We start from the raw sequence: 62547 nt of genomic DNA, 5'->3' as shown, positions 1-62547 counted from the left end.
TGTTTTGTCTCGAGTCGAAATAAAACAGTCAGGTTTCATCGCAAGTGACTATTTTCTCAAGAAAACGGTTTCCTTCCTTTTAGTACCGAGCTAAGGATCGGCGTGATTCCCGTACTCTTTTGCTCATCTCATCTTCTGTCAGCAGCCGTGGAACCCAACGCGCACTCACTCGACTCATTTTCAAACTGTCTTTCATTATCCTCCGTACCGACCCATAACTCATGTCCAACATCTTGCATATTTCATAAAGAGTGACTCGACGATCAGCGTCAACGATGTTTTTCACGGCCTCGACGTCACACACTGTAGTTTGTGAAACCGGTCGCCCAGACCTCACGTCGTCACAAATGCTTTCCCGCCCCTCACTGAACCGCTTGTGCCACTTGTAAACGAGCATTCGCTTCACTTGAGTTTCACTCGATGCTTCATTCATCAGTTTAAGTGTTTGCGATGGAGTTTTCCCTAGGTTTACACAGAACTGTATCACTGCCCGTTTTATCAATCTGTCTTCTGGCGTCATTTTAAACAAAATTTAACTATTCCGTTCAAGCTAAAATGTTTCCTTTGAAATAAACAAACAAACGCACTGACTTAAAACTTCACTTCATCACACGTTATTAACGTCACGTCAAATGTGCAAACCTTCGCGCCGTTTTATTGGTTTCAATGTGAGTGGTCAACAAAACAAGATATTGTCATGGGTTATTTTAGCAACTGCGGAGGAATGCGCGACCACCTGTTTCCATAGTGATCACTACGTTGTCGTTATAACATGCTTTACGATGAATCTCGCATTCTTAATTTCAAATTACCTGATTATTATTGTATGAAAGTTTAAAAGATATGCTGCATATTGTTTTCATTTTATCAAGCTTTTCCACGAACTTCTGGCTATGCCCTTGTATATAAATCTCTTATAAATTTGCCAAATAAAATTCAACATGGGTAAACAATTATAAAAAAATAACGTATTTTATGTATTGTAACATATTTATAAAAAATAGTCACTTGAATCAAATGAACATTTTCAATGTACTTTCTTTCTCGCGGAAAGTGGACATTTCATCTTACTCCAACAAGTGTGGGGTATGGTTGATTCTCTTCGTGACTGAAATCAACTTTTTTAAACACTTGGTGCATTTCAAATGTAGTCCATATAAACATCCCCTTCAGATTCTTTGACGATTGCATTTCCATGGGAGATCACTGCGTAGGATAAACATACAAGTGTTGTTTAGCCACACTGTGGTTTCAATTATGTCAGGGGCGTAGCTACCCCTCTATTCATGAGGATTCATAAATGTGCTGGGGGTTCGGGGCAAACTTGAAAATTTTGAAAACCATGGTGCAATCTAGTGCATTCTGGGCGTTCCGATGTGCATTATTTAGTACTGGAAAATAACCAGTTTTAGATTCATGTAGTCAAGTTCGCATACTGCAACTTTGGTTGATTTTTTTGTCAGAATCATGTGGATTCAGCCGCGTATTCACGTATAGGCGGCTACACGCCTCTATGTTGTGCATATGAATGTGTCACCATGTGACTTTCTCTTTCAAATTCTGTTAGAAAATTTATTGTTCTTTTTTTTGGTTACATCTTATTTTTCTATGATATTTACTTTCATAATTTCCTAAAGAGACTTTTGTCAGTCATTCTAATTGCAATTGAGTGTTTTGACATTTCTGATAAGATTTTCCTGCTTCCTCTTCTTAATTATTATCAGTTAATTATCTCAGATCATAATCATAAACCTTACTCTTTGAGACTTTGACACTTCTCAATTATCTCAGACTTAATCTAATTGTAAATTTTATTTTTGACAATAATTATTTTTGAGTGACACTTTCTAAAATCTTCGATCATTATCTTTTTATCACTTAATTCTGATTGGTAACTTCTACTCTTTAAGTTAGTATATAAGTATGTACATTTTTCATTTAAGGAGAAGGAGAAATATATTCATTAGATATACATATAGACTAGGAACTTTGAACTTCTTCTTTTACTAAGGAAATATTTTTGAACTACTTTTTTTGTGACTATATAATTAATTCACTTACTTTCATAACTTAATATATCACATGGACTATTGAATGTTTCTTGTTAAATAAGTCTTTGGATTTATCTTTGTTAACTATTCAACTCAAATGTGGAATTAATAAAGAACCAACTTTTAAACATCTTAATTGGACTTGAGTTGTTAATCAAAGTGAACCATTAAACGTGATCTGAACTTAAACGGTAACTCGCAGTTGTGCCAGCTAATTCCCCAAATTAATGGCCAATTGCACGTGCCCCTTAGACAGTGTGGCTCGGGCTCGGTGACCACCCCTACTATACCGGAGTGTATATACTGGCCCGTTCCCGACGCTGCACGACTTAACTGGGGTGCACGGTGCCAAATGTATAATTTGGTTTAAATGATGCATCCTTAATATAACACCTCCTTGCTGCTACACCAATAGAAACTTCATGGGATGTTAATAGTAAAAGAACTAGCACTGACGTTCCCATTTTTGTCTGGGTCATTTAAATAATAGAAAACAATTTACAAGATAAACAAATTTGTTTTGACTTCTTTAATGAATTATATAAAAACATTGTACAAAGATATCATGACACTTTTAAACAATAAGTATGGTTGTTAATTAAACAGTATGCTAGCTTTAAAGATTTAGGCAAACCATTGGAATTTTACAGCGGTCTTAAAAGGTGTATTTAAAGCTGCAATCTCACCGATTGATCGTTTTGACTACCGGTACTCTTTTATTGTTTGTCTATAAATGGACAATTTTTTTGCATAAATGTCTAGACCCAATTTTAAGTGATATAAGACTGCTGAAAAAAGATCAGATAGCATTTTATCATATTTATGTTAAAAAAATGATGTTTTATGGCTAAAAGCATTACAAACAATTTAATGTAAATGAAATTTTCGGCACTTTTACATTTCTGATGGGTTCTATTGTGAATTATCTAATATGACTGAATTAAAGGAATGATAACCAAATCAGCAGATTTTGAGACAATTTTGTGTCTTAACTGACAATCTGTAAGAGTGCAGCTTTAAGTGTTGATCTAAAGCTTCATATACACATTGTTATATTGTCAATAACTGTTTAAAAGGTCTCATGTACTAAATAAGATAATAATTTTCATACAATATCTAAAATTGATCAAAATAAATAAAGTACCATTATACCTATTTCTTAAAAGTGCCGTTTCTCATCTGACAATACCATTCAAAGCCATCATTTCAACTATGAATTTATTTTTAACTTTCAACTTTTCTATAGCATATGCAACAAAATACACCAAAAATACAAGCCATGAACAATATGATTGTTCAACTTGCATTATCTTTGGCCTTTTGAAACGACCATTTTCCAGTTTTGTCTATTTGTAAGTTATGCCCTGAGGAATAAAGTATGACTGTATGAAAATAAAAAGCAATAAAAACACTAAAAATATGCCCCAACCCCTGTAATTTCTAATACAGTAGTAAAATCAAGAAAACATTTAGAGCTGCACTCCCACAGATATACCGTTTTCACAACTTTTTTTGTTTTTGAATGAGCAATGTTTTACGTAATTATCTGCAAACCAATGATAAAAGATTGCTGACAAAAGATCAGATCACAGATTTCATATTTCCGTTCAAAAATTAATGTTACTAACGGTTTAAGAAAAGTGCATAAAACATCAATGTTTTAACTTAAATTGAAAAATCTGCCATTTAATTTTTCGCAAAAATTGGATGGTTCCAATCCAAGACATAAAATGAGAAAAGTTGTCAAAACGTCCAAAATGTGAGAGTGCAGCTTTAACGTTTGAAAGTAACTCTGTTTGCCTCGTGCCCCTAAACAGGGTTTAATTATATTATATGCCCAGTGGGTTTGTCCCTGTATATTTGATTGTGTGATTGCAGTAATGGATACTGGTCTAATTATCTTCTGACAATTTTTCACCAATTTTAAAGAAACAGAAAACACATATTAAGCTCATATAACGCTGTACAATTTAATCTCATTCATTAGGATGAGAAAAATTCCCTAAAAATATTAATTGTGGAAACATATCTCATTTAAATACATACAGGAAATGGCGACATCATTTACCATTTAGTATGAAAAATGCAGTTTCCTGATATTTGAATAGCGGTTCTTTATTTAAGCATCTCAATTCATTCAACATACACATAGTATGTATCAAGTTTCAAAGGAAACCAAATCATCGTAACGATGGTTTTCAAAGCAAATATTCACACTCTTGACAAACTTCTTTTCCTAGTTTCAACTTTTGAGACTTTTTGATGAGCCTGCACCTTCCCCCTCTTATGCTGTGGCTTCAAGCAATAAAGCTACCAGCTCAAGTTGCACAACTGGTGAACAAGACTGCTGATAGTCGACAAACTGCACACCTGATGCCATGATAAATCATGTCCATCGACTTCCAGAATGAAGAAATGACGCAGCACAGAATTGATTTCAATTGGACCTCTCTGTACTTTCTCCCCCTTGTTGTAGTCAAAGACTATATCTAAGTGTGCAGTGCGGGATCTTGGGAAGCTTTCTGCTCCTCTGATGAAGTAAGTTTGGCAGTGATCTATGTCTTCTTGTGTGTGCCCAACCATCACCTGAAATTTTTTTAGAGGAAGTTAGTGCTTGATTACAAGTCAATGTGACAAAACAAGGTCTTTCATTTATGCCACCAAGAACTAGTATTCCAAGTTTCATAACTCGTATGTTAACTCAAAGCAATTGAGCAGAAACTGTTTGGTAATTAATTTTAAGTCACTGCTTCCACTTATACTATCAGTAATATTGAACGTGAACCGACTGACCCAAATGCTATTCTAAATAATTTTTATGTGCAGAAACCTTAATCCTATTGACACAAAAGTAATCCAATAGTATGTCTTCACAAAACATTCTACAACAATATTTTGTCAATTTAACTCAAAGATTGATTATTGTTTTTTTGTCAGACAAACACAGAGATGGCCCTATATCGCTCACCTGATTTGAGAAAGGATTCTAACTTAGTTATTGTTTGGACACTAACTGGACACTTTTGGTCTGACTTTATAATGCTGCTGGTGAAAATATTAAAAGTCCCTAAATAATGGGCTTACAAAAACATGAAATAAAATGTATTTGTTTAAAAATTACAAAGGGCCATAACTCTTACAATATTTAAGTTTGTATTGAGCAGAATAAAAGGCTTTGCCTAAAATACAAACTTAAAACTAAATTTACAAGTAAAACAAAACAAGAGCACCGCGAAACGGAGCATTATACGCCCGAAGAAGATTCGGCTCGAGGACTTTTAATGTAGTGATGTTTTGTATAAAGTTATTTGAAAATCGCTTTATTAGTTACCAAGTTATGGCCCGGACACGGAATTGCTAACGGACGAGTAACAAAGATGTGGCCCGGACACAGAATTGCTAACGCCCCCCCCATGGTGATTCTAGTCTTTGAGGTATGGACCTGGAAATTGCGCGCGACACACCCTTTTAATGTAGTGATGATTTGTATAAAGTTATTTGAAAATTGCTTTATTAGTTACCAAGTTATGGCCCGGACACGGAATTGCTAACGGACGGACAGACGGACGGACAGACAGACAGACGGACAGACGATGGAGGCCATAACATAATACGACCCTTTGGGCGTATAAAAATCTACAAATATGTTTTTTGTATCTGGTTTTTGAGAGAGAATGATCGGAAGAAAACATCACACATTCACAATCATATTAAAAAATAATTTAGTTTTTTTTTAAAATTATATTCTATTTCAAAAACACTGCAAAAGACAAGACACTTACGTTTCAATTTCTTGATTTAATACATTGATGATTATCAATTCTTATGAAGCGAGATGGGTCTTACACTCTGACCAGTGCAACATGCATGTTCTTAGTTGCTCAGTTATTACCTTTCTTAAAATTCTTCTTTTGTTGTATTTTCCATCGGAATGTATAGCACCTCTGTGTTTCTGTTTGTCTCCTGAAATAGTAAAAGTTTATTAATAATAATCACAATAATAATAATCAGTGACTTTTACTGAAATTATTTTCACCGATTGTGCCTTGCACATTGGGGAACAAAGTTGACTTCTGAGGAGAAGATTTTTCCATATAGACATATAACAAAAAGTAGCTCCGCACCCTGGAGCAATGATTTTTATGAATCAATATCCGGTGAAGAAAATTCATACAGGGTATTGAAACATTTTTTTTCTTCAAATGAAGACTTTTAAAAAAGATAACTTAACTAGCTCTTCATCATATTAAATAAAAATTAGCAGTCTATGCCGCACACGGAGCCCCGCATTTGATCTTTTACCATAGTTTGATTGAGAGTTAAGTTTCACATCGACAAGTCTTTACAGGTCTATTAAAGCTGCACTCTCACAGATTGAACGTTTTGAAAAAGGTTATAATTTTTTATCTTGGAATGAACCAATGTATGCAAAATGCATGGAAACCTGTGATATAAGACGGCTGACAAAAAATGTCTTTGAATTCCCGTCAAACATGTCCGAACCAAATTCAAACTTTGGATAATCACTGTGATTCACGATGAAATTCAGCACTTCTTGCCCAGTATATATACGTTTACTTTAAGCGGAAGGCAAATTAAAACAAACACATTTGTCCGAAAATTAATCAAGCTTTAAATGGTAGTAGAATTGTCATTTGTTCATGTAATTTTCAAGAATCAGGAAAGGAAATAAATGTTCTCATGTTGCCAATTTAGTCTCGATCATCTAGACGCTTGTATCCAGATCTATATCGTTCATTGACTCTAATTAGAGCGGCTTCATGATTGAGACTAGCCGGTTCTTTGATAATTGTTACGATCGAACAGTGGTTGAAAATGTAAAGTGAGACCAGTTTTTTACCTGTTATTGAACAAACTATTATGTTGGCAGGACTGTCCTCCTCAGCAATGCAAAGAACAGCAATGACTGGCTGGCACTCTGTAAAATGGCGATTAAAACATTATGTCCAATTAAAACTGTCCCATTCTAAACAATCCATCAGCAATATATATAAATGAGCTGCGCCATGTGGAAATGTGTCTTGGGAAGTTGACATCATTCCATGTAATGATGTCATAAAGATGAGCAGAAGACATTACTTACTATGCAGTTAAAGTTCTTACTTTAACAGTAAAGATATCTTTTTTTGAGGAAATTAATCAAAGTGAGCTCTTTTATGTCATGTTTCTACAGTACCGTAGGTCTTGTACACATCTATGTTACATATATAAAATAATAAACAGGAATAAAATGAGGAGTTGTGTACACACTAATTCCTCCTTATGTACTGTGTAACTCAAGAAAAACAATTCATAATTCTAGTAAAAACAATCCATAATTCTAGTAAATCTCTAGAATTCCCTTACTTTTCTCGCTGTACAAAAATGAATGAGGAGTTGCAAACAAGCAGGGCCATAAAACTTTTGCCATTTAAACTGTACCACAACAGCAATTTAAAGACAGTGATACTCATTGATGGAATAGGCACTTAGACAGCTACATTTTCTGAGAAATGGAGATCAGACTAAATTCTCCAGAGATAATTTATAGCTTTATTTGAAATAAAGAACATGTTACAGTGTTTATGTTAAACTTGTTACTTATCCCTGATAACACAATCATTACCTTCAAAATGGTGATAAAATAAAAACAAATATACCTTATTAAACACTGTTTACTATCACATCTGTACCCCCCCCCCCTCCCCCCTTCTTACATACCTAAGCGGCTCTTACCAAAGTAAAGAATGAAAGGTCCACAAGGCCAATTATAAACCATGAACCATGAGAATCCTGTTTACTAATTTGATTTTAAATCACCCAAAAGGCTTTCTACACATAATGGTTCCTTAATTTAAATCTAGCCTCCAAAGATGTGATTTCATTGAAAGACTTGAGATACCTTATTTAAAAAAATGACGAAAGGAAAGCTTAAACGCAGAAGTCTGGACGGGTATACGAGCCTGGAAATAAATACACAAAAGCTCACCATGCTGCTAAGGATTCTTATATAATTCCCGGCCCAAGTTCAGCTGGAGATGTTGATTCCACACGGCTGGATAACCGGCCCAGTGCACCCAAGCTTGGCAGTATCTGCAAGAGGAGGGTGTATATCTGGGAAAACGCATTTATAATCAATTTGCGAAAGTTCTTATCCGCCATAAGTAGTGAACATGTATGTGGCTTATAGATTATCTGAAATGAAGTTTAATAAAGGAGACAAGGTTCGGTCTGGGATCTAAACCTGGATTTTGATGCTGAAATTGTAAGTTTTGTTCAAATGAAGTATAAACTTAAAGTGAGTACAGAGATATCTTGAAGCCCAGATTTATCACTTACCTGAAGTTTGTAGGGCTACAATTTGCTGTAAACTGCAGGAACTGTCCCCATGAGCCTTTTGTCTGTTAGGGGAATGGTGGCTTAGGTGATTGGTGGTACCACTCTGCATTTCTTATCCACACACAACACAGTGTATCTGAAAATGACAGAGAATGGCCATGCACTTATGAAAGCTATGCTAGAAATACGCCGTTATGAGTGTATCAGATGACATTTCCACACAGAAATTGTGAGGCCACCAATACAGCAGTACTGACATCAATGACGAAAACATATATATCTGTCATGGAGCTGTGCTGGTTCTGTGGCGTCAAAACCACTGCAACTTGGCAATTCACTAGAAACATCTTTTCAGAAAAAAGAAACAACCAATACTGGGTAGCCTTTGTCACCCAGTGAACACCCAGAGCATCTGTTACTTTGAGCATCTATTTACTTAGAAGTACAATGTAGCGTCATTAAGATCTCAAATTAACAAAAAAGTGTATCCGAAAGCTTTAAATACTGAACGAAGTGTAACTTTGAGGCGGGCTGCGAGCAAATACTTTCAAGGGCAGAAATCTCCCAGAAGTTTGAAAAAGATTATGCAAAGCTCTAGCTTGATGATTTTGGCCCAATTTCAAATTGTTACTCAGTAACACGACGGCGTAAATTTAATCAAACATCAATATAGTTACACAGGAAAATAAGAAATAGCTTTAAACTCTCTCACATTCATGGCAGAGTGTCTGGTGACGGTTAAACATTCAGCCTGGTGGCTGGGGTAACATATCTAAATCCCTAAATGGATGATCTGATCCCAGCCAACAGATCAGCGAAACACGAATTGTATTGCGTGTCCAGGGGGGGGGGGGGGGGTCCCAAGGATATCTTGAATATTGTTTTATGATTGATTAGATAGTATATTTATAAAATATGAGATGTGAATATGTTTCTATCATGTATGAATTAGAACACTTTAGATTAGTACTTCACAACACATGCGACCACTTCGCACTTGTAGTGTTTTTTCACGAATATCGGAAATTGTGTAGTGTTCCTCAATGTTCTAGCTAAAGTCGTATAATTAATTTCAAGAAACAATACACTGTGATTTAAAATATTTGAATACAACACAAGTGTTTTCAACATTGGACCATTTTCAATCCAATATTCATTATTATTCTTTGTCGAACTGAATGATATTACTGGCCAAATAATTTAACGTGTAGTCCATTGAAAAAAATCCCTTCTCCCTAGCACGAGTACGGTGGGTTTTTTTTCGAACACCGTCACAGTACCGCTACATCAACATTTTAAAAGTAAGGGCATGCTATTGAACTCTTTTGTCGAATAAAATGGTACGAAACCTTTACAAATGTAAATAATGTTTTGTTATCATGTAGGTTGCCCGACTTTTTCTGGCAAATATAACCATTTGACCTTAAAATCTAAATAATATCTTGTTCAACTAGTTCTTGCATGAATAACATTATATATTGTTGAAAATATCTAGACGAATTCGAAAGTAACAGGCATAATAATGTAAATTAATTTCTTCACAATCGTTGTACAATGAATTCATATTAATCTAAGTATATCATATATAGTCGGGTCATAATGCTAAAAATTATTGGAAATGGCCGCAATGTAAATTGCTCATGTGTTTAATGTTTCTTAAATGAATATGTCGCATTCCTATACCTCAAGGTCAAGTCAATGACATTTAAAGGTCATAGTACAAAAATGACATTTTCTCTAAAAGTTTGTAGTTGTAGTATTTGATGCTAATGCAAATTCATTTATATTCAATATGTGATGACATAATCATAAACGGAATATTTCTTTACAACATTTCTTTAATTGTTAAAGATGCACTCTTACTCCCAAGTCAGATTTAACACAATAAATTCAGTAGCCGCCTTGCGTTTTTGTTCACAAAGCCGGCACACACAGTTCATTCTCAGTTTGCATGTTGTGTACTGAAAAGTTCCAGCTTTCCATGACACTCGCAATAAACCTATCCATGAATTAAAACAAATTAACAAATAACTACCAGGTAATTATGGAAATATAAATGTCATTTTTTACTTAAATTATTGATAAATACAACTTATATTGCAGTCAAACTGGATAAAATATCAGGAAAATGTGTCCTGTTCCAAAAAGTGTGTTTTGAAGTTGCAGACAATAGTCCAAAGACCAAGAATTTAAGTGTTCAGACAGGGGCAGGCAAATCTTAAAAAAAAATCAAAATTTTAAAACTTAAATAAAACTAAAATTATACAAACCTTATATAAATCATGTGTTAACTTGAAAATACATACAAGAATACAATGTACACATAATCAAATGCTACCTCAGAGAATCATTTTTTTCAAGAACTACTTAAAGGGGTACTGCAACCCGCAAGCCTTTCGTTGTGGGTCGACACCTTTAAACCTCTTTCCCGCACATTAATTAAACACGTCTTATGTTTTGTCAGTGCCGGTTTTGATGACCAGTATAAATCCAAAAGCAGTTTTTCTGCCAAAATTTACCCAAATGATTTGGATGAATGCTTAACAAGAAAGTGCAGTGTACACAATCAAATAAAGTATTTAGTGTTCCAGCAATAATGAGCAATCTGAAATCTGACCCCTTACATTCCTTAAATATTCACAAAGTGTTAAGTTCTTGTGTTTGTTATCTTTTTATGATTCAAATGGTAAAAAAATGGTGCAAATGTGAGAAGCCCTGAAGAAGAAAACTGATATTTTAATAGAAATAGTGATGAAATCACTGACATTATGTTTACTTAGCAACTAAAGCAACAGATCAACCAGACCTACCAGTATGCTAATCTATATTTAACTGCTAAATTTTAAAAACCCAAAACATACAGATAAGATATGTGGCGCAGTTGTTTACATTGTGTGATTTAAATGCATATATTTTTGTTGGTGATTAGTTTAAATCCAACTGAAGCAATCTCTTATCAATATAAACCTTAGTTCATCCAACAAATTAAATATTTGAATGTTAGAGGATTTGTTTTCAGAAGATCAGCAATAATGTTTTTTCTTTAATTGTCTCAATGAAAAAAATAATGTTCAAGTTTATAGGCGCTGTTTTATCTGAGAATTTCCCTGGGTGTGAACCGCTTACTGTGTCCAAGTTATCCAAGCTGGATCTAAGACATTACTACAATATGGGCAATTTGCTCTGCCATTTTTATAGATAATACCCGGTAGTGTATTCCAAAGGTATTCTTTTGGTACATTGAACTCACAACAATATTTAAACTCCTGACGTCCAGCACCGCTGTCAGATTATCTAATCCAACCACTATGCCATTGCATGCTCTTTACTGAACAAAAGATAAATGAATACTCACAATTTTGAACAGTATTTTTTTGGTCACAGATAGCAACCTTTTAATCCCACTTAAACCTGTCTTCCCTATTTGGCAAACAGAGAATTTTTAGAAAATTTGTTATCTGATGATCCTGTAAATTTTGTGTTGATTGACTAAATACTGTTCGAATTTAGCAAATCAAAACTAACATTTTGGGTTTATTCAGTGTAGACCCTAAAATATCAATTTTGATTTATAAGTATGTAGGTTTGTTTAAAAGCTCAGTACAGTTTACTTTACTTGTTAAGTTATCCAATTTCTGTAAAAAAATATTACTAAACTTGACTATAAAATACTGTAGGGGGGCGTGTCGTAAAGTTAAGAAAAAATCCAAATAATGCAACAGTCAATTGCAGCATGGGCCCCCAAGGTCCTGCTAATAGCGGGGACTTTGACTTTCGGTCCAGCCAATCCCAGGTAAAATTCCCGCTCTGCACAGACAAACAGCTGGTAAAAGCCCTGTCAAATGAATTATGATCATTTCGTAACCGCTCATTGTTGGTCATTTCGTAACCATTGTGTTAGTCAATTCGTAACCGTTAAGAAATCGAATGGTCATATCTTAACCGTTGACTCCTATAATTATGAGGAATTAATTTAATACCATTTGAATTTACAAAATAAGTTTACTGTAAGTATAAAACATAAAAATAACAACATAAACAAAGTTAAATCTAGTAGTTGTATTCCTTCTTTATTCCTAATAGTGTAGTGCGATTTGCCAATAAACTCTGAAACTATGACAAATAGAAACATTCACACTAGCTATTTTTTTATGTTGCGAAGGAAATATTATAAGCAGGCTGAATATTAAATGTAATAATTTTTTAATTCATAGATGTTCTACCATTGAGAGGAATTGTGACCTTAAGCCAATATTTTTTAAATATATAGACCATATTACTTTAGAATTTCTTTTTATTAAATTGCATAGAAGTATTGTAAAATGTAGTGAGTTTGCCGAATGAGATTATGCGCTTTTTATATGCTTATTGTATTAAAAATGTGCCGATATGTTTAATTTTGTATCTTGTTATTGGAAATTAATACCATAAGGCCAAATAAAAAATAGGTGTGTTTCAGGTAACACTGCTAAAAAAAATAGGGTAGGTAGGTCGGAATATTTTTTTTTTTTTTTTTTTGATATATTGATTTCAGTAACTGTTGACTCAGAAAGTAACAAAAATAAAAGTCATCAATTTTCAGGTTTATCAGTAGTTTTTAAACATGTTACATGCTTCAAAGGAAACATTCTTTATTTGTCTGGTTAAATACTTTTGACAATGGTGGTTGGATTTCAACTAAGTTATGGTACACCACTCTGCTATTATTTGAGACTTTCCAGGAACGGTTTTACTTTTCTTTATGCACCCGTTTGCTTTCAATCACCCTCTGTAGAATACTAACCTCCCTGAAACATAATTACATGAAGAGTGGGACAGCAAATTTACCATATAAGCCATTAGCCAAGGAAACCTCAATGCTGTCAAGAGGACCTGGGGGTTCAGGTTTGAAGAACAAGTAACATGCAGGTTTTATTGCCAAAATTGCACACTTAAGTCTGACATATCAATCCGAAAGTCAGTATCTGACACATTTGTATCTGACAAGAAAATATAGTTCAAGAATTGAAACATACCTGCCACACAAGCACAAACGTAATTCACCTTAAGAGTTCGGACATTCTATAAATTCCGACATCCATTATTATTTTAAAAAATAATTTATTTTAGGTACCTAATTTTTGGACACCCAAAGGACATCGACTGAACTTTTACAGTTACTAAGTCTCACAGACAAAAATTATTGATCTTTATCGTTACAATGCCTGGCTAGATTACCTAACCGTATACATCACTGTGATAAGTTAGTTGGTTACTACCCATCCTAAACGATTTATTGCCTGGTGAAAAGGATGTGTGATATATTCAATGGAGGATTAAAGAAACAACAAGGGCAATGCAGAGATTAAAACACAGACATGACATGTTTGTAAAACGATCCGCCAATTAACTTTGAAACTTGTATCACACTTTTAATATAGACTTTATGAAGCAATAATCGTACAGTAATACTCATTGAAACATCAATCATGCCAAGAAATACCAGCCAATTTTTCCACTTTTCATTTCTACACAAGAGCCAATTTCAGCTACACATTAACCCCTAATTGACCGAGAATCTGACCATGTGTTTAATCATGTTTTCATATCTAGGGAGTTGCTGTAGTTTGGGTCAAGATTTGGAAGAATGTATTTAATTTTGCCCAGAAAGACGTGAAGAAGTATCAAGTGTTAACTACAATTAATTAAAATTACAGAGTACTTAATTTAGTAAAACTTATTATTTACTTATTCTTAAACAAAAATATGATGTTTTTAATGAGTAACATTATCGTTTTAGACATACATGTGTATGACAGATGTTAATGAAAATGGTATGCTTAACCAACCGTTTTATTTGGAATGAAAATGTAACCTATATTACATTATATATGAATCTGGCCGTCTCGTAGGTCGAATTATATTTAAGGGTATGCTTTACTAAGCGTATGGATATTGATTTTAAAATGTCAGATTTATTGGGTTCACATTTTTTAACAAAAACACACACTCTTATTGTTCATTTTTAAAGCTTTGTTGTTTTTATTTCACTGTAAAAAATATTGAGTTCGTAAGTATACGTATACACCATGGAAAATGGGAAATACAAACGAAACTTGAAAAAATATATCACATTGGCAAAACTGAATCTCCGAATGTTAAATTTACTTCAATTTTGTTCATATTATCATGAACACATGAGGCGGTTAAAATGCATTTTCGTATAACTGATTGGGATTTGTTTTTGCAATGTTTCAATCTAAAAAATTGCTTAGTTTTGTGTTCATCTGGCATTGTCTTCATACCGTGACCTGTGAAAGAACATGTTTTGACCGACATAAACTCACAACAATGGTCGCTGTCCTTGAGTGACTCCTTTTCTGTAAAATATTGACCCACCCCCACCCCAAATAATAACATGACTCAGAACGTTACTGTAAATAGGTATTTAACCCCACCGAACAGAACCGACTATGTTGGTCATTTAATATGTGTGCTCTTAAGTCTTAGTAATACAGGTGGTAATGCTGCAGCTATTGTTGTTGATACTGCCACTACTGCTTCTGCTATTGCCAATGTCAACACCACCGCCACAACACCACCGTCAGCACCACCACACACACCCACCACCCACCACCGATGATGATGATGATGATGATGATAATGATGATGATAATGATGATGATGATACCCCTAAACTACTGCCGCTCCTGCTGAATTGTTGTTGTTGTTGTTGCCACTTCTACAACAACAGCTACTACTATTCCTTCTACTAACTATCATATAACTTCTACTGATGCTGCTAATCTTGCGTTAATCAATTATATGTTGCTGTGAATGAAGGAACTAAGCTTTTTGTATCAATGCGAAGACCCTTCATTTATCTATTTATAATGAGCGCAAAGTACAATGAACCCTTAAAGGGACTGTACACCAGATTCGCACCAAAAAAGTTTTCTTCTGTAACGAATCTCAGGACAATTATCTAATGGACTGTGTTACGCTTTATCATAATTGTAAAAAAAAAGTACCAAAATGTAAAAAAAAACTGTGTCGGAGACCGGGTTCTTCAGTTAGTAAGTTTCAATGCAGTGTACACATCGATGCCAAGTTTATGTCAGTTTTCGAAAATTTTCTCTTTTTTTCCGCTATTTTATCATACGGAGTATAGCCCCTTTAAGCAGATTTTCGACATCCACAGATAAACAACTCCCCGGTATCATTTTATTAAATATACATGAGTCATAACATTTTGAGCCGGAAGTTGATAAGTTTGACTGGGGTTTGTGATTCTATTTGTTTCAAAAAACTTCCTCACGCCGGCCAAATCCTAAGAGCCTCTTATAGAACAATACCGTACTCAAGTTGTTAAATTAAACGACTTGATTACGGTATTGTTCTATAAGAGGCTATTAGGATTTGGCCGGCGTGAGGAAAATATTTAGCTGTCGGGGAACTAAGAAATATAGTTAGTACATTTGTACTTGATGTTTTCAATCTTTAAACATAATTAAACATAATAACAAGAGTGTGGTTTAGATAGTTAAATATTGTTATCAAGGAGATTGTTCATAAACAATATCAAAGATGTAATGCTTAGCTTAGTTAATTAATAATTATACTTTTTATAGTTAAGAAAATCATGTCAATACTTAATAATAAACTATTATTGAATTTTTATTTTTATTTTTGACAAGTGTCGTAATCAACAAAATGAGATGAAGCGTTAAATCTAAGAACCATGCACTATAGAAAGATTTTTCCGAAAAATGACCAAAATTATTGCTCCCCTGAATTTCATGCTGGTCGTAATGGCCATTAAATGAAATGAATTAGCTGTAACAGCAGATAACTGATAAAAATTTCATGGAGAACCAAGTCAGTCCTTTAACCCTTAGCACAAAACCACTGAATGGAACATAATGCATATGCTGCTAAAATCCAGGTATATGCTGGCATACAGGGGTTTCCTTCTTAATTGAAAATTGGATAGGATTTCTTGGCATGAAAACAATAAAGTCAACACATTCAATGATACAGGTAACTATTAAATGTGATGAATTAAAGTTATAAATGCAATACTCAAGTTACAATAAAAAAACACCAGACACATTAATCCTGCATAACAATATCCATGCTCTCCATGAGATCCTCGTGGGTATAACTGAGTTATGTGACGTCACACAATGGGACTGTTTGATCTGAAGCCGATAAAAGGTGTTTATTCATTTCAATGCATGTATAAAATGGTGTTGAATGGGATTTTAACCATCTTGATGAAGGAGCTACAGTGACTTATAGGCGTAATAACCATTGATAACTACGGATAAATTAATAAGTGGTAAAATGCAGACATGAAGAAAAAAGGCAGGTTTACCATACATGTAAATAAAATGTAAAAATGGTTATTTTCTATGAATTCGTAGAGCGAAAAATTAATTATTTTAAGGTGTCCGAACTCTAAGGTGAAGTACGGTAAATACATTCAAAAAATCCAACTCTAATATTGTCAACTTTACGTACATACATTTCGTAACAAATGCTTTTCGTACCCAAATCACATTTTTTTCAGGGAAAAATAGGTTAGGGTCGGCGGGAAAAATAGGGTCGGTCGGGTAACCTGAAACAGACCTATTTTTTTATTTGGCCTAACAAATAATTTAAGGTTGTTTTTTGTCGGTTTCGGATATAAAGTATGCAGAATATGAATCAATTGAGAAAAAAACAGAACAAAATTTTGTTCGTTTTAAACAATTCAAACAAATATAGTCAATGAAATAGGTCAAGAATGATCATTTATGTAAACGTAATTTTACTCAAAAATACATCGCGATCAGTCTTTAATTATTGTTTATAAGTAAGCAAAATGTAAGAAAATAATTAACATATTTTGGTAGTATAACAAATCATTTCTACTTTAGCATGATATATATATATCTAATAACTATTGAGTAACATAAATTATTGGCTTGTTACTAGTGAGAATTCGAGTAATGTCTCCCAATTGGTGTCTTGGTTGCTGTGCAATATACATCCAGGTTCGAACAATACACTTAACGAGGTGCTAAGTGTACTATTTATCACCTTGTTAAATGGTGGTTATTATATGAGCAATTGACCTTACGACAGGATTTGATTGACAGGTCCTATCAGCCAATCAGAATGTAGGGCTGATAAGCCGTGTTGCTATCCGCCATTTTGTCCGTCAAACTGACCAGAGTCCGTCATATACATGCGCTGGCAATTCCTCGCCTTTTTAAGTATTATGGTAAAAAGGTGTTGTCATGGCACTTGTAATTCGGATACAAGGTAGCCAGGCCGACTAAAGATGGCTTACAATTCGTTCTGTATTCGAAACCAGTGAGTTATTTAGAAAAATGCAAGTGCTGTATCAGACTCTGTGGAAGACCTCATCAACAGCTGAACTTGGAAATTTTGAAAGATCGTTCAAAGGCGAAACATCTATACGTCTGTACAAAAGTATTTTTTTGAACAAAACTACTTATTTCAATCCGCTCAAAATTTATTTAATACTGAAATTGTCCGTGCATGACCTAAATAAGTGTTACTATTTTTAAACTATAAACATCGTACATTTATGCTTTGGCTTGTGTTGTCAAATCGGCATTAATGGCCATTTAATATCAGGTTCAACATGGACACGATTGATTTCATTCAAGATAGAGGTATTTTTGTTGATACCGTTATGTAGTTTTTATAAACTGCTTTGCTTTCAAAGTAAATCAGGAAATATCGTACAACTAGATTTTTGTCCGAACCATCGCATGCTTCCGAATCTCATATACTCGTATGGTTCCTATGTAAACAATGGCTTTTGTAGCTGTCATTCCGACACATTTCATAGATTTCTTATTTTCATATCAGCACTTTGTCGACGGGAAATCCAATCAAGAAAACACTGACCCTCAAGCAGCTACTGTATTTGACCAGCTCACACCAGCTAGGCCTCCTCCAAAACTCAGATAAATATTTGAGCCACCAAAACAAAACGAGAACAGATCGGTCTGAATCGTTAAGGTTTTATTTTCTGTATAAAACAATTTATTTCACTGTACATTTAAATCAATTATTATGTTCATTAGAACTTGATTCTGCCAAACATGTGCTGTAAAGACTTAGACTTATTATGAATAAAGAACAAGTCAAACATGCATGTATTTTCATTGTTATTTTATATTTTGGGCCATTTACGTAAATCTACAATATTTAATGATAGTTCATCCAATGTTCAGAGTCCGGATCACATGCACACTCGATTAACAGTATTCTTAAAGTTGCACTCTCACAGAATTCTAGTTTGACACTTTTTGTCTCAGAATCGGCTTATTTTGGCATTCTTTAAATTAAGACCTAATATATAAATCACAAAGCAAACTTCTCCGAGCCAAAACATGATAAATGCAATCGAATCCTGTGTAAGTTGTCAAAGTGATCAATCTGTGAAAGTGCAGCTTTAACAGTGAAAAATAACTTCTGCTAATGCTATATATTTTAAAATATATTTGCCATTGCAATAAAGAGATATTCACCTACAATATCATACATAAACATCAAAGAAATATCAAAGTTTAAGTAATGTTTGCAAAACAACAATGTATTTAATAAATCTGATATTAAATATGCAACAACTGGTGTTATACTCCAGAACTGAAGCTAACATCATAGAGGTACATCCTTCCAAGAATCCATCAAAACAACATGCTGAACAACTTCAAGAACTCTCTTCAAAAGACCACACTTTCCTGAAATAAATAAAAGATGCCAATATTAAAATAAATCAGTTACATGTATTGTTAAATATTTTAATACTAGCTGTAAATGCTACTGCCTTTGATGTTTGCTTTCTACATGTATATCATAATGAAATATTGACAAGATACTAGCTAATGTTTTGTGGTTGTTGTTTTTCTCTGGACAAATAGTCCATTACTTTTGTACAGCAAAGTAAAAACTAAATGTTATAAAAAGCTTTAAAATAGGTCCTACCGTTTATTTGTAAAACTTGTCATCACTGGTTTTCTCTTGTTGACATTGCCTGGACTGGCAAATAACATGTGTGTGTGTGTGTGTGTGTGTGTGTGTGTGTGTGTGTGGGGGGGGTTTCCGGTCTTATGCTAGGTCCCCTGTGGCGGTAGGCTTGTTGAAGACAATAATAAGGGGACTTCCTTATCTCCATCAATCAGAATACTTTAATGGTGTCAACGGTAAATAGCAGGAGACCCTCCACCAGCCTTAACCGGTAAATGGGGGGAGGGTAGTGTGTGTGGGTTAGAACCAGCTGCCCAGTCAGCTTAGTTGGTTAGAGCGCCAGGCTAGTGTTCTGGTGGTTGTGAGTTCGAGCCCCACACCGGGGGCACTTTTCCTCCCAGGTCTACTTTTACAGCCAGAGTGTGTGAACATGTTCCACAATTTCTGTAAGAACAAAAATCAAAGCATGTGAATGTTTGAGCAATGCAAAAGTTACAGATTGGTATCACCCACGATTGTCACTTGTCAACTATTACATTATTATTCATAAGGGGGAGTGTTCAATCGCTTAGAACTGAAACTTTTTATGCATAACCCCAATAAACCATTTCTGCTCATACTATAGAATACAAGGTTATACTGTATAGCTGGCAAGTAACTGTTATTTAATGTCACTTCCGGGTTCCCCATTCGGGCCATTTATGATTTACTCATATTGTGCGATGATTTAATCTTTGTTTCAACAATACTGTAAGAAGGACCGGTGTTATTAAAAGTTAAACTTACCCTTGTTTGCATTTACAGTATGCGTCACACACACGCTTTTCCTTTGTATCGATGTCAATGTTGACAACATGGCGGCTATCCGATTTTCTCTGACTTGGATAGATTTCACCCCGTAAATGTTAGATATCGTCATTTTCTAAAGATATATCGAGCCTTCGATGTAGCAGCCAGTTACAAATTCCTTTGACTTCTATTTTTTTCGCATTGTAATGTCACATTTATGATAATTTGTCAGGAATATCGGAAAGCGAAACGACGCGAGACGCCATTACTTCCTCGTTTGTTTGACGGACATAGACAGAGTTCGCTCCCTTGATATCAGGGGGCGTGGCTTAGAAGCCGCTGTCGTAAGGTCAATTGATTACTTGACGGTTACGAATTGACTAACAGAATGGTTACGAAATAACCAAGATCAGCAGTTACGAAATGGTAAGGTTACGAAATGACCAGATCCCCGTCAAATGCCCCTGGGGACATCCTAGGTTAGGCCCATTCCCTGTTATCAGCGCAAAAACAATAACACCGCATTCACTCAGCACTGCCGGTCCACCTGGAAGGTAAAAACATGGCCCATTTCCCCTGCTATCCCCGGTATAAACAAGACCTGGGCGCCATTGTTACAATTGACTGGTGCATAACTGTGGCAGAATAAGGGAAATATTTTATTGTTGCATTTATTATCAAATATGAGAATTTAAGACACATGCAAAAAGCCACAATACGAATTGGTGATAGTGTTCGTTCTGTTCTGCTATTCAAAGGTGATGAGACTGACTAATGACATGACATTGACAAACAAAATGTAAGGCATTTGTATCCTTTCGTCTTTTATTTATTAAAATCTGAGATGTTATGGGAGCAAATCATTTTTTAGATTGGAACATACCAAATAATAATAAGCGACGATGTACAGTAGTGGTAAACCAAGTTTGCTAGAAATCAATCGAGTTTCTCCAAAATACAAGCAAAAATTACACCGGATGTTGATACTAGTGATTTAGTTTCGGATGAACAAAATCCGGATAAATCATTTGCTTTTCATCCAAAGGGTGGACGATTTATACAACTGTACAAAAGTCATAAAAATAAACGAAAAAACGTTGAATATGTATTTTAAACACTTACCAAGTTACCATTCTCTTTCTGTAAGAGATGAACGCCATACTGCATAATTGCACGGAGATAGTACCACGGAGATACCCGAAAATTTCCGTTATATTCCGGAAAGTTAAATTTCTGTATACTTGAAAATTTGGATGCTGATGGTACACGAAATATCGAATTTCCTCATTTCTGTTTTTTATGGAATGAAACTTCGGGATAATATACAATAAGCTTTAAATAAAGTAAAACAAATAAAAAATGCTTAGTATATATAGCTATTTTTGACCAAAATTTTTTTTTCCCTGGTCGCCTTAATAGCTATTTTTATGGATACACAAATATACTAACACAAAATTTTAAGAATATTTTTTTAATATTAAAAGAGAATAATATTTAAAACAATGAAATGATCGCGTAAATAAACATTCAAGCTTATCAACTTACTGTCAATGGACATTTTTATTGACATTTGATACATCAAATCTGGAGACTGAAAATATTAAGGAGACCAATTTTTGTCGCCTTAATCCAACGGTCCCCATAATGCCTAGATTAATATATATATGGTCACCTTAATATCTGTAGTAGATATATATATATATACTGGGACCTATAATACAATAATAATAATAATAATAATGTAATCTTACTCCCAGAGATATATATATATATATTATATATATATATATATATATATATATATATATATATATATATATATATATATATATGGAGTAGAACGGTCTCCTCAATGCGGATTCCATACGATATAAACGAAATTTTATGGAATTATCCTATTTTATTTAACAGCCGTGGGATGAATTTCCAAAGACCCGTGAAATATGTACCTGGTAATACTAACCGTACCAGGTACTGCGCATGCGCAGACGAGGGTAAGTGAATATCGATTAATGGACGTGAAATATGCAGGATTCGTCATAGTGCATGCGATAATTTTGCATCGATAGGGAGTCGATATGAGGAATTCAGAGGTGATTTTATTTAATTGAATTAGCTTTCACCAATTTGCTATTGCTGCTATAGAATACATACACATTATGTTGTTTTCAAAGTGTATATTTTTGTTGAAAATCAGGTCAAATGACGAAACATGTTAGACGTACTCAATCATGCCAATCGATACTGCAATCCACTGGTGCCCCCCCCCCCCCCCACACACACACACTTTGTACAACCCTCCAAAATATATTCAAAATCTCTCGAACATGTCTAGCTATTGCTTCATCATCATAATATCATTAGGGTGCGTAGCTTTCAGTATAACATGTAGGCCGCGGTGTATACATTTTTTTTAAAGAAGTCATAGTATTTAATGAATTATTTAACGTTGTCAAAATTAGTAACACATTTAAAGACAAAGACATCTCAGGTGAAATGTTAAGTGTTGATGTTCTTGCTAGCATGTTTGCAAAATCATATATCACAGTAGCGGTCGTATGTGTTAAGCGCAATCTGTAACCCACTTTCAGGGCTTCTTTAGTTAAGGAAGTGCGCTTCTATTATTACCGTCTCGTTCACAGTTCATACCACACTTAAATCTATATAATATATAATTAGTTCGGTATAAACCCCTAGTGAATGAACATGTATATTCGCCGTAAGAAAATAGTGTTTAAACCCTATTAGGAGATAAAATATATTACACCTTGTTTTATGAAGTTATTTCACTTGAAACATGTAGTATTCAAATATTGAAATATTTTATCTTACAAATGAATAAAGCAAAGCGTTGTTGGCAACGATTTACTTTTAACGGCGCCAATTATACCGCGTGCGTATACTCAATCGCACATTCCTGGATCATATGCCAAAAATATCTGGCAAAATTAGAGTGAAACAGCTTTAAGTCGCTTAAGGGTGTCCAAAGCCATTTGTGCCATTTTTAATGTTGTCAGCCCACCATTGCAAAGTATCATCAATTGTTCTTGGAATATTCATAGATGAATCATAATTACCGTAATGTATTCTGATTTGTTCTTCTTTTATCTTTTCAAGTGGCCGTATATACAATGATGCATTTTGAACTCCCGGGGAGACTGCCGTCAATTTTCCAATTAATTTTGCAAAATGACGGATTGTCGTTCTTTTTGTTTGTAAAAATTCTAAGAATAATTGTATTATTTCTTCCTGTTGTTACCATTGTTAAACTAACAGTCATAGATTCGGAACACAGAACAAATCCTAAGAATACAATTCTTTTGGACACTGACTTAGATTCGTTTATTGTTAGGCCTAATTGGTCCAATAATTGAACAGTGTCCTTAACCATTTCTTTCACAAGATCCGTATGAATCGCCCACTAACCAAGAATCATCAATGATATACACACTTATATGTCCTAGAGATCTGAGATAAGAGAACACTGGTTTCATTATCTTTGATCATATCATTGGACTATATGCGTAACCCATGACTAATGCTGTGAATTGGTATTTAACACCTCCGAAGAAAAACCGGAAATATTTACGATCTATATATAGAATAATAAGCATCAGACAAATCTACAGATGCTAAGAAGCAGTCTTTTCGCATGGCATTAATTGCAGATGGTAAAGTTTCCATTTTGAAATGAGATGTGTTAACATAATTTTTATTAAATGATTTCAAATTTAAGATAATCCGAACACGCCCGTCTTTCTTTAATCTAATAAAAATATTAGATATGAATTCGTCGCACGCATCCGTGAGTGCAATTTCGATTATCCACATTCCTAAAACCATTCGAGTTCTAAATTGATTTTCCTTTACATCATTTTTAAAATTTATTGGTGTAGGAATATGTACTTGTTTTTGGTATTGATATTAATTCTATTTCGCATCCCCGAATAGTATTTAAAATCCATCTATCGCATGTTATTGTTTCCCACATATAAATATTGTCAGCAGTCTTGCCCTTAACTTTAACTTGCCCTAAAACTTTAACATAAGTCAATCAGGGGCCCTAACTTGTATTAAGGAGTTATGTAACCTCATTGTGTGATGGTCCTGAACAAGTGTGTGAAGTATTAAGTCAATTGAATGAAGGGTATAGAAGTTATAAATAAATTTCCCAACCTGCCCTAAAACTTTAACCAAAGTTCAATAGTCAATCAGAGGCCATAATTCGTATAAAAGATAATATGGAGTTATCTTATCTCATTATGTGATGGCTCTGAACAACTGTGTGAAGTATTAAGTCAATCGAATGAATGGTATTGGATTTATCAGTGCAAATCCCAACTTGCCCTAAAACTTTAACCGGACGCCGACGCCGACGCTGGTGCGAATAGTATAGCCCTCCTTATTCTTCGAATAGTCGAGCTAAAACACACACTAAAATTAATAATTTAATAAACACAGGGTAACATAAAGCGTACAATATATATTATTTTCATGAACTCTCAGAGAAAAGCAAAAAGCTACATTTAGGAAGATGTTTTCAAGTCCGAATGCAAGTAAATTGTTAGGAGTACATCTAAATTACAGAAAACCGTCCCTAAATAGGATAAGTATATTGATATACAAAAACATATATGACATATAAAAATAAAGACTATTAAATATGTTTCCTAAAGATTGCAAATTATGTTTGCTCCATTTTCGCTTATTTTGAAAGGGAACATTAAATATACTCATAAAAGGGTTTAAATGTTATTTAATGCGTAATGCATTTGTCACTAACTCTTTGAGAATCCTTTCAATAGTGATACTTTGACAACAGTAAATATCAATACAAAAGTAATTAAAGTATGCAAAGCAATGACAACAAAGTTTGTCAGAATTATCATGTTCTTTAAATTTGTATCTTATTAATTACAAAGTATATTTTGATCAATGTTTACATTTTCGAAAGCTGACTAAACACCACACAAAATGAAAACGTTTGTAACATTACAAAGGTCAAGGTTATCAACACAAAGCGCATTGAACTGTGACATTTTCAAATCTCTTATATATATAAGTCTCGGCAATAGATGTCTTCTCTGCAAGACAGTCGTTAAACTTTGGTGTGACAACGTCTTGAGGTGAAGGCAGAAGATCTGAAGAAAAAAAAACTCAGCGTAAGCTAAGTCAAACAATTGCAATTATTTTGACATGTAAGATAATTGAAAGTTAGAAAAGTGTTATTGGCAAACTACACTTACTCATTACAATGCATTCCGACAATGGGTTTGGCGGCATCCACTTCCCGGTCGCTCCACAATTAAAAACAGTATCTGGGTTGAAACCAGTGGAAGGTCATAGCCAGAATAACAGTAGAACTTGCACACGCGAGCGTATTGCTCTTTCCAGCCATTGCATGATATTGCACCATGTTTTGGGGCTTGCATAGGTTTGCACTGGTGTGCTAGAAAGAAAGAAACGTGTTTACGAAACACATATTTATATTATTAGTTTTCCTTTTATAGGGACTATATAGTGCTTTATAAATGAATTCATATCAATACATGTGTGTTCTATATTCAGACAAAAATTGTAATTTTCCAGTTGTAACAATTTAAGCATTTACGTTTGACTTTAATCCAAAATGTGCATTCTTCCCTCATTCCATATGACGGTTTGATTGCAGTGTACTGTATTGCAAATTCTCCCCAGGGGAATTCGAAAGAGCTGTTTTGGTAATTTTTCGATATTTCAATTCCGAATCCGTGTGGGTCGGTAAAAATGGGTTCTGCCCACGTCTGATTCGTTGTCATTGTTGTCACAAGAATGACCTTGTTTGTAGGGCAGTGATCATATATAGGTGGCTGGATGTCTAACAAAGAAATGGCTATAATCTGACTTGCATTATTTTTAAAGAGGAGATACAATTCATTAAGAAGCGATATGTCATATATAACACGTATTTGTCCACACGACCTTGTTGAAAGTAAATCGTACGTGAATTTAAAAATTAACAGATGAAACTTCAATTTAAACCTGTTTCACAGTCTCGTCCTATCCAGCCATTGGAACATGAGCATCTATACGTTCCAAGCAAATTAGTACATATTGCACCATTTTTGCATGGATAGCTATTGCAGGAAACTGCATCTAAAGTGATAAAAAACAATTGTAAAAATAAAAACAAGTGTCGTTGATATAAATATGCAATTATAAATTTCCATCAGATATTTTTATCTTACATTCACATGTCGGAAGCGATCCCGTCCAGTAGCCCGAATGACTGCATGTACGTACTGCTTTTGATGGATTAGTCATTTTGTAGTCCCTATCACATCTATAGGTTATCTTGCGGTTGTAGGAAAATGATGCACCAGTATAGGTGCCGTGGCTTATTCTCGATGGTGACCCACATGTGACAACTGTAACGATGATCACAGTAGTACGAATATTCCAAAGGCAATAAATTATTATTATATCATTTTAAATATGAAGAAGGACTACGCAACGTCACTTGTGTATATGTTAAGTAATTTAGAAAGAAAACACATTTATTAAACTCTTACTTTGTTCGCAACATTTTCCTTTTGTGCCTGATTTGCAGCTACAATAAGCATAATGAGAAATCAATCTGATAGCTGTTCCACCATTATGACAATATGCGTTGCATATTCTTGTCTCCCAGCCAGACCCTGTTGTGGCACACTTCTCAAATTCATGGCAATCAGGTCTATCAAAATGCCAAACTGATCGCGACCGTTTCTGCGTTCCGCCACCGCATGTTGCGGTACATGTAGTCATTCTAAAATGCCGTCCAGGCTTTTTTTTTAATGATGGTTAGTCCAGGCTAACCATCATTAAAAAAAAAAGCCTGGACGGCATTTTAGAATGACTACGGTACATGTTGACCAAGGTTTCCAATCATCCCATCGGCAGCCACAAGCATCCCATGTTGAAGCTCGATCTGCGCGACAGTAATTAATTTCACAGCAAAGTAAGAAGCTGGATACAAGAAATATGTTTACATTCATATTTTGCATTGTTTTATTGTGCTTTAAAAACGTTTATGAAGTAACGATCCATCAATTACCTACGGTACTGTAGTGCGTTGATTTATGAAAATTCAAAGGTTTAAGCATCGCTTATCTACTCAACCAATCAGACTGGGTTATGGTGGTTCGGTGATTCTCCCATTTTGTATTCGGTCGTTGTTATTGTTATAGTTCGTCGCATGATGAAAGAAGTATGTGTTTTATCTCGATACGGATATACTTTATGCTTTGCTGAATGTGGATACAATAAATTGCTACATAACTATATAATTTTTAAAATAATTAAACGTTCGATTTCTTTTCAGACCAAATTAATTCGATGTATCTCAGTAACATTATTGATATGCCTGAAAATAGTCCTCTGCAGTCAGTCACAGGTATTTATAAATTATAATTAGTTTTTTTTAAAGTATTTGAATAAATGAAGGTTGAGATTCAGTATTAAAAAGTTCACATTTCAAAGTATCTTGCTCATCCATTTCCTTTCAGAATTCCATTTTAGTTGGAGGTTGCGCTATTGATTCAAATGTGAAGGTATGTCAGTGTACAAGAGATGTTTTGGAAATTCAAAGGACACGTGTCATGCCATTTGGGGTGTCCTGTATAGTTTATGATGATAATGTCGAATACAACAGAAGTTGCTATGATAACAGAAATGAAGGTAAAGATTTTACTGTTCGCACCATTTTCAAGTTAAATTGCACTATGTTCAATATATTCTCGATTTTCTTTTATTACAAAGGATAATCATGGCTTTATTAAGCATAAGAGTTGTAAAATAAAACATATTAACAAATAACATGGAACAATTTACAAATTAACTATGAAGACCATTTTAAGGTGAAAACAAAACATTATATAATATGTTAGTTTATGCTTCTATTCACGATTAAGTCTAAATTTGCACAAAAACAGAACCGTGTAACCTTTATCTTTTCATGCGAAAATTAAGTATTTAAAATAAATATTTAAAACAAATCAATATATATTAATATTTAAAACTTCGTTATAAATAAAAGTACGCGTTTTTATAACACACTGTACTTCACATTTTATCCCGGAAAATATCATAATTATATAATAATGTGCATTGTATGCACTGGTCCCTAAGTAAAGCCACATTATGCAGGACGCCGACTAATGTGTGCAGAAAACATGTAAATATAAGGACTGGAAATAATTTTGGGGCTTAAGTGCAACATTGAATTACCGGCTAAAAATAGCCATTCATGTGAAGAGAGTTTTTTTTTTTAAATCAACATGATTATTAACTTTATGTTTTAATGCAGTGGTGGTCCACCGCGAAAAAAGGTTCGGTGAATTCGCAGGAGTAGGTAGTCTTGTGGGGGGAGTGTTTGGTCCGATCGGTAGGGCCATTGGTGTTGCAGTTGGACTCGTTGTGGACATAATATGTATATTCCTTTGCGGTAAATTTATTTATACTATAATATAACCAATACCCTAAAACGATGACTGGTTGCCTAGTTGGAAACTAATATTTTACCATTTGCTTACAAACCATTTAATCGTAATTTCAGAAATGATGTATTTTTATCCTGTCTATGCATTGGAAAAAAATACATATCACTGGTACAAATATTTAATTGCTGAATGATTAAGATGAATGCATCAATATTAAAACTATAAGTAGGTATTATTAAACTATCTAGGAAAACAGGATCCCCCGCCAGAAAATAAACCACCGTACGTTAAAACACCGGCAAGACTTCATTCGACGAGTACGATAATAGCCGGCAGCGGAAAAACAAATGCGACCGTATCATGGACTGTGCCAACATTTTATGACAAGGAAGACGCGAAGGAATTAAAGTATGTCATAGATGCAAAGGGTTTTAAATATGCATTATTAAACCAATGACTCTATATAACTCTATCAAATATAATTATTTTTGTTTACTTCTTAGAAAATAGTTTGTACATATATATTGCATATACATTTAACTATATTATTATCTATAAAGTTCATGTAGCATACACTATGATAAAGTAAAATCATTAGTATTTTTTGTAACCTTTTGTGGCATAAAAATTCCCTATTTCTGTACTTTACGCAAGTATTCATTTAAGTTCCTCAACATGAAACTGTGAGTGTTTATGCTATGTTATGTTCCTCGCCCTTTTAATGTGCTTAAAAACTCAAGACTTCATTTCCTTTTATTAAAAGCTCTTTAGTGTGAATTATTGTAACGGTACATATTCAAAAATGATCTTTTACCATTGTAAGAAAAAACAAACTCAAATTAAAGAGCATGTCTATGATAATCAGAATATCAGATAAATTATTAAATCAAAAATTCAACACTTATAATATTCATTCAAAAACAAAAACACTTTCCTTTTTTCTAGGAAATATTCCAATCATTTAAGTGATAACTATTAAATATTCCATGATCTACTTCTTAGCTATCACCTCTGTCTGCTCGCTGTCTGTACTCCCTGACCAAAAGCTCATGGCACCTGTCAATCATCGGCGTGTGTGACCGAATTAGCTGTGATTGCAACCATCAATAGCTTTTATGATATCAGGAGACTTATATCCTCTTGGGATTAAGTTTTTACATTTAAAATTTGTAAAATGTTATTTCAATTATCTCCAGTTTTAATTTTATTACTTCTTAGTTTTAAAGACAGCTGATTGTAAAATCATCATCCCATCAACTTGTTTATATTTCTCCACCGAGAGACCTTTTATCCCTTACTTTAACATATCTTAAAATGTGCACTAATTCTTCCCGACCCCGCATTTTTCCTCTATTGGGGTAATAGAGGAAGAATGCGGGTTTTGGGAAAGATTAGTGCACAGAGTGACAAAGGAGGGTTCGGAGAAGAAAGAAGAGGGGTCTCTTCTTTCTTCTCCGAACCCTCCTTTGTCATTCAGTTCTCAGGGATACCACTGTACAGTTTTTTACACTTTTTCACACAGCAATAAGATGGACGTCGGTATTTGCACATATAGGCTACGTGTGGAATTGTTCGAAAACTATCAATCACGAACTTAAGGTCTAAAATCCTAAACTCTTTTAACCTGTTGACATGGTTAAATATGGTATTAATCCGCTCCTGCGACATTCACGAAAATCCGGGTCCCTCATTTTCTTCTCGACATGTTCGTCGAACTACGAGGTATTAGACCCAAATCTACCCTGGTTCACTACAATGTTCAAAGTTTTATAAACAAAAAAGATATTCGTTTTGCAGAGCTAAATCACTATGATGTATTGACATTCAATGAAACATGGTTGATCGACAGTGTTGCATCCCACAATATACTTTTTCCTATCTTCAGTATTCCCTTCAGGCGAGATCGTCCTTCAGGCAGAATTTGTGGGCTCTTAGTTTATGTCAAGGACAGCATAACAGAATTTCGTCGAACTGATCTTGAACTAGGTGATATCGAAGTTATTTGGCTTGAAATCATATTTAGAAATAAGCATATACTTCTTGGTCTATTCTATCGACCACCTAATGCAAAATCAATGATTTTGAACCTCATCAACCAGTTAATTGGTCTCGCGTTTGATACTGGAATTAAAGATATTCTTGATACCAAAGCTTTCAACCAAATATTCATGTTGCCACTCATTTCACAGAAAATTCTCAATTTCCCATAGACCTCATTTTAGTATCGTCACCTGAGCTTATTCCAATATCTGGAGTTGGTGAACCTTTTCTTGGCCAGTCAATACGTTATCATTGTCCAATCTGTTGTTTTAAGTATAATTAAGTAGTTAACACTTCGTTTAAGCGAACAATATGGAAATATTCGGATGAAAACTATGAACTTCTTCGTAATAAGATTTCTTTATATGACTGGAATACATGCTTTGATCAAGATATTGATGTCTTTTCAACACATCTCACTTAACAGCTCTTTTTTCTGGGATCATGTATCCAAACAAAACTGTCACAATTCGAACATCACACCCCCTGGTTTCACAACGAAATTCGATCATCTATTGAACATATTATCCGTCGTTGAAAGGGCATACAAGAGAGCCTAGACAACCAAGAACCCGGCACATCTGGCAACCTATAAGCAGTTACGCTATGAAACAAATCATCTACTTCTCTCAGCAAAGCACTCTCATTTCAACAAATTAGCATCGGGAACAACATAAAAAACTTGGAAATCTATCAAGCAGTTTTTACGCAGCCTACGAACGCAAAACAAAATACCCCCACTTTGACAAACAATTACCAAATATAAGAGGACAACTATGACAAAGCAAATATCCTTAACACACATTTTCAATCACATAATATCGACAGCTCCAATGCAAACCTTCCTAATATCTATAACAATGGGGACACTGCCTTATTATCTGATATCGTTATTAATCCACAGGAAGTGTCTAACGCTCTACATATTCTTAAGAACGGTAAAGCCTCTGGACCTGATCTTATAAACGATACAATTCTTAAAGAAGTGTCCAAAAAACTCTCAACTCCTTTAGCAGGACTGTTCAATCATTCGATGCAGTAGTAAGGTCCCTCGACAATGAAAACTCGCACATGTTTTATGCAATCTGTAAGAAAAATGACCCCCAGAATGTTGGAAACTACAGACCTATATCTCTGCTAGTTCTAGAAAGAATTACGTCATTTCAATCTTGTTTCATCCCAAACGACTCCACTGTCAAAAACGTACATCTGTCTATCATTCATTTTGTCAAGCTCACGATCAAGGCAAATAAATAAGAGCCAATTTCTGTGATATATCGAAAGCCTTTGATAGAGTTAGGCATCAAGGACTTCTTTCTAAACTCCAACAGAATGGTATTTCTTGACGCCTTCTCAACTGGTTTTATAATTACTTCTGGGGCCACTCTTATTTCATGAACGATATGAACGACATTGCCAATGATATCAAATCCACTAATAAGCTTTTTTCTGATGAAACTACTTTATATATTGCTATTGATCCTGGAGCAGCTGCTATAACTTAATTCCGACCTGCATAAGATAAACGAATGGGCTTAACGTTGGCTTTTCACTTGGCTTTTCACTTTCAATCCATCTAAAACCGAATCACTTTTCATCTCACGAAAACATAACAGGTCATATCATCCTTCTCTCTTTATTAACAGCGTCCCAATCCAGGAAGTCAAAAGTCATAAGCACCTTGGAATCACATTATCATCGAAAGCAGCATGGCATGAAAACATAAACACCTTTAACAGAAGGCATTGTAACGTAACATATCATGAGGCAATTCACGTTGACACTCGATCGAAAATCATTGGAAATTATTTACAAAATATTTATCAGGCCAATTCTGGAATATCCCGCCATAGTGTTGGACAACATAACTCAGACTGAAACTAAATATCTAGAACGAATCCAGAAGCAGCTAGAATAATATCAGGAGCAACGAAGTTTGGTGACGCTTAACAATCTTTAAGGGAAACTGGTCACGAACCCCTTGAATCTAGACGATAAAACACAATTTGTTTTACTCTTTTAAATGCACCATTCACTTGCACCTTCTTTTTTAAACGACATGTTGCCATCATATGTTGGTGATGTAACGACACACAGATTTAGAAACGCTCGCAATATACGCAATATTTAATGTAACTATAAACAATTCGCCTCATCCTTTCTTCCTTCAACCATTTCGTTATGGAACTCTCTGTACGAATCAACAAGGGAATCGCAATCGCTTTGTTCCTTTAAACATGCACTCAATAACAAATACCCTGGTCGTTGAGACCAATTTTATGTTGAAACCAATTCAACACGCACGACTTCGCATGCACTGTAGTTCTTTACATGAACATCTGTTTTTAAAGAATATCATTGACGGTCGTTTATGGAGAAATCGAAGATTTATATGACTTTTTTTAACTTGTCCTCTATTTGCCGACCAGAGAATCGCATGGCTTACTAGCCTTAGACCCCAATTTTACGTCACTTTGCAACTTTTGCTATTTGGCGACAAAAATTTCCAGTCAGATGTAAACAAGACTATTTTCCAATATGTACACACATACATATCTAGTACAAAACGCTTTAAGCGCTAACACATACCGATTACGAGCATTCCCACAATCCCTAAGTACTGTGAGTGACTACTGTCCCCTTCTTTCTTCCCCTATTTTCCCCTTTCCTCTTATTACTATCACCCCCCCACCCACAACACACACGCACACGCACACGCACACACACACGCAAATACACGGTACCGTGTATTTCTCAATCCACTTTTGTCGAAGATATTTTTTTTATAATTATAGCATAGTACCATAAAATTGCGTAATACTCATATTGTACAAGTTATTTTTGTTTATTTTAATCACTTCGTATCAACAGTAATGTATTAAACAATTCCTGAAAGATTTTTTTATCAATTATTGTACTCACCTTATCTCTAACAATGAAAACAGAAGAGAGACTTTGTAAAACCGATTATGGTTAATTCTCAATTCTGTGATTTACTCACTGTTTATGCATTTCATCACTATTTTTATATGTATGTTTCGCATTTCTGAACTTCAAATGCTTATTTACTTTGTTCAATATTTTCTGCAACAAATGCTGGTTAAACCAAACTAGTGAATCTAAGTATAAACGTACAATCAATGATTTTAAAACTCATTTTTGTTCTCCTTAAGGTACAGAACAACTCCTGCGAATTTCCGCTCCAATGGAATGTATCCAGAAGGAAGTCATGCGGTGTTCTTCGCAGCTGAGGACAGTAAAGGGCTTCCGGTGCAGACAGGTTTGCGGTTTAAAATAAAAGGTGAGTATATCCACATCATTATTTGGGTAATATAATATATCGTAAACATTTACCTCGTTTGTATTTAATTGTTATATTATATAAATATCATTATTTAGGTTAGGAAAATGTGATATGTATTCGCATTGACTATCATATGTTGTTAAATATTGGTTTAAGAAATAAAATTTTGAAATACACAAGGGTTATGTATAATGTGTTACTTCAGGATGTTGAAAGTCATCCCAGATGTATTATTAACTGGGTGTCAATGTTTAAGAATATGCTTTGTTATTTTGGTTGTCATGATGATTGGTTAGCACAAAGATTTGTTAATGTAAATGCCTTTGTCAGTATCTTCGGGTCAAGGACACTGTTAATAAAAAAATAGAGTTTGAAACTAATCTAGAGCCTCGCTGTATAGGAACTTTGTAAATTATGAGATAGATTATCTGTCGCATATTAATATAAACATATATAGAATTACTCTTACAACGTAGTTAGTATCATAGCATGGAGTGAATATTGAAACAGGAATATAGTCTCATTTACTAAGACATGAAAGAATATGTAATACATGTAATAAATTAGAGGATGAATAACACCTGCTATTTGAATGTCATTCGTACCATTGAAATCGGAAAAAAAGTAGATAAAGAACTATTTTTTACGGGACCAAGTCTGTTTAAATGTATTGAAATGTTTAAGTCAAATAATGTTACTTTACTTAAAATGTGGCGGTATATGAGGTTTTTTTTAATTAGACGCTTGTCCCTCGTAGTATATTTTGTACCAAAAATTATAGTAAGCATGCGATTCCGTAGTATAAAAATATTAAACATGTTGTACAATTTAGTGAAAAGTATACTTGTTATCAGTCAATGGAAGTCTGAATAGATATTAGAATGTTAGATTGTGAAAACAGTTTACAACTATAAGAAATTATATATTATAACAATCTAACATAACATACATATCTTTCATTGACAAATTTGGCCAAATATTAACTGTGCATATCACATGTGTCAAGTTGTCAACACAAACAATATTATGACCGTCCACAGTTTTGTTTAATAGGCATGTTTGTATGTATTAAAATGTTTTAATTATGGGATATGTTGACAAATATATGAACGAATGATGTATATTGAACGGTTTCTGAAAAAAAGAACTTTTTCTGCCTAATATATGCAATCCCCTTACCACAATTTTAGCTCCATATTGTTAGGCACAACAATGAAATAGCGGAGTCATTATTATTATGACTGTGAATTTTATTATATTCAATTGCTTAAAAAGGTGTACTCTTAATCCCAAATACGATTCACCGCAATTAATACAAGTGTTTGCATATACCAAAAAATGATGAATAAATGTCATAAACAATGATTTATAGAAGGATACGGAGTTTAATTGAAATAAAGGTGCAGAAAACATGGTATTTCTGCCGTATAAGACTGTTATATCCATGTTTTTATATTTATGCAAAAAGCTACAGAAACATGCTCAGTAGTAAAAAGTTTAAACATAAACCCGGTTTAGTGGCAATGGGCAAACGCCAAAGACATAGAACACAAAATCACAAACATGAACATAGAACAGCACAGGACTCTTAAAATAGTCTTAATGAGTCTTAAAATATTGATCCAGATAGTTAAGGCGTGAGTATTTTCAGTTCTTTATTTTCTGATGTATTAAATTTAAGTTTTTATATAATAATATGATATGTGAGCTGAGCTAATTTTAAGCCCTGAAACAAACATCGTACATATCTATAATTTAATTGTAAATAAAACAATGTACACAAATACAAGCAATAGAACATAAGACAAAATACACAAATACAACGAATTCCATTAATTTATGTAGGTTATTAAAACCGTTAATATTATTAATAATATGGAACACAATACAAAGAAATTGACTATTCTTGTTTTACATAAACACACTCACCTTGAGTATAACCTCTAGTAGACTACAAAACTGACAGCGAAGACCTCTCGCTCAACCTCGACTACATGTTGTATGCAAATGCTGAAACATGCATTTTAATAAACATTAGATTATTTATTGAAATACCATGTCAAATTCCAGCAATAATAAATCTCAAATAACAAATATTTGACTATTAATTGCAATTCAAGTAGAATCAAAATAAAAGAAGCAAATACCTTCAGTTTGATGTTTTCCTCCAAATGAAATTTTATTAAATTATTTTGAGAAGTTTTCACGCCAGAAACTAAAATCAGAATGTTCATGAGAATCAGGCCTGATAAAAAAATACATTTGGTTCAGATAACCCGACCCTACCTACGGATAGGCGCCGACCCTACCGTTTTTATAGTCAGTGTGAAAACATAAATAAAAAATAATATTTTTTTTAATTCTTTTTCAATATGTAGTTTAAAACCTTAAATACTTGTACATAAGAAAACGTTAACACCATTCCGCTAGGATAAAAATGACATTCTTATATAAACCTAATAATAATATATATAAAACATTTATTTTCTAGGCCTCATTATTTGCCTAAGGTTCACCAAAAGCTTGAGAAAAAAGACATTCATTGGTTAAAAACTCAAGAAACATATATAACCATTGGTTACTAAAAATAAAATGAATATTAATGAGAAAAACATTAAAACCTGTTTGAGAACCATCAATTCGATATTAATCACATGACTGGTCAGGTGACCGGCATCATGAAATAACAGTTAACATTAATCAATTATCATGACCACATAAATACCGTAAATTCCCTAATGATCACATATGTAGGAATATTCATTAAGTCATAAAATATCATAATTCCTCTAAAAGTAATCCTAACTTAATATATTGAAGATTAATAAAAGCATTAATTTATGTTGATTTTGAATCGCATATTATACTCTATTAAAGACGATAGTAAATCACAGTTCATGTATTAACACTCACCAATCATTTAATATTGTTGCGTGTTCAGCTATGAAATACACCAATCGTGTTATCAGTAATTAGTATTTCCCTAAAATTCATTATTAGTCAGAAGTTACAGGTTTATCACTCAAAATCTATATTTGTTATGCATGTGTATGAATTGATTTTGAATAAGAGTCCATTTTAAACTAATGAAGACTAAATAAAGTTAAAGCGCGCGTGGAAGAGTGAGTTTGGGTTCATTTTAAATATTTAGGTACATTGTATTAAACCTTTGCTTATAAGTGATATTTCATTTAAGTGATCCGCTGTGGAAGTCCGCCTTGGCCGAATACGGCAAACTAGACTGTACAAATAGTGATAATCGTAATATATTCGGTACGAAATGCGCTTTGAAGTGTGACAGAGGATATATATCTCCACGTTCAATGACACAGTGCACAAAGACTGGAACATGGAATCCATCAAAAGCACTTGATTGTAAACGTAAGTGTGGTATATCAATTGTTTTTTTTAATATTATAAGACTAATCTTAATTACAATTCCAATAATGATAAAATCGACCTTCTGCTGTGTTCTGCTATCTTTTTCGCTCGTCCTTTTGTCAAAATAAAAGTCGATTTATTGTCATGCTTGGTGTCGTGGGCGTCGGTGTCTTATGGCTAAAAACGTTTTCCGTGTTATAACTCTACGACCGCGTAAGATATTCGAGTGACATTTGGTACTCGTTGAAGAAATGCGCAGATGTACAGCAAGGCCCGTAACGCTTGCTTTTCATAATCGTTAAGTAATGTGCATTAACAGTTTTAATACAATTCAAGATATTTACATTACTCTTCGTATCTAAAGGCTTATTACTATGGATTAGATAAGTGTTCAATTTTTATCCTTTTTAGTAACGCAAAAGCTTAAACGTGGTCATAACGTTTTAAATATTCACATATATATACGTGACTAGTCACAAATTGCACATGTGTATTAAGGCCATAATCGTAGCTGTAATAAGTGTCAAGTTAAATCCCTCGAAGAAAAGCATGCAGAACCTTTAATTTGGTCATATCTTAAGCATCATTCAATATCACTATATGAATCTTTGAATGCATATTCCCAGATTAAACGAGTACATGTGGAGTGAGTTTGTATCCCTCGTTTTAAGAAGTGTAGATTTAAGCCCGTATTTAGTTAAAAGAACTTACCAGCGTTGGCGTTCGTCCTCGGCGCTCTTGCACTAATGTTATTACTCATTGTTTAACTGTATGTGCACACGCATGAGCATCCAATTCTTATTTTCAGCTATCAAATGTCAACCGCTTCCGCCCATTAAGAATGGAAGATCATCATGTCTGGAGGCCGCATACAATGAACCATGTCAAGTTAGTTGCCCCCCCGGTTTCATGTCAAAGGTGTAAGCCATGTTATGTGCGATGCGTCTGGCAACTGGGGAACAATGCCACATTGCCAAGGTAGGTCAAATGAAAATAAATCACTGTTCGTGATTTTCTTATTAAGAATTTTTTCATTCGTCGACTTAAAGTGGCACTCTATTCAAAATCAATACATACCCATGAATAACAAACATTAATTTTGAATGATAAACCTTTAACTATTTACTACATAATGCATATATGGAAAATGTTAACTACTGATAACAAGTTTGTAACCGTGAATTAATGGCGAAAAGCGCTAAATATAAAATGATTGGTGAATGCTAAAATTTACTGTGGTTTACTATAGTCTCATAAGGTAATGATACCGTGTTTATGCTCATTTTCTTTCAAATAAATCTCGGTATCCTTCATAAGAACCATTATTTTTGACATTTATTCATCCTTTTTGGAATTTTAAAACAAAATTATAAATTGTGGTCAATCTGGGAGTAGAGTGCATCTTTAAAGGGACTCGTTCAAATAGTTTGTAGTAGTTGACTTTTTACGTATGTTTATGAACAAACACCAATCATCAATTGGCAATTAGCATCATCTGTTACATTTATTAGAAGATAGTAACACTAAAGCTTGAATTTTCGATAATTTAATATCATTGAAACAACCTGATTTTATTCACAATTCAAACGAAATTGATGTCCTATACTGTGATATTATAAAGGTGAACGCAGTTTAAAATCAGTACATATTAAATGAAATAAACAAACTGAGATTATTTTGTATTCTGTCAGTTAGATGGTTAGGCAATGAAACAAATGCCTTTTATAACTGTTTCAATACGTTGAAAATGCTCCTGTATTTTAACTCATATGTATATTGATTTTTGCATCGCTTGATACCAAATAGTCAATGTAAAAATGACGACATATTGTACTTATAATCTTTATCACCATGTGCAAAATAAGAAATTTGGTTATACATTCTTAAAGTATAAGTCTTGTCATACAGCTTGATTAATATCAACATATATCGCCGTAACCTATCTTAACGAACACCGACCGTATTCGGCCTGTACCGGATGTTGCTATTTATAGTAACGGAAGGTATTTCCCCTGATCTTCAAAAGTCAATTTTTAATTTCTACATCATTGTATTTGGAAAGTCGATAACGTTTTCTCAAGTATGTTTGTTTGTAGTAGAAATCCTCTGAAAGGACAGGATTACTGTTGATTTCTAACTGCTTTATAAATCCAATCATCGAAAACTGAAATTATTATCAAAATATCTTTTCAAAGTTCGAATAAAAGTACCGCAGAGTATCATATCTTTTAACTTTATTGATGGATCAGACTTGTATCAAACATTGTATTACAAGGCTAATTCTATAAAGAGTAAAACTGTGTAGGTTTGTGCCATTAACTAAAATATGCTTTGCCGTGGCAGATACACAACCCCCAAAGTTCGGCGAAGGAGAGTGTCCACGTGACATGCAGGTTATCATAGACTCGCTAACAACACTGCTTCCGTTAATTGGGATATTCCTATAGGGCAAGACAATTCAAATGAAGCAGTAATTGTAACTGAAGTTCACGGTTATATCCCCGGAATCAGATTTCAGGCGGGGAACAAGACGATTAAGTATACTATACGCGATGCTGCCAACAACATAGGGGATTCTTGTGTCTTTAGGATAGAAATTCTATGTAAGTACATGTATGACATTTATAGTATTCGGTGAAAACTTCAGGGAAAAGGTCAGTAGTCAAATGTTCAACTATAAACCATGTTTGATGGCACGAGGTAGGGGTCCAAACGACATTGAACGAAACACAAAGTACAAACAACACAAACACACACGCATCAAAATAGCTTTATCTTTAAATGATTGTTATAACGTATTATTATATTTTTTGATAATTGTTTGTTTTAAAGTAATGCTTTTGTAACGATACATGCGTTGTAGTTTTGTTTCATAGCTGTAACCTGTCAACCACCTGATCTGGAAAAGGATGGACGAGATATAATTTTATACGACTGTCCAAATTTGTATACATTGGGCGCAAACTGCACATTAGATTGTAAAGGCGGATATCCGTTGGCCGGGGTAAATACAATCAGTTGTTTATTCGACAAACACAAGAAAGCACGTTGGCATTGGGATTCGTTTCAACCTTTTTGTAAAGGTTAGTGTTTTGTTTTGTTTTTCCCCTTCGCTTTTATGATAAAAGATACGTTAGCAATTTATTTCACAGGCACGACTAGTTTCTTCAAAATCATGATGTATAATGATAATGACCCTTAATCCTAAGATTATAAAACTTGCACAATTAGCCACATTCATTTTCCTTTCGCAAATAGCTACAAGATAAACGTTTATTCAAACATGCCTTTTAGGGTTAGGTCACTATTTTACTGCCTTTTAAAAGGCGCTGCCATGGATAAAAAATTTATTCATTTTAAATCAAATAATTATTAGCCCGTTTCTAAATATTAGCTACAATTGAGTTATTTGCGATACTCTAAGCGGTTTAAACTTAAATCGTTTGGTGCAGTTACTCACAACCTAAAACAGGTCTTTCGCGCACTATTAGTGTCAGTTTTAACATTAATGGCCGATTGATCAACTTTCCTAAACTGAGTTTATAGGATTTAAAGGTCGTATCCCCATTGTAAACTTACTGTAAATGATTGAAATATTAACCTAGATTGGATAAGAAACAGCTAAGCAACTTGTCATTATGTATGGCTCAAGTCCCACATACAAAGGTTTATTGAATATTATAAATAGAAAACGCAATATAAGGGTTACTTTAGTATATAGCGATCACTGTTACGCTAAAAGATCACATTGCTCTCCATTAATCAAAAGATATTTTATCGTATAATGAGTAGATCAGCATCTTCTATAGACATCCAAACTCTAGTTCTCGTGTTCTTAATTGCATAAACAAATTCACTTAAACTCGACACAGCCTCACAGGTATAAAGGACATCGTGATTATTGGTGACTTCAATTTGGACATAAACAAACCGCCAGCGTACCACAAGTTCGAATCTATATTAATAATGATTTAGATGTTTACAGCTCATGTCATTTTGTAAAGTAATGTATTCCTAATAAATCAATTCGAACTCAAGATCTCCCGTGGTTCCATAAGGAAATAAAAAGGCATTATGGCACATAAGAGGGGTTTACAGTCAGGCGAAAGAAGTGCATGTAATCGGGATATTCACAGGTGCATGTACAATCAACGACTGAATACTTGACTCACCTTGTAAAAGCTGCAAAGTATGCTCATAATGAGAAACTTGTTTCGTGAAACCAGAACATCCTCTTTTGAGGTTTCGAAAGTTCTCAAACACTATACCTTCCTCTACATCTAAGTATATTTGAAACCAATTCAAACAGGGCCAATATTCTGCTTACCTTTTTCCTATCTCAATTTATATCAAATGTTCCGGACGGCCAAACTAATACTATTAATGCTTCTGAATCGGATAGGCTAACCATGTCTGACTTTAATGCATCATGCCAAAAAGGCATTGATTCAATCAAAGAACGACAATGTGACAGGAGCTGATAAGTGAATAATTACGTACTTAAGAAAATTGATAGGGAAACAGCTCATCTCCTGCGTAACCTTTTCAACTATTCTCTCAGGTAAAGTACCCCGTCCTTGGAAACTAACAAATGTATGTGCTTTACTTAAGAAGTCGGATTTACAAGATGTGGGCAATTACCTTCCAATTACCCTGATAAGAGTTGTCAGCAAAGTTCTTGAAAGTATCATACATGAGTATATCTTTAACTTCTTTAGAAGAACTGAATATTTTACATCCTTTAAGTCTGGTTTCATTCCAAAAAGGCTCCACTGTCAACAAACTGATTTATATGTGTATCACTCATTTAGTCTACTCTCGCCGACGGCTAAGAAATTAGTGCAGTCTTTTGCGACATTCAAGCCTTTGACCTGGTTTGGCACAAAGGTCTTCTTTACAAGCTACGTAAGGTAACATTTCAGGGGCACCTTTTAATGGCTCACTGATTATCTTAGCGAAAGAAAACAATTTGTTCTTTCGGGTACTTAATCTGACACTGTTACTGTTACAGCCGCAACGGTCTGTTATTGGCCCCCTTTTTCTAGTAATATAAACGACATTGTCCCGGACATTAGGTCTCCAATTCGCTAATTTGCGGAGTATACAGCCTTATACATTGTTATCGATGACCCTATTGCTGCAGCAGATCTACGTTATGACGTCTTGGCAGGGATTCATACCGGGGCAGAACGTTTGTTTGTTTCAATCCAGCGAAAGTGGCATTTCTTTTCTCTCGAAAGATAAACCATCTTTTCAACTATTTTTTTAAGAATAATTTACAAATTCAGGAAGTAACTTCACAACACCCTTGAGTGTCACACATTTAAGTTCCCGCTCATGGCATGAACATATTCAGTCAGTCAAACACGAGGCTTAGAAACGAATACATATAATGAGGTTTTACAAATTCCTCCTCGATCGAAGATCATTAGAAATATTTTAGACAATCTCTAGGAAATCCTTAATCGAGTACGCATTGGAAGCGAAATAAGATTAACTTGAGGAAATACAACACAAGCCGTTAGAATTATTTCCGGTGCAATACGTCTTGGATTATTAAACAAGATATATATAAAACTGTCCTAGAACCACTAAAAGACAGAAGATGCACACACAATCTCAACCTATTTTACAAGATGTCTTATTCAATGACTCTGCCCTACTTGTCGTCCATGATACCCTCCAGTGTTGGAGATACAACCATCTATCATATTTGTAACTCGGGAAATATCCTCAACATCCCATGCAGATCTTATACTTCTCTTTCTTCCTTCTTCAATCTGTTCGTGGAATGCTCTTCGTGACGAAACTCGATCAGCCCCATCCATTGCAGCATTCAAACGCCATCTGAATAAACCAACAACATTTTCGTTTGATTTACGATGGAGATCTGAAGTCGAGTGTGCACCACGCAAGGTACGCATGCATCGCAGCTCTCTCAATGAACACTTGTTTTTTAAGACATTTCAGATAGTTCATGTTTCCAGTGTTGCATTGAAGACACATACCTTTTTTCTTTCTCTGCCAACTACCGGGATTCAAGACCAATCCTACCTAAAAGTAACATGCAACCAGATCGATCACACTTCAATCCTTCTCTTAGGCTCAAAAGAGGCAAATGACCAAATGAACTCGACTATCTTATCAAATGTGTACAACAGACCAACAGATTATGAATGACTCATCAACAACATAATTTGAACAGACTTGAATTTTACCACCATCTTATTAACATGGCATTTCTGTTTCTAAATTTGGTACCCCATAAAAATTTGCAATACAATTCTTGCATATAGAGATTGCCGATCTATATATTATTTTTTAGTAGGGACATTTCAAACTCAGTTTTGTTAATCAAATTATGCCAAATTCTCTTATTCTTCTACTTTTATTTTTAGTTATACTTTTGTTAATAGTGAAAGCAGTTTGAAATTGAAAAGTGGTAGGAATTTTATTGATTACAATTGTAAAAATGAAGGGAACTTATGGAATATACTTGTAGATTTAGAACGAAAAACAAACTTCTGATTTCATTGGCCAAATATTATAATATCATAAATATGTATCACCCGTTATGTGCCTTGCTTGTGTTTGTTTTGCTCTGCTTTAAGAAGGCTATATTGTTATTCCAAAATGTGGTCTAAAGGGCAATGTGAATGCTTACCTAGGGCTACATAATGAAGTCTTAAGGGCGCTATGTATGTTTACTTAGAGCTGCACATGGGTTTGTTTCGATATAAAATGGTTTAACGGTTTCCAAAATGTGATCTTATTTCTACTGTGTATGTTTAAAACATGATGCTTCACATGCGTTTGCTCGGATCTTAATAGGCTTCAAGCTATTCAAAATGTGGCCTTTTTGACACGAGAATACTTTCGTAGTGCTGCACAAGGGTTTGTTTGGCCCTAAACGGGCTTTATATTTGCCAAAATGTGGCCTTATGGGCATGGTGCAAGCCTCTTTAACGTTGCATTTGGATTTGGTTTAAATGTGCTTTATGGTTAACATATATGGTAGTATGGGCACTGTGTATGCTGACTTAGAGCTCCATATGAGTTTGTTTGGATCTAAATTGGCCTTATGATTTCCAAATGGTTTTCAATTATACACTGAGTAGCCGCATTAAAAGCTGAACATGGGTACGTTTGGATCTAAGTGGGCTTTATGGTTTCCAAATGGCTGTCTATTTGACACTGAGTAAGCTTACTTAGAGCTGGACAAGGGTTTGTTTTAATCTAAATAGGCTTATGGTTTCCAAAATGTGGTCTGTTTGACACTGAGTAGGCTTACTCAGTCCTGCATATGGGTTTGTTTTGATTCAAATTGGCTTTATATTTGCCAAAATGCCTTATGGGTACTGTGTAAGCTTATTTAGAGCTGCACATAGGTTTGTTTGGCTCTGAATGGGTTTAATGGTTGTCAAAAGCGGTATTTAGGACACTGAGGTGTTTAATTAGAGCTGCACTTTGGTTTGATTGGCTCTAAATGGTGTTGATGGCTTCCAAATGTGGTCGATTTGACATTGAGTAGACCTAATTAGAGCTACACATGGCTATTTTGGCTCTAAATAGCATTATTGTAGTTGATAAAGAATTGAACCGACTAAATTATCAGAGTGTGGTGATGATCTGGAAGACTGGGTTCGGTTACAGCCGATAGGCGGTTGAATGACCTTTAGTTTAGCTTTTGTAGTGCCCTTCTGGGATTGTTTGATAATGAATGGGCTTGACTATAACCACAGTAGGGATTTTTGATCTCTTGATGAACTCCTCTGTAGCAAGAAAGGTACGAAATGAGGTTTATTGCAATTTTTAGAGGGATATTGGGGATCTTTTTTGTCATTTGGAATTTGTTTGGCGCTTTGAAGGGCACAGAATGAGCAAAATGGGTTTAAGGCACTCAGTGGGCTTATATATAAACGAATTATGGCTTGCTTAGATGTATGGTTGGTAAATTACTAAATTGACTTCAGGCTTGATAAGCCTACATTGGACTCACAAACATATATGTTATGTAGCTTGTTAAGCCTAAATTTGCTAAAGGAGGGTGGTGGTTGTCGTTCACTTGACTTTTAATTTGAAAATTATATGAGCTATGGTTGAAACTTGTAATTTGAGTAATGTATTGACATTTTTAAAATAACATTTACATACATAATGAAATGAAATCAAATTGAACATATATGCATTTTGATATTCAAATTAGTTTCACCTTGGTTTTGAAAAACTTAAAGTATGTAATACATTATAAATTAGTTAACATCTATTTTTATTGAAATATATTTTGAAATGAAACAGTTACAATTCATTAATATTGAAGTCTCTTGGAAACAGCACTTTGTGGTAACCGCCTTAGGTAACATATACTAGGAAGACACCTGGTTGTCTCCATAACAAAAAAAATACCTTTCTGCAGAGCATTTTGTAAGAACACAAATTAGTTAAAAAGTTCAAAAAATAAAAAGACGGAGATGGACACCTTGCTTACCGGTGTTTCATAGTTTTGACTTTGAACTGACCTTAACCTTGAAGTGATCAGATAAGTATGTCAACATGAAGCACAGTATAGCAATAGCAATCTTGCGATCGCCTTAAATTGACAGCATACTGTATTGGAATGTTCCATGGCAGTGGCGGTTTCGAAAAATATAAAAACCTACACCCTAAACTATTGTTTTATTTGAGGGAACATATAATTTACAACTCTGTCGGCGCATTTTAACTCAACGTAAATCTAAAATCAAAGGAAAAAGTATACAGAATTTTATTATTTTATCTTGATTTTGAAATTACCATGACCTTGGAATGGCTAAAATGAGCTTGAACTTGACATAGGGGAGGTCAGATTAATATGTCAATATCAAGCATATTATGAAATAGATACACGCAATGCATTTTGTTAAACTGGTCAGTGTAACAATAGCAGCGTGTACAGCATTTTGCGACAATCTTTGGCATGCGTTCATAGTATGAAACCTTGGCGTTTTCAAAAAATAAAAAGCTATGTCCAAAAATATTGAAAAGAAGGAATATTCAATTTACAATTCTGCCACCACTTTTGTACACAAACTAAACATAAATGAATTATAAACGAAGAAAAGTAAACAGGAACAATCAATTTTTAGGGATTTTTAGGGATTGTTTTCATACTTTGACCTTGAAATGACCTTAACGTCGACCTTGAAATTACCTTAACGTCGACTTGAAGTAGTTCAAACTATATGTTAAATTGAAGTTCTGTACGAGAGAAGTGATATCCATGTGAATATTCACTCTAAGTTCTTTTTAAATGAAAATAGCTATATTCGAACAAAATGAAATGGCCATATTGGGCACCTACTTGAATATTTCCTTTTCGCAAAAGCAACCAAAAGTCCAACACTCTAGAGGTAACATTTTTAGCCCAAATATCCCCAAAAAATTGCCAGAAAGGTTGTTTTGATAATTTCCAGCTCCAGTACGAATATGGGTCATCTGGGATCAAAAACTAGGTCACAGAGCACAAATATGGAAAAACCTTGTAAAAAAACAGGACATATTATAGTTCCACATATGGTGTATGGAAGGGCAGACAGGCACCACCCAGTATGTAGTCCGATCAATTACTTTTGAACCCTTTGTTCAATCAGGACCGAATTTGGTCAGAATGTGTATGAACGAGTTTGATAATTAGCAACATTGATGAAGTTACCCGAGAGTTATTGCACTTTAATTATAGAAATTACCTAAAATTGCTCTTGTCCTATCAATAACTTTTTAAGCATTTCTCCGATCATCACAAAATTTGGTGAGAATGTGAATGGGCATAATACATCAGAGAAGCTAAATCTCTGTTATTGCCCTTTACTTATCAACAAGTCTATAGCACAAAGTTTTACTCAGGTGAGCCATCTTGGCCCTCTTGTTTATAATATACAGGCTTTAACTTAAAATTTGATATCAAAAGATATTGTTAATCAGAGGAGTGCCGAAAATGTCCTTAATTTTCACACTTTTCAGCCTTGAAAACCAATAATGGAAAATACAGGGAATTCGCACATTTTTACAATTATTGAACGAATTTAATGTCTGAATCACTGGGTCACATGGAACAGGAGGTTTAGTGTTTTAAAGAATTATTGGCCTAACGTAGGCTTATCAAGATAGATATTCATTATTCTTGCTTCAAGGGTTGATCGCCTGTAATTGTCAATTATTTTAATTTCAATTCTAATGTTCAAAACAGAAAAAAAATATTCGTTCACAACACTTCAGTGGTACTTCCATAGATTTTCCGATTCTACATTTTAAAACTTCGGAGTTCTACACTTATTCAACTCCTTCCTCCATCCGAGCAACTCTTAAATTCCAACGTACCCTGATACCTCATTCAGGTTAAGACTTAGCTTTTATTCATTTAATCATGATCTCGATACGAAAACTGATCTTTCGAAAGCATGTCTCTTTGAAGAAAATGAATCTGTTTACACGTTAGTCTTTTTTAACTATATTTAACATTAAATGAATGTTTACAACAATATACTAGTTAACCATAGGGTACTCTTACGTGGTGTGTTTCTGATCTAATAAATTTTGATTTTTCTTTAAGCTCCGTATACTCATATATTGGTTTTCTACTATAACGTTCCGCTGAGTACATTTTGTGCTCATTAATAGCACATGTTACTTTGTTATCCATGATAATTATGCAATTTCTTTACTAGTACTTATTGAAATACTATAAAAACATATATTCTTATATAATACATATTTAAGTACATTGCATCAAATATTTGAAATACCCCTCTCTTTTTAAAAAAAATAAAGTCTTAAGGCATGACTGGACATAACATCTCTATAACCCCGACAAACAAAGTTTGCGGGTGTTTATTGGTCACCCTGTGGTTTGTCGGTCCGTCGGTCCTTTGCAATTTTCCTTGTCCCGGGGATAACTTGAAATCTGCTGGATGAAAATTTATTAAACTTCATACGATTATACAACATAGTAAGAAGAAGTGCAGTGTACAAATTATTTATCTCTATTTCAGCTTAGTACAGTGATCTTTTCCGAAGCATATCTTCAAAACTACTGATGAAATTGAAATGTGTATAGATAGATGGCAATGAGAGGAAGTGCAGTGCACAAGCACAATGCCCTATTATGTATATTAAGCTACCACACCCCTCATGAAAAACTCAACTTGAAACTCTTTAATTTGAATGCTTTAGCCCATGTTGTTATAAGTACATTACTACACATATTTTGTGGGTTTCATGGTGGTGGTTCGAATCCAACCAGAATTATTTTATGCTTCTTTCCTTTTTCTTTCAGTAGCTTACATTTTTACAGAAGTTTATATTGTATTAAACAGTAATTAAAACCATTTTTTACTCTTCAATTTAAATGCATTAGCCTTTGTGATAAGCAAATGACTACAAACGGGCCATAACTTCAAAACTATTGATGGGATTGAAATAAAAACTTGGTATATAGATAGATGACAATGAAAGGAAGTGCAGTGCACAAGTACCACACTGCTTCATGTATATTAAGGTAGTACTCCCTTAATGAAACATCCACTTGAAACTCTTCAATTTTAATGCTTTAGCCTACGTTGCTAAGCACAGGATTACAATTATTTTGAAAATTTCAAGGAAGCGGTTCGAATCCATCCAGAAACATACTTTTTCATTGTGTTTATTTCTTTTTAGTAGCTCACATTTTTAAATAGAAGTAAACATAATAAAGGCCATCAGTTATCACAGTTTGAACAAAGTTCATGGAAGAACCAAGTTGTTGAGTACATGCAGTGCAAGCAAATGAGGTTTGATTGCATTTCAACGACATATGTTCTGCTCCTCTTTTAATAACTTTCCTTCAATAAAACTTTTGTCACTCAGCATAACTCGATAACTTACATGAGATGATTGTCAAGTAAGCTGATGCACTGCATCACAATTAAAAACCTTCATTTATTTTGTCAGCAAAATCACTTCCAACTCAATGGATTTTAATTGAACAACACGCCTTGGTTAAGCATGATCAATGCAAATCAGTGAACGTTAATAACCTCAGAGTTATGGCCTCTTCTCAAAGAAATTATTTGCCATTCCTTTGTCCAGGCGGCATTCGGGGGTATTTGTTACTCAAGATGTTGTTAAGACAAAATATTAACTTATTATATTTAATTTACAAAACACTTTGTAGAAACTAACTGCACTAAGTTGCGGGAGCCACTCAACGGAGCAATTAGCTGCAGTGGATGGACATACGGGCAGATGTGCATAATGCAATGCCAGAAAGGTTTTGATGTCCCCGCAAGTATTGATGGTCAGTTTGTGTGTGGCACATCAACAGGAAAATGGAGGCCTTCGAGTAAAGTACCAAATTGCAATGGTAAGTGATACATACATGTAGATTCTGTTCAGTATTTGTTAAAAATAAGTTTATTATGATTTTCTTTCCTCATCAAGCTTATTATGCGAGTGCTTTCTTTAAATCAGATGTGAAATTCTCTGAACAATAAAACAAACAATTCCTTTTCTTGTATTAGAATAACGTTTCAATAAATTAGATTAAACATGATTTTTATATTTCGGCAAGAAACTGGAAACTGTTAGGCTTTCAGTTTTTATATATTATAATATAATGTATTATATATACATATCCGTTAAAAATAAAATCTCATTCTATATATTTACCTTGCTGGTTTTGCAATAAGTAAAATTAAACTGTGTTGATGTCGGTAAGACACATGCTTATTTTTCAGTTAAAACCAAAGCACAGAACATGAATTTGCCTTCGGAATTTTATTACTACCCGATAAATGCAACAGCTCAGATACAAACCTTCTCGAAATACAGGAAAATTTGTAAAAGCATTAAACTCTTCGAAATTTTTCGAGTATTGCCGAAATGATCCCAATTGCCAAGCGAAGTTTGTCGATATTTCATGTGGACCAACAACATCACGCAGGAAACGAGATATCCAACCACGTTCAGATGCAAATCTCGCATACATAGTTAATTTCGAGTTTGAATTACCATTTAATGTTCCTGCTGGGAAAAGTGAATCAGAGGCGTTTGAAGAAATCGAGAAATTGCTCTTTCAAATGGCTGATGTTGTGCAAGATGCTGTGGACAACGGTGAATTTGATATGCCAGGGTTGCGCGTGAAAAGCGATTCATTCGCTCTTGGCAACGCGCAGTTGAAATGTGCTATTGGTATGGTTGGACGACAAACAACGGGATCTTGCGGTATTATCTAGTTTCCAGAAGCTGTTTACACTATGATAGCTTTGACGATTGTCCTCTATGTGAACTGTTGTATTATTGTGTCTGTAAAATTTAAGTTTGCAAGAAGACCTTTTGGTTCTGCATGACATGATTTATTGCTTAAATAAAACACTTAAACAATTATACTTATATTATGGTAGCGAAATCAATTGTATCTGCATCGTTTTGGTAACATTTCTAGTCTAATCCTTGTATTATAGATTATGAGACTTGAAACGTGAAATGCACACTTTCACTTGCTACCCAGTACAGTTCGTTGGCTTTAACTATCGTTTATTTATTTATTTATGTTTCTTTTAACAGTCGGTTGCACAGTTGGACAGTTCATGTCAACTCGATCGGCCAGATGCGAGGATTGTGCGTTTGGAAGTTATCAAGATACGTCAAATAGTATTGCATGTAAAGTTTGTCCACATCTAACAAACACAACATCTATTGGTTCCACTAACATATCAGATTGCAGAGGTTTGTTCTTTACAAATTAAATATAAATGTGCAATTCGAGCATAAAAATTTCAATCAACGTTCCATATACTTGTGTTTGAATACGTCATCAGCATGTGCTTTTTTTTTACAGCGTTTTGCCTTCCCGGGCACTATTCACCTACCGGTCTTGCACCGTGCGCAAAGTGCCCAAGTAGCTACTTCCAGCCGTCTTCACTGGCTACTTCATGTAATGCGTGTCCGTCTGGTACAAGGACTAGGTCCGAAGGTGGAACAGCGATAACAAACTGCACAGGCAATACTTAGACACTTGTTATCATTATTATGATTATTATTACATATCTAAAAAGGGAAAGCGTCATTTCGGAACTGACATGATCGATAATTGACCCATCCCTTTAAGCATTTTTGGTCATGTTTTCATATTTGTGTTTGTGATAAATGTTTTAGAATATGATGTGAAAACACCGGAAAATGCTGATATTTCTCTTGGTGTCAATACATCATCGAGCGATCTTACGGTTACAATTTGGACAATGTTTCGCAAAAACGTACCCCAAGGTCAACAATTGGTTATTGCGGGCTTAGATAGAATGGAGAACATTACAATTGACTTTAGTCAACAGCCACAAGTCAAGATGAAAGGGTAGGTACAACATATATCTGAAATACACATAGTCTTTACATAATGTATGACTTGTAACGTATTACGTTTTTACAACGGACATAAAAAAATAATTGTAATACTTATAAATGCTATAATACATAATTACGATACCAGTGTATCATTGAGTACAACTCTATCAAAATGAACGAAAAATGACATGAAATAAGATAACAATTTCGGTTATTTCGTTCCATTAATTATATTTATTATAAACTCATGCCGACAATCGAACTCTTGACGCGTTTGTCATAACGATATGGCATAATGCTAAACGGGAAAACCGTTATTACCAACCTATACATCCGTAGGTATGAAAAAGAATATTTAGAGGATAAGATAATGACAGATAATTGTGTAAAATACTACGTTGACAAAAATACCTTTTTTCTTTACAGTAAAGCAATATGTACCTCCAGTCAACGTTTAAAAGGCTCTCGTGGACTCATGTTGGAATTGTCATACAGCCTTTGAGATTGGAGGTTTTTATAAACGGGAAAGAAATTTGTTATCAGACATACCTAAATGATTTCAGCCAGTTGAATAATTTCCGTACCATACGATTTATCGGAGGTAGGCAATGTTTTAAGTATGAAGTCGTGCAACTAGTATTCACAAGGTCTACGACATAAATTGAGAATATCCGGATGATAGTCGTGGGTGTGTCATAATTATGCTACGTAAAACCTCAGACCGTCTTACAAATAAAAAATTCAACACCGTTTGTCCGTTATTCGACTATCTTGAGTTTATCATACGACAGAAATTGTATTTTACGATTTGCCTTTGACAGCATTTACCAATTACCAACACAACATTCGTTAAACACGTCTTTTATATGTGCACGTTACAACCCAACTTTCAAATCCACCCCTCCAAAACCTAAAGTCTACTCTGTTGAGCCTTTGCTAGATTAGTATCACTCAAAAAAACGTACGTTGTATTTCACAGGGGCTTAACGAAAAGTAGAAAACAATTGCACCGGCTAACGTAGTATTCCCTTTTCAAGTCATTTATATCAAAACGATATTTTGTCAAAGATGGATTTAAGTCTTCTTTTTCAGATGTTTCATATGCTTTCCTCAACAGAAACACAGTTGTCTGAATTCTTTGTATTTGATCGACAAACAACTTTCCCGGAGTGAACATTTTAGCCGGCACTTGCCGTTCGAATATTTCATCAGCAATTATCAACATTGATGATTTGGCTGGCCAGACAGGTGTTAGGGTCATCATTCCTTCAATGTGCGACGGTAATGATTCCTTTGTAAAACTTTTAGAGTATTTATTAATAAATTAAAGTTGATTACCATATACTAAACTCCTTGATGTTTGTTTTTGAGAGTTCTGCCCGTTTCACTGTGAGTTATTTCTATTTTGACGTATTCAACCATATTTTTGCAAGTCTTTTAAATTCAAAGTCATGGATTCTCATTATTAGTGTTTTATTAATGGGAAATGAATACAATAAAATGTCAACTTCCCTGCTACTCTATGACATATTCACCACATGAACACCAACTGCATTTATGGCAGTTGTTGCTAAGCCACTATTGAAACCAAGCTTCTTATCACTGAAGTTATGTTTTGTTTAAAGTGAGACGAAATGCCAAAGATATATTTGCATTTGTGTAGAGTTCTTAAAGATTGGTAAGTTTCATTGTGGTACAATAAGCCTACAACATATCGTTTATAAAATGTTAAATATAACCATTATGAATTTACAGCAATCAACGAATGCAACAGCTCGCCCTGTGGACGATTTGAATGCCAAATCAGATTGGAGGGTTCAAATGTTTCTGTAGGTAAGCAAGCAAGTGTGTTCAAGTACGTATCAATGAGATACTTTCTAGCACTGTCTTATGGATTTTATTGAAATGGATCATCTACTCTTACAAGTCAAGAGTGTACACTCAATGATTATCATCATCATATGAATGTTTCCAATCTTGTAGTGGTGGTTTTTCTGGGAGACAATGTGAGATTCCCCCGAACTTTTGTGGTGATTCTGAATGCAAGAATGGTGCAACGTGCCAAAATGACGTCAGTAATTACACGTGCATATGCCCCTTCGGCTTTTACGGACAGATATGTGAACAAAAAGCTGGTAACTAAGTGTTCTGTAATTAAACAATGTCTTTATTATTTCAAACAATAAACAATTCATTACGCGTTTCACAAATGAGTTTTTGCGTATGAGAATTTGTCTGCTGGAGTAAACACTCAGTCAACGAAAATAATCTCACCAAATATTTTGTGCTTTTACTTAAGAACTGAAATTTATTTTGGGGCGTACATTTGATCATAAATGCCCATGTTATATTGACTCGTAGCGCTTCTCTGACGAATTTTCAAGATATATATTTCATATTTACTGAACCAAACTTTTAAGACACTATGTAATGATTGGTCTATATTGGCAGCAGCTTTTTAATACAGTGTGAAAATGCGTGGCATATTTTAACAACACGCTAATTTTAAGAGAGAAAAACATGGTGACTCTTGTTATACCGTACTCTGTAATGAATGCATTTTACCGGAAAAGAATCAGTTTGCTTTCAAAGCAATAAATGCTGCACTTACAATCGCACACATTTACAAGAAAATAGTGACTAAGTAAGCGTTGATAACGATGGAAAATTTGAAAGTCCAAAAAGCATTATTTAGAAAAATGTTGTTTTTTTTATAAAAAGAGGTATGGATAAGATAAGCATTCAAATTATTGCTGAGTGATTCATTAAGTCTACTATTGCTTATTCTTTTTTTCTTTAAGTAACGTCAAATTATTGTCTATATAATATTTTTTCTGTTTAGTTTAAAAACTAGCATGCCGAGAATAACTATTGCTGACTGGTTCGGTTACGCTATAAATGGAAATTAAAATAATAAGTTTATCCGTTTGCTAAATCCGGGTTAAATGCTCATACTTTAATGAATTTACATGTGTTTGTTCTCTACATTTTTATTGACTCAAAAGACAATTTGGTATAGTCAATATGTCTGTTAATGTGTTTAAACATCCAGAGAAAATAAATCTTTTTCACAGTTAAAAGAAATGAGCACAAGGTATAGATTGGTTCGATAATTTGGGCATGAAATAAAAAAAAAATGTTTAAACCCTAACCTTCGAAATTCAATTTTTTGATAATCTCATTACCGATTGCATTCGACATAAACAACCTGAATATCATGATAATTAAGAAATATTACACACCAATGAGGGTCATATGACATTATAAGGACCGGCCAGTCAGCCCCCGAAGGTGTATATGGACCGAGGCGTTAGCCGAGGACCATTCACTTTCGGGGGCTGACTGGCCGGTCCTAATAAAGCCATATGGCCCGAAGTGGTGTGTTATTTTTTTATATTATAACGAACACTTTTTTACCATTTCATAATCTTAAAGCGCCTTTGAGGTGTTTTATTGAACAAATCTAATATTGTTTACCTGCGAAAAAAATGTCCTTGTGAAAAATGCAAGCAGCACTCACCGGTTTTATGACGTCAGCGGTCCATATTATATGACGTCAGCGGTCCATATTATATTTTTGGCGAGGTCCGGACCGGCCAAAAACATGATATGGACCGCTGACGTCATAAAAACTGGATTTTTATTAAAATACATTGATATACGGACCGATCAACTTCATATACACAAAGAATGGACACATTTATGAAAGGTATATTGTTTTATAAATTTCAAATATAATTTGTGTTGCCTTAATTGGATAGGTGATCATCATTTGATCAATGCATTGCTAGTGCATTTTAGTTGGGTTCAGCATATGTGGATGGGAATGGGAATATGATCATTCTGGCCCAAAAATGACATTTTGAGATATTGTAACCTTTATGATGCCAAGTATTTCTAGAACAAAAATCCAAAGTTTCAAGTCAAAATTCACAATTCTAAAAATATATAGTACTTTTCGTAACACGGGTGTAGAAATTGAAATGAACAAAATTTATGGTCTAATGTGTTTATTTAGAATGAAATATCCATGTCAGATAAGTATCATGTCAAGGACTATTTACATGTAACATATTATCTACATTTAAAGTATGTCAATGTACACTATAGGTCATAAGAGATAAAATTAAGAAAATGGCTTTGTTGTCGACACTAGTGGTCCATGTAATATGAACGTCAGGTATGCTTATAGAAAATATTAGGGCAATGAAAATGTATATTATTTGTCGTGTTTCGCACGTGTATTATCCATGTGCAGATTCAAGGTATTGTCATGGGCGTGTTTACACAATTACATTGTTAAACATCCATACACTTGAGAGCGTTCGTATTGAATTTACATAACTCGCACTACATATTGAACAAATGTTTTTACCTTGCACTTTGTTTATAGTCAATGGAAACTGGTCGGCTTGGTCCGGGTTTACGGCTTGTTCGGTCACGTGTGGAGGGGGCTTCATGACGAGGTTGCGAACATGTGACAGCCCCAAGCCGGACCCGGAAGGGATGCCATGCGAGGGAAATAACACTGAAACAGAGATATGCAACGTTGATGAATGCCCAAGTAAGTTCAATGTTTTAAAATTACATCTTTTGTCGTGAATCACAACAGTTATTGTTGAAGTAATCATCAATAAACAAGCATGTTTGTTTGGAAATATGTATTCGTTGTTTAATTAAAGGTTGCAGACGTTTGAGACGCTCAAAAGGGATCTTCATACAATGTAATGAGTCTCAGGAGTTACAAAGCTGTACAATCGGTTGCAGGCCTGGTAGGTATTACTTACGCATTGCGTATATGCATTGATTATTCTGTCACTCGCATAATAATCGGTAAAATAACAAGGTGCCGTGTAAATTTTAGTATATTAGGATAGTTGACTACGTGATGTTTATCTATAGTCAGTTGATCATGTGACCGCGAAAAAGGGATTTCTTTTCTTATCTGAAATGTCAGAGGAAAGGCACAAAATGCTTCAAAATCTTATCAATAGTCCGCCAACAACCGAGCTTAACAATCGCTCGCCCAGAAAGTGCTATCACTCATCATGATAATGAGACTTGCAAAACAAATCGGCAAAAATATCTACATTAACCCACCCGCAAATACTGAAAAAGTGCAGCTTTCAACGATAGTTTATTACATTTCTGTGGTAAATGACAAAATCTCACTTACAACAGAAATGAATTCTCTCTTTGCCGGTATAGATCTGAACATGCAACATTTTTATCTTGAACATCAACATGAATTTAATCCATAGCACACGTAGCGATTATTTCTTAACACTTGTGATCTGGAACTGTGTAGTCTGCGATTTGCGGAATAATTGTAACATGATTGGATAATGTTTGGTGACTGATACACGTGAACAGATTTAAGCACTATTTTGGTCACATTAAAACATGGGTAACATTTAAACAGTGTGTCGATGTCAAAAGGGAAAAACAGGTCCCCTTATTTAAAAACGATACTTGATGATTTTTTGGTAATTCATCGTATTTTTATGGACAAAGTAACAGGATCGCCTTCGGCTGACACCCGATTAATTCCTTCGCCTTGCTAGATAAACTTACTCCATTCACGACACTGTCCTAGTATTCTCTATTTATAAAGTCAATATATTAAGGGCTTTCCACATTGCAAAAGCCATTTGAAGGACCGAAACATAATATATTTATAAATTTCATTATTTTTAGGTTGAGGATAAATATTTCATAAGCATAAAACATACATCCATTGCAACAAAATAAAGATCACATAATAACTATCGCAAACATTCGTTTTACTTGCAAGGACTTTACTTCGCTGATCCTCCGTTGCCCGTGTATGAGTGTGGACTTGCTACAGGTTATAAGTGGAATCACGAAAACGAAAACAACCCAACAGGCCGCTTACAATCTTGTTCAGGTAAACTTTTAAATTCAGTCATGAAAAGAAATATAGATAATACTTGTAAACATTATGTCGAATTAGTGAAATTCGTTTCTACCCAAGTATACATTTATTATTTTGAAATAAACCGTCAATTATTGATGAAGATCTTGCGAAATATCCATATCATTTTATCTGCATCTTAACAGCAGATTACATCATTTATATTAAGATCTTGTGATAATATTGAGTATAACTATCAATCGCATGGCGCAATACAAGCTATATAAGATTATTCTCAATCGCTAGAGTCATTCCCTGAATGAAAATGTTAAAATCAGTTGTTATATTATTGTAATTGTGTTGCTACTTGACAGAGCTTAAGCCTCCATCCCAAACGGGGGCAATTTTTGATGGTCATTATGACACCATCCCTTGCAATGAAAAGAACATAGAAAGGGTAAAATTGGAAATGACATCCAAACTGTCCCAGATGGACTGTGTAAAATCTGGTCATTGTATTGCTGAGATGAAAGCAGAAGAGTGCACGGGTATGAGAAAAAGACGGCCCAATAGAAACGGAATTTCTCTCTCGATCCTGATGAAGTCTTCTGGACCTCTGTCTAACGACAGTTTCAATATCGTTGACGTGATGAAAAATACATCGGGTAAGCTCGTTTAAGTGATCTTATTCTTAAACGAAAACTCATTTATTATAAGGTGTACGCATTCGTTTTGTTAATATCTGTACCAAATTTACAGAACCAACGTCAAAGCTTATAGATTTTATCAAACAAACTATTGAGCTTGAGAAAACTGCGCAGAAATTAGTCAACGAGTCGGTGGACTTTTTCCAAGTTACAATCGATCATCAAAGCCATACCGTTGCCCCAGGACCTAATGGACTCACAACATCTCCTCACGTTTTTTGTCCAAAGGGAACAGCTCCGTTAGAAGTATTCTGTGGTAATAAATTGTTGTTTGTATAACTAAATATTTATTAACTTTTATACCCGCATACATCTCCGCAAATCTAGCAACTTGTGTGTACAATTATTGTTAAAACAGACTCGGATTTGACTTAATTTGCTTTCTTTCTCATTGCAGCGGAATCTCCAATTGGTACGTTTTCCGACGGAAAATCTGTAATCATGTGTCCAACCGGGCAATACCAGGACGAAAAGGGTCAGGAATCGTGCAAGTTCTGTCCAAAAGGCACGACCACTGAAGGAATAGGGTCAATTAATGTAACAGACTGCAAACGTAAGCGATTCGTGAGCATGTTTAATTTAGACAAGGCAATATTTTGGAAAATATGTGGCAAATTTCATGTATAATGTTTCAATAACTACTTTTCGGGAATATGGCTGTAAAGCGGAAGATGACATTATTTTATGACAACTTCAACCTTTGCCCAAAATTACTAGTACAAAAAGAACTAATTTAAAATTCATGTTTTTTTTCCAAATAAGTTCTACAAAGCACGTATATATCATGTCTATTTTACGTTGCATAGTGTAGGCATGGTTCCTTCTTATATCATTTTGTTGTTTCTGCATTGTCCGAAAAGTTTGTATTGCATACGTGGTTCTAGTATAACATATTTATTATATTGTAATCATTGACAGCAATAGAGACAGAAACGCAACCTGAAAAGAAGAAGCCCAATACGCCAGGTTTGTGTCCATCATGTGCTTTTGTCCTTATAGTTTTGTTGTATAATAACAGTGTAAATACTACTAGAGATGAAAACTTTTTTTTTACCAATAAAGTAAAATTCAACTTAACATTTAGTTGATGATATTCAAGATTGTGGTTCCCTCGTAAGAGCAATATCCGAATTATATAATTATACATTTTATTTTTTTTCATCACAGATGACACGGTTTCGTCGGCATTAAAGATCGGGGTGGGTGTTTCATTGTCCATACTGTTGTTGGTGATGTCTGCGCTCATCACTGTAATTGCAAGGAAGAAATGCCGCAGGTAAAGTTAATCAACAGATGATTTTAAGAGTTATTTATCGAAATAAAATGTGTTTAACAAGCATATTTGAAAATTGATAAAACCCGCCGAAACATTTGTTTATGCCCTTTTCCTTAATAAATGGATATATGGTACCGATCTGAAAATGGTTAATGCATGGTCCGTCGCATTGGAAGTAAACTTATTTTCTTATAACATCCAAATACATGCATTTAATAACTATATACATACTAGTGTAAGCGTTTTCATTTTGTTAAGGCAATAAACTGGACTCAAAGTCAGAGAGTCCCGGATTTGACCCCGCACGAATCTTCGTCGAAGATTGGTTCTGGATAACACACAAGAATGTTGTACATTAGTTTTGTTTTGTTCTTTTGTTATACATATAATAGTTGGGTTGCATTTAACCTGACTCCCAAGCACTGTAGTGACTTCCTAATCAGTCAACAACGCGACTGTCTAAACGGACAGAAAAGTAGGCGGAAAGCGCCAAACCCATTGCAGAATAGCTGAGGATTTGTTCTTTGAATTATATAATAATATGTAAAATAGTCAAAATCGGTGTCAATGCTATATGAATTATTTTGGGTTAAGTAGAAAACATTATTCATAAAAATAAACTTTAGGAAAAGAAAGTTTAATCTATGCGGATTTTGCCTTACGTTTTCAGGAGAGATCGTGACGATCATGTGGAATTAAATGATGCCGATGTTCCGTTTGAGATACAGTCTCAACCGGATTTTGAAAAGTCCGATCTATAGACAAAAATATGACTACTCTTTTTCGTTTCATTTCGTTTTTTTCTGGATTTTAATATAGATATTATATAAGTCGCATTCGATTTGAGGACTTTCAACACAATCAAGGCATGATTTGATAATAAACGACTGTAAGTTTTTGAAAAGTATGTATAGGAAAATGATAGAGTAAGTTTTCAGCATGACTATTGATGTAAATCGTCTTGTTTTCAATATCGCTTATTAAGCAACATATATCATGCCAGTCCTTAACTTTGATGTGTATCCATTGGTGTATTTTTGTATATTTCTATCACATTACAGTGTATGTAATAAGTGTATACTACCGATTATTGTTTGCGTTATTGAATCATTACCATAGGCTGTGAGTACGAAATTATGTACATATTGATTATGTAAAATTTATGTTTGCTTTCATCCTGCATTGTTTTCTTTTCTGTAAGTAAGTTTGTGTAAAAAGTACAGTTCTATTCGCTGAGTAAGAAAGAAAGGCTTGCCAACGCTGTATCAAAATGTCATACAGTGTATGTTTGAACAAAAATAGTTATAATAGATTTGACGTTTCAAAAAAATAGGGTTATAAGTGCTGCGTTTTGATTCGAGAGGATACGACCCATATCAAACACTTTTTTCTTTTTTTTTTTTCAATAAAATTAAGTTATACCAGGCTCAACCAGAGAACGTGTTTCATGGGAAACGACATGCGCGAAATATGCGTAACATGAGGAAATGACATGGAGAGAAACAAACACATGCTAAAACAGTATATTCACTTCTTTAGAAAGTTCAAGCTACGTTTAGTTTTCAGTTACCGTTTTTTTTAACATCCGACCATAAGAGGAGTGTCTCATGTCGTAACACCTTATGTGGTTATCAGTATACATGGAGCAATGATGGATGGATTTTAGATGAAAATATAAGCCAGTTCAATACGTCGATGGAATCCAACGTAAACATATGCTAATGTTTTAGATTGAGAATCACCCTACTAGACTTTCGAGTACAAAGGGATTCCGATATAAAAATTGAAATTTAAAGACAGGTAGATTACAATTGGTAAGGTCATGCCAACCCAAACTACATGTAGACTTCATCCAACTGTCTTTTGGCGTTATTGTGTACCATGCTTGTTGTTCTTTTCTTCTACTCGATAGTTGTTGCTTGTTTAAATTCGGGTTTCAGTGCTTCTCCGTGTGATTCTTATTGATTTATTAATGAATCTTTACTTCAACTTTATTTTTAAATTTAACAGATTTGTCACATTACTTTTACCCAATACTCTTTTTAAAATACGCCAACTATCAAAATAAATGTATGAACCTCGCGCTATTCCTATGTATGATCTTTGAAATAGTCCCATCAAAGTTTTCGATTTTCTAGTTTTAAAGGTATCGAAAACCTTGTGTAACTAGCCATAAACGCTTTTAAAATATATTACGGCCTATACTAACGTTTAGAAACATGTGTGACTTAATACAATTGAAGCCTTCACTGAATAACAACTACTGTATAATGTTTCCATGAATAAAGTTCATATTTTTAACGTTTGTGAAGGAGTGTTCAATTGAATGTCCAAATTGTGTAGGGAAAATGAGTTTGTTTGTGTTTCTTTTTTTTCTTTTTTTCTTTTTTTTTTTGGGGGGGGGGGTTGGGGGGGGTTTTATAGCGACGGCAATACTTCTATTCTATACCGTTTATATGAAACTACCCAACGGATTTGCATAAAAACGGCCGTTTTAGCTGAGCTAAGGCCATATCATGATTTGTCATTTCTCCGACATATTGTGATGAACATTGCAACAACACGTGTCAAAATATGACATTTTGCTGCCTACGCAAATATGTTTTAAAACTAAACATTATTAGTTTTTAATAATTTTTTTACATGGATTGTAGTTATTCAGAGTTAGTTAATGTTATTTTAATAACGCAATTTTTAAAGCGTATTCTGCACGGCATTGTATTCAGCTAATAAAATGTTTACATGGGAAAGGCATCACATCTCATATGTTAAGTTGATTATTCCTTTCAAAGCGATACTTCCAAAATATTATATGTCCATCATTTTGAAAATTTGTGAAGTAAGTTTCTCTAAGCGCACTTTTAGCATAGTGATAGTGTTACATCTCGTCAGTTTGTATTTCACCATTCTATACGGACGCAAATTGCCTACGTATTTACAGTACGTTTGTTTGTATTTGCAATCCGAGATTTTATTAGTTCGAGTCGTATAGTTCATGGAGAT

At 34.2% G+C, this 62547-nt stretch overlaps 2 protein-coding genes and 3 long non-coding RNA genes across 10 annotated transcripts; 3 read left to right on the top strand and 2 right to left on the bottom strand.

Moving 5' to 3' along the window:
• Window positions 1-2449: 2449 nt before the first annotated feature.
• LOC128236686 (uncharacterized) lies at window positions 2450-21376 on the bottom strand. 4 transcript variants are annotated; one of them, XR_008261407.1, is made up of 6 exons: window positions 21270-21376; window positions 8391-8526; window positions 8041-8144; window positions 6913-6990; window positions 5944-6014; window positions 2450-4637 (listed from the first exon to the last, which is right to left on the bottom strand). It is a non-coding gene; the product is annotated as an uncharacterized LOC128236686 (long non-coding RNA). The 4 variants fall into 4 exon arrangements; XR_008261406.1 differs by lacking the exon at window positions 21270-21376 and adding an exon at window positions 21031-21225; XR_008261408.1 differs by lacking the exon at window positions 21270-21376 and adding an exon at window positions 20533-20962.
• On the top strand, window positions 17876-19360 carry LOC128236691 (uncharacterized). Its single transcript, XR_008261412.1, has 3 exons — window positions 17876-18055; window positions 18255-18407; window positions 19036-19360. It is a non-coding gene; the product is annotated as an uncharacterized LOC128236691 (long non-coding RNA).
• Window positions 21377-22210: 834 nt separating the features above from the next.
• On the top strand, window positions 22211-38274 carry LOC128236633 (uncharacterized). 3 transcript variants are annotated; one of them, XM_052951630.1, is made up of 8 exons: window positions 22211-22240; window positions 27490-27561; window positions 27674-27845; window positions 28474-28611; window positions 28855-29014; window positions 33820-33947; window positions 37147-37331; window positions 38140-38272. In XM_052951630.1, exons 1-7 carry the CDS (start codon window positions 22226-22228, stop codon window positions 37188-37190), a joined length of 729 nt encoding a protein of 242 aa, XP_052807590.1. In that variant the 5' UTR covers window positions 22211-22225; the 3' UTR covers window positions 37191-37331; window positions 38140-38272. The 3 variants fall into 3 exon arrangements, with proteins under 3 accessions (XP_052807590.1, XP_052807579.1, XP_052807599.1); XM_052951619.1 differs by lacking the exon at window positions 22211-22240 and adding an exon at window positions 27134-27227 and having other exon boundaries at window positions 38140-38274; XM_052951639.1 differs by lacking the exon at window positions 22211-22240 and adding an exon at window positions 27250-27375.
• Window positions 24699-26914, bottom strand: LOC128236697 (uncharacterized). The gene is made up of 6 exons (XR_008261415.1): window positions 26699-26914; window positions 26375-26554; window positions 26169-26282; window positions 25759-26004; window positions 25394-25596; window positions 24699-25288 (listed from the first exon to the last, which is right to left on the bottom strand). It is a non-coding gene; the product is annotated as an uncharacterized LOC128236697 (long non-coding RNA).
• A 13230-nt stretch (window positions 38275-51504) lies between the features above and the next one.
• Window positions 51505-60920, top strand: LOC128236615 (protein jagged-1b-like). Its single transcript, XM_052951596.1, has 14 exons — window positions 51505-51696; window positions 52113-52287; window positions 52804-52967; window positions 53442-53519; window positions 53670-53821; window positions 56080-56250; window positions 56369-56458; window positions 57481-57594; window positions 57936-58226; window positions 58321-58524; window positions 58666-58821; window positions 59187-59234; window positions 59436-59544; window positions 60215-60920. Exons 4-14 carry the CDS (start codon window positions 53482-53484, stop codon window positions 60303-60305), a joined length of 1464 nt encoding a protein of 487 aa, XP_052807556.1. The 5' UTR covers window positions 51505-51696; window positions 52113-52287; window positions 52804-52967; window positions 53442-53481; the 3' UTR covers window positions 60306-60920.
• Window positions 60921-62547: the final 1627 nt, after the last annotated feature.

The sequence above is a fragment of the Mya arenaria genome, chromosome 1 (assembly GCF_026914265.1).
Source record: "Mya arenaria isolate MELC-2E11 chromosome 1, ASM2691426v1".
Lineage (NCBI taxonomy): Eukaryota > Metazoa > Mollusca > Bivalvia > Myida > Myidae > Mya > Mya arenaria.
The sequence above is the reverse complement of the archived record's forward strand: the minus strand, read 5'-3'. Positions and strand labels throughout refer to the sequence as shown.

Excerpts from the sequence above, each read along its gene's own strand:
- LOC128236633 (XM_052951619.1), top strand. The coding sequence starts at position 27,150 with ATGTTTACATTCATATTTTGCATTGTTTTATTGTGCTTTAAAAACGTT. Across the intron at positions 27,562-27,673 it reads TCCTCTGCAGTCAGTCACAG|AATTCCATTTTAGTTGGAGG; the intron begins GTATTTATAAAT and ends ATTTCCTTTCAG. Across the intron at positions 29,015-33,819 it reads GAAGACGCGAAGGAATTAAA|GTACAGAACAACTCCTGCGA; the intron begins GTATGTCATAGA and ends GTTCTCCTTAAG.
- LOC128236615 (XM_052951596.1), top strand. The coding sequence starts at position 53,482 with ATGCCAAATCAGATTGGAGGGTTCAAATGTTTCTGTAG. Across the intron at positions 56,251-56,368 it reads CAACGTTGATGAATGCCCAA|GTTGCAGACGTTTGAGACGC; the intron begins GTAAGTTCAATG and ends GTTTAATTAAAG. Across the intron at positions 59,235-59,435 it reads GAAGAAGCCCAATACGCCAG|ATGACACGGTTTCGTCGGCA; the intron begins GTTTGTGTCCAT and ends TTTTCATCACAG.